At 33.3% G+C, this 72089-nt stretch overlaps 2 protein-coding genes and 1 non-coding gene across 10 annotated transcripts; 1 reads left to right on the plus strand and 2 right to left on the minus strand.

Annotated features, from left to right (window-relative positions):
* Positions 1 to 25424: 25424 nt before the first annotated feature.
* On the plus strand, positions 25425 to 25531 carry LOC121210397 (small nucleolar RNA R71). Its single transcript, XR_005905510.1, has one exon. It is a non-coding gene; the product is annotated as a small nucleolar RNA R71 (small nucleolar RNA).
* Positions 25532 to 41485: 15954 nt separating this feature from the next.
* Positions 41486 to 44986, minus strand: LOC107889605 (probable low-specificity L-threonine aldolase 1). Of its 8 annotated transcripts, none has more exons than XM_016814110.2 (10): positions 44839 to 44986; positions 43848 to 44295; positions 43638 to 43749; positions 43416 to 43466; positions 43126 to 43197; positions 42907 to 43039; positions 42726 to 42784; positions 42413 to 42513; positions 42057 to 42123; positions 41486 to 41970 (listed from the first exon to the last, which is right to left on the minus strand). In XM_016814110.2, exons 2-10 carry the CDS (start codon positions 44288 to 44290, stop codon positions 41896 to 41898), a joined length of 1113 nt encoding a protein of 370 aa, XP_016669599.1. In that variant the 5' UTR covers positions 44291 to 44295; positions 44839 to 44986; the 3' UTR covers positions 41486 to 41895. The 8 variants fall into 8 exon arrangements, 6 of the variants coding, with proteins under 6 accessions (XP_016669599.1, XP_040937576.1, XP_016669588.1 ...); XM_041081642.1 differs by having other exon boundaries at positions 44948 to 44969; XM_016814099.2 differs by having other exon boundaries at positions 44746 to 44854.
* Positions 44987 to 45625: 639 nt separating this feature from the next.
* On the minus strand, positions 45626 to 51104 carry LOC107889597 (cell division cycle 5-like protein). Its single transcript, XM_016814080.2, is given in 5 exon segments — positions 45626 to 46622; positions 47436 to 47717; positions 48250 to 49478; positions 49481 to 49961; positions 50750 to 51104. Coding segments are annotated over 5 exon segments (2883 nt in total). The 5' UTR covers positions 50927 to 51104; the 3' UTR covers positions 45626 to 45908.
* Positions 51105 to 72089: the final 20985 nt, after the last annotated feature.

Genomic DNA, 72089 nt, shown 5'->3' on the forward strand with positions numbered 1-72089 from the left:
GATCTATACAATTAATTTATATAATCAATAACATTTTCATATGATGCCATGATATGATTGAACCTATATGAACTTATTTTTTGATATCCCTAGAATTTTACACTTTATTTAATTTAGTTCCTAAATTTGAAATGGTCATAACTTCTAATTTTGAGCCTCGATTTAAAATATGATTTCACATATATTCATTAGGGACCCTCTACTTCCTATTCCTACTGAAATTTTTAAAAAAAATATTTTATTCAGTTTGGTCCATAACGCATGAAACTAATAATTAAGCTTTACAATATAGTCTTTTCTATAAACTAAGCTTAAAATATATCAATTTCAAACCTAATTCTTGAAGAAATAAAAAATGAAAACTTTTTAAAACTTTAAAATTTTAACTAATTGATACATGGGCTAGCTAAATCAAGTTCCCATGACTTCAAGTCTATAAAAATTATAAGAAAAAATGTTGAATTTGCTTACCAAGTAAGGACCAAATGTTTGAAATTGTAGGAAAGTTTTTCTCTTTTATTTTTCTATGAAGAATCAGGTCAGAAGGATGAAGGAGATGACAATTTCTATTTCTTTCCACCTATTTGAGTATATATAGTATAATTAAACTTAATTAATCTTAATAATCATGTTTAGTTTAACTAAATTAATCGTTAAAAAGCTTAATGAACATGCAATCATCTTCCACGAACATTTAATTACAAATGGCTTAGTTACCATTTTGGACCTTTAGCTAATAGCAATTTAAATCCCTAAGACTTTGGCCAATTAAAAACTTATAGCGATTGGACTTTAATAATTTAGTCCTTGTACCTAAATTAACAATTTAATTGACAAAATTGACGGACTAAACATCAATATACATTTATATTAACCCCGTAAATATTCATCCTTAATATTTACAAACTTGGTTTATGGAAATGAGATTCTAAAACTGCCTTTTCTGCTACCACTGAAAATCGGGTTATTACATTCTGTATCGATGACTTGATCGTATGCATCATTGCTTAAGCTAGAGTTGTTTTCCATGAGGAATATGATATGGTAGATCATGGATCCTATACCAAAAATAATTATGCACTGATGGTGCAAAATTCTCATCTAAACCAATGCACCTTTAGTGATATGCTCAAGATGGGTAAAAGTATCATGGAGGCCCCTGTATTAGGAGTTGAATTGCATTTTGTCTCATTTACTCAAAAAATGGGAAAATTAGTCCTATTAGACCAAAGAGTAAACTAATCATTCCGTTAAAAATTTAATTCGCTTCTATTATTAAGTGATGATATGTCATTGTCTAGTTGCTTAAATTAAACATTCTTTGTCAAAATTTATATCCATTTCATAGTCTATTAAAAATTCCATCCATTTCTTATGTTAAAAATCCTATCCATTTTGCTTGAATTAGCATCTCCATGTCAGCATGAGGTATAAGTGGCATGTCATGTGTCATTGTCTGGTTGCTCTGTTAGCCACATCAACACTTAATAGTAAAAACTAATAAATTTTTTAATAGAATAGCTAGTTTACTATTTGATCTAATCTATAGAAATTAATTTACCTATTTTTTAACAGAAACTAATAAAAAGTTTGTGGAACAAAAGGAATAAGCATTAACCACAGTAACTGATACCGTCCCTAAGCTTGTAAAAGTAGAAAACAACTATTTATTTCATAGATCATTTATTAGGCTACCTTATATAGTGCCCTATATAGAAAAGTAAAAATTGTTAACCACCAACTGTTTCTTACATTTGTTTGGAAATTGCTAACAATAAGAGATACATGCAAAGAATAAAATTGCCAGACTTACTTGGTATTAACACTCCTTCGATCAGCAAAAAGATGTTTAGCATATTGAGTGATCTAAACTTAACTTGTATTCTCTATTAGATTACGAAAATGCCTCTACAACTGTGTAAATATCAATCACTTCTCATTAAAATTTGTTGCATTATTGGGGACTGCACCAAACAATGTATAGAGTACTTGTAGCAAGAATAGTGTCTCTCATGTTATCACGCCACCATTGACTGAAGACCCATTAGTAGTGCTAGATCTTCTAGCTTTATTGTACATTTACCAAATGAAAAATGGCAAGTATAGGTCTTGTGTCTCCGTCGTCAACTAGAGTAGGAAGAAAAGGGGAGGGTCTTTTTATTCCAAAAGGTTAAAAGCAAATAAAAATTGATAGATACATTTGAAATATCATATCATATAGATTTTGTTACTACTCCTTGCACTTTGTAAAATTTATAGATTTAATCCCTATACTTTTATTTGTTCATTTTTAATTATTGTACTTTATTAATTTTAAAATTTCAATTTTCGCCAAACAACAACTATTAAAATCATTATGTTAAGTTCCACTTTTTTCAAAATTTGATGTACTAAATATATTATTATATGTGTAATATCATGTTAGTTTATTATTTCCACATATGACTCACTAAAATCCAGTTAATGGATTAATGACTTTCGTTCGCGTCAAAACTGGAATTTCAACATTCGAAAAGCATAGGGACATTGAATGATCCAATTGAAAAATATGAATCAAATATATAACTGTACGCATAGTACAAGAATTTTAATTGAATTTAACCAAATATAATTCACTGCTAGTGTTTGGGTAAAGACTAAAATTTCAAATTCTGACAAGTACAGAGACTAAATCCAAAACTTTCATAAAATATAAAGACTGATAGCAAAATTTAACCTAATATATATGTATGTATGAATGTTAGGAACCTTCATAGCAATTGCCAACTTTTCTCATCATCGTCATTCCCCCCACAAGCTTGTAGGAAAAACCCTTGAAAAGGGCTTTGAGGTTCTCTTTCTCTCTTGTTTTTAATAAAGAAAATCTTTTTATTGGGTATATATGTATATGATATTCATCTTACAAATAAATATTTTTTTAACATATTTCAAATAACTAGATTTCGATATCACGTGAGTCTTTATATTTTTAGAATTTTTAAAAATTATTATTTTGTAATCGTAATTAAAAATAATTAATAAATATAACATTAAAATAAATAACTTTCAAATCATAATTAAATAATTGTATAATATTTAAAAGGTATATTTAAAATGTTTAAAATAAGGACATATTGTAGTTATATACTTTTTATTCTTCAATCTTGCCTTTTCTTTAACCTTTACAAAATCGATGTAATTAAATCAATGATATTATCAATGTATTAAATAATAATGTTATTTTCAGTTATAAAATAAATGTTTCATAAATGTTTGTCTTGTAATAACACCTATTTGTTTACTGCATGTTTTGTATATACCTCTTTTTTGTATTTTTGTCATTTAATAATAGTAATAGTCTTGGTTTAAATAAAAATAATTTAAAATAATAAGATATTTTTATTTATTAAATTGAATAATCTAAATTATAATGAAAGTGTAGCTTTTCTATCTTGAAAATTTTTTGTAAATATCTTAAAGATTAAATTATAATAAATTAAAATTACTTTAAGAATTGAGATATTTGGTTTATTTTGGATTTAATGTATTAAAATTATTTGAATTAACTATTAATTTCTATATTTAATATTGAAACACAAAATTCAATTTTTTGTTTTAATATTAAAAACTATTTTTAACATTTTATATTTAAATTTCTTTTTAATTTAAAACCAAATAACAATGTTATTAGTTAAAAGTAAATAACTTGTATAAAATATAAACAAATTAAACTTTATGAATCTTATTCAAAATAAACTTATCTAATTAGATGAGATTATCACAATATATTCTTTAATTTTATAATATTTTATATTCATAAGAAAAAAAATTACTAAAATTATTAAATCATCTAATTGTAATATAATAAAATATGAAATAAATTAAATACAATTTTAAAAACTTCAACTTCTTAATTAAACTAAAAGTATATTTAGACAAATTAAAATATCCAACCTCCTTAAAAATTAAAATAAAATCTAATTTAAAATAAATACTAATATTATTACAAATATATTTAAATTTTTATTTTCACGTCTTCAATCTATCATTCTCGTCATCATCTTCTATTTTGGTCTTCTTTTTCATTCTATTATCTTTGTAATATCTTCAATCAACATTAGACTTCTAATATAATTAATTATTTTAGAGTTGTAAATTGCCTAAACTGTCACATCCCAAAAACCAGTTTGTAGAAATTGGGTTAGCGAAACCAAGAGTGATCAAGTTTTGTTCTTAAATTAAAGTTGTGAAAATTTTATCAAGTAATTAATTTAGTTCAATGGTTAAGAGATTTGTTTATGTGATTAAGGTCCTTTGTTTAAATTCTTTCCCTTAAAATTTTTGTTATTTTTATCCCAATCTTTGACTTTGGATATTAAGCTTATCTATTTCTTTAACTTAATTAATGATAAGAATAAGTTTGCTGGTTCAGTGGTAAGGCTTTAATTTATTTAGAGGTCTTGTGTTTGAATCTTGTATGTGCAAAGTGGAATTATTTTTGTTTTAAACTTTGTGGAAAATTCTGATAAGTATAATTAATCATATTTACTAGGAGTTACTGAATGGTTTTTTTTTTAAAAAAAGAAGAAGAAGAGAGAATTATCTCCTAATTTCTCTCCCATTTTTCCCACTCTTCATGTTCCACTCTCTCACATTCTCTCTCATTTTTGCCATAACTTTATTTTCTTCTTCTCTTTTTTCTAATTTTAGGTTTTCTTTATTTTTTTTCTCTTACTACCAAGAACATTTCTCAACCCTTTTTATTATTATTTTATTTCAGCCTATATTCTTTTGTTATCTATTGACCATTTTTAAGATTTCTTCGTGGATGTTTTAACCTTTTCCATCTACAGTCTCCGAGTGTGTGATTGGTGTGTATGAAATAGAATAATAAAGTTGTGGTGTTCGTCTTATTTTGAGATGGATATTTTGAGATGACTTTATTTGAGAATTTTTTGTTAGAGTTGATTGCATTTTGATGCCCTCTTTTGTGTGAGAATCTGTTAGGTAAAGTTTGCGAAGCACCCAACACTTTTCTGGTGAACAGAGTGTCTTAGGAATCAATTTCTTTTTAAGTAAAGGCCAAATATCTTAGCATTTCTGTTGGAACAATTGATTTGAGATTGGTAATCCTTGTTAATTTGTTTATTTTCAATGACATTTTAGGGTCTCGAAGTGTGCTATAATGTTTAGAATAGACCAGGTGTATCACGAAAATCTCGAAAAAAATGAACAGCGAAAGCCAAAAGGCCACTAGCGACGCCACACAACCGTGTGCCAAACAGTATGGGTCACACGGGAGGGGTTAGTTGGGCCATGTGGGCCACACAGGCATGTGGGCCCATTTTTTGTAAAACTTTGTCAGGGCCATATTTGAAGTGCGATTCGAAAATTTGTCACTTTGTAGGTTCTGAAATGTGTTATGTAGGTACTATGGACATGAAATTTGGTATTTTGCCTTTGTTAATGTGATTTTTGAACGCGTGATAGTATGTTATGATATGTATAGTATGTATGATATATAAATACATCTGTTATCTTATTAGTGTTTGCAAGTGAAACCTGAAATACTGATATTGCATGTGTAACATTCAAGAGCATGTCTATGGTATAATCTTTACTTTTGATATGCAATTTGAGAAATCTGTATAAGCACGATTCATTTATGTGATTTCACCCTATATTCTTTGGTTTTCTATTAACCATTTTTAAGATTTCTTCATGGATGTTCTGACCTTTTTCATCTATAGTCTCCGAGTGTGTGATTGGTGTATGAATTGGAATGATAGAGTTGTCATACGTTTCACACAATTGGTGTTCGGTTTTTTTTAGATGGATATTTTGAGATAACCTTATTTGAGAATTTTTTTGTTAGAATTGATTACATTTTGATGCATCTTTTTTGCGGGAATCTGTTAGGTGAATTTCACGAAGCACCCAACACTTTTCCAGTGAGTAGAGTGTCTTAGGAATCAGTTTCTTTTTAGGTAAGGGTCGGCATTTTTGGTAGAACAATTGACTCGATATTGATAATCATTGTTAATTTATTTATTTTGAATGACATTTTAGGGTCTAGAAGTGTGTTGTAAATTCGTGTTTTAGAATCGAATAGGTGTGTAATGAAAATATCAAAAAATGTAATGAAAATATCAAAAAATAGCTAATGACGTGAAGCTAAAGGTCACTGTCTATGCCACACAGCCGTGCGGGTCACATGGGGTAAGTAAGTTGGGCCGTGTAGGTCACACAAGCATGTGGGCCTAGTTTTTCGTAAAATTTCGTTAGGGTCATATTTGAAGTGCGATTCAAAAATTGCTCACTTCGTAAGTTGTGAAATGTGTTATGTAGGTATTATGGACATGAAATATGGTATTTTTCCTTCGTTAATGTGATTTCTAAAAGCGTGATAGTATGTTCTGATATGTACGGTATGTATGATATATAAATACATTTGTTATCTGGTTAATGTTTGCAAGTGAAACCTGAAATCTAAACACTAATATTGCTTGTGTAACATTCAAGAGCATGTTTGTAGTATAATCTCTACTTCTGATCTGTAATTTGAGAAATATGTATAAGCATGATTCATTTATGTATATTCTTTTGTTTTCTATTAACCATTTTTAAGATTTCTTCATGGATGTTCTGACCATTTTCATCTCTAGTTTCTGAGTATGTGATTGGTGTACGAACTGGAATAATAGAGCTGTCGTAAGTTTCGCGTAATTGGTGTTCGTCTTATTTTTAGATGGATAATTTGAGATAACCTTATTTGAGAATTTTTTTTATTAGAGTTGATTGCATTTTGATGCCCTCTTTTGTGTGGGAATTTCTTAGGTGAAGTTTGCGAAGAACCTAACATTTTGCTAGCGAACGAAATGTTTTAGGAATTGGTTTCTTCTTAGGTAAGGGTCGAATACCTTAGCATTTGTTGCAAAACAATTAACTTGAGATTGGTAATCCTTGTAAATTTGTTTATTCTGAATAATATTTTAGGGTCTGAAAGTGTACTGTAAATTCCTATTTTAGAATCGACCAGGTGTGTAAAGAAAATCCTGAAAAACAACAAACGACGTGAAGCCGAAAATGCCACTATCTACGCCAAACATCCGTGTTGGTCACACGGGGTAGGTTAGTTAGGCCGTGTGGGCCACACGGCCTAGGTTATTTGGGTTGTGTGGGTCATACGGGTTGGGTTATTGGGGTTGTGTGGGCTATATGGGCGTGACTTATGCCGTTTAGGCTACACATGCATATGAGCCCATTTTTCGTAAAACTTCGTTAAGGTCGTATTTGAAGTGCGATTTGTAAATTTGTCGTTTTGTAGGTTCCAAAATGTGTTATGTAGGTATTATGGACATGAAATCTGATATTTTACCTATTTTAATGTGATTTTTGAAAGTGTGATAGTATATTCTGATATGTACGGTATGTATGATATATAAGTACATTTGTTATTTGATTAGTGTTTGCATGTGAAACCTAAAATCTGAAATATTGATATTGCATATGTGGGCATGTTTGTGGTATAAACTTTACTTTTGATATGTAATTTGAGAAATCTGTATAAGCTTGATTCATTTATGTGCATCTGAGTATGTAATTTGTTTAGAAATGTGCATTGGGTGGGATAATGATGTGATGGAGGAAGTGTTCTGGCAGTTTAACTGCATACTGATATTAGTAAGTCATTGTTATCGGGAAACCCATAGTGGCAAGTCATCGTTTTCGGGAAGCCTGAAATGATATAATTTGTGGTATAACCACATATCTAATGTAACACCCAAATCAGACCTAGAAGTTATGACTGGATATTAAGGAATTACATCAACTTGTTCAAAGCTTTTGTTTTAACCAAACTCAGTGCATGTTTCGAAAGCATAAAATTTTTACAAAACTTTCAAACATGTTTAGGGAAAAAAAACCAAAGTCTGAAACACTTATTTAAAACCCAACATGTGAATTCAAGTTGCATGTTTTGAAAGTACAATGTTGACAGAACATTTCCAATACAAAAACAAACATCCGTTGAAACCACATATTTATTTACAGAAAACACCTAAGTGATTACTTAATCTTCGTAGCAGAATTTTTCCTGAGTTTTAATTTTGAAAATTGAATATTTAGTTTGGTAAATCATACAGTTTTCATATATTATAATATCATAAACATATATCAAAATGTGTCTATGAAAATGTTGTATTACGAGAAACATATATCAAATCATAATGTCATATTTCCGGAACATATTTTGGATCGGAATATCAGATTTTCATAAACTCATATTTCAGACCAGAGTGTCATGATAGACCAAAACAAATGCAGACACAGATCCTACTTCCATTCGCTACACACCAACTTCGTCCAACCAATCACACCAGTTAGGACTACAAGAGTCCATCCATCCAATCACTCTAGGTTGTCGTGGTATGCCATGCATATAAGTGCAACTGAGCTACCAAATAGAAATATTATAGTAGTCCACCTGAATCAAATATGCGGTCAAGCCACTATAATTACAGTCAAGCTGCCATGACTGATATTGCAGATAAACCGCAAGAAGATGCAGTAATACTACCAGAATCGCACTTCTTACATCACATATCATATCCAACCCCAATGCTCATGCAAATACTAGCAGACATCATATGCACATATGTCATACAAGTGTTTCACATCAGAACATACTAACAGAATTATCAGATTACAAATCATATATGAATTTCACATTTTACACATGCAATTGTAACACATACCTTATCCCTATCGTGTACATTTGCAAAATATCATATTTCATATTTTAGAATCATATTTAAGCCTAACGGACCCCACGGAAGGTCTAATTACAAATTTCAGAACCAAACGGGCCTAAGTGAATTTTTTAAAAAAATAGACCCACAGGACTATATGGCCTACACAACCTAAATAGTCCAGCCCATTTGGTTCACACGACCTGGGACACAGTCTAATACAAACTCATGTGGCCCACACATCTGTATGGTCCACACAGCCATTTGACGCAAAAAAGTTTCAAAAATAGCCTCTGTTTTTGAGTTTTCCCGAGTTTCTAATGTCGTTTTAGGTTAGAATCACACACATGATTATTGATTTGATAAACTACACCACCATAACTCACAAACCTACAAATATTCATTAAACTCACTCAATTAAACATCGAAAACCCCGACCAAAAATGCATTCTAACGTCAAAATTTCAATCTTTAATACACGATTCGTGCACTTACCGCTCTAAAACAGCGTCCAAACAAGCACTACCCTATTGGAGAAACTCGATCTTCCAAACCCTCGCCTAACCAGCAATCATGGAAACATTTAATCATAGAATAGAATGGCTAAAACTCAAAGTTAATCTTGAATCCTAAACAAAATACACCTAGAAGTGGCAGAAAAATAATGGTTGAAACATACACTATTAATGAATTAAAATCGCAATAGACTTTCAATGTAGCCCTACGACAATCAAAAGGTAGCGAACAAGAAATGAGCCAAGAAGAACAAAAGGAAATCACAAGAATAATCGAAGGAAAAGAAAAAAAGAAGGAGAGAGGAGAAGATGATGAGAAATGAAATAAATGTGAAAAACATAATGGGAATTTTGGGAAAAGTGGAAAAACATGGACTGTTGAGGGGGAGCACTTTAGGGGAAATAAAATTGTTAATAATATATATATTTTTAAAACCACCCATATCCCCACTAACTCCCACCAAATCCAATTAGTTATTCTTATCAGGTCTTTAAAACAAAAAAAAATTCCTACTTTGTATAAACAAGGATTCAAACACAAGACCAGAGGGTAAACTAACACCTTACCGCTGAACCAACAAACTCATTCTATCATTAGTTGAGAGAAAATTAAACTTAATTCAGATGTCCAAAGTTAGAGATTGAATAAAAAATTAACAAAATCACAAGGGAAGGGTTTAAACCTAAAACCTCACACACACGCAAGCACAACATCTATCCACTGAACCAAATTACTCACTTTACATAATTTTCAATAACCTAACTTAAAATCAGGACGTGACCACTCTTGGTTTCACTATCCTAATTTTTTCTAACCCAGGTTTTGGGATGTAACGTTTAACCTAGTGGCTTGACCACAATATTTAATTATGGTGGATTACCACATTATTTCTGGCTGCTTGACTGCACTATTATGAAAAGTGACATATGCTCACTTATAGATGTGTGGGGTTGGATGGATACTCGTTACCCTATTTAGTGTGTTTGCTAAGACGGAGATGGTGTGTAGCGAATGGGAGTAAGATCTATTTTTGTGTCTGTATTTGCATCTATAACCTTTTGTGTATCTGATTCTGTGAATGAAATGCTATTCTTATCTGAAATTGATATTGTATATATATCTGAATTGCTTCTATATCTGTATTTGTTACTATATTTGAGGTTGTTATGTTTACTTGGGTTGAGTTACACACTGAGCTTGTAAGCTCACCCAATTTTTCTGACTTTTCAAGTAATCGACAGAATTAGGAGTGGGCGGCATTTGGAAACTCGAACTGATTTTCTCGCATAAGGTGGTTTAATTTATTAATAATTTAACTTTTCTAGACTTTTCATTTTTGGATAAATTTTCAGATTTAATTTTGGTTTTTGTTATTTAGTTAAAGTTTTCTGCGTGATTTTTGTCAATTAAAATAAACACTTGATTTTCAAAGTTAAGTGAGCCAAGGATTTTTCACTGCAAATTTGAAAAGAGTTTTACGAAGGTTAATAATGAGAGTTTCAAAATATGCTCAATCAAAAAAATTATACATTTTCAGTTATCGAAGTCACGGATTTCAATTTATCAACTCTAAAATTTCCACTGAAAAATGAAGTATCAATTTAAGTGCTTTTTCGGAAAACAAAAAAATTTTGCACGTGTGTTTTTTCTAAATAACGTGTAATAGTATTGCAAAAAATAATATTTTTGATTCACATGATTTTAAAAGATAGATTTCAATTTCTAGTTTTTCTAAACAAGCTAATGTAATTCCTCCATATTCAATCATAACGTCTAGGTTGGTTTTGGGGTGTTATACGTAGTGGTATCAGAGTTCGATTTAAAACTCGAGCTGTGATTTTTGGGTTCAAAATTTAGAGAATTATTTTAAATAATTCAAATTTTTTATTGATTTTGATATATGAACTTATAAAAAGAGAATCCGAGTCTCTTGTGTCGATCCAAGTAAGATATTTTTTACTTTAGTTCCTTTAGTTAGTTTTATTTTAGTGCTTTAGTAAAACTATTGGACTTTAAGGATTGTAGAATAAAACATTCTCTACTTTAATATAACTAAGCATTTCTGCTAAACTTTAGACTCAGGACTTTTTCTTAAAAATAACCTAAGCTAAACTTTAGAAATTTGGACTGTAGATAAGTTCAATGAGTTCACGCGACGTGTATGGTCGAGGTGCATAAGAAAAAAGTGGACATAATCAAGTGGCTCGCATTGAGATCTCTACTTTGGGCAATTTGCCTAATCTAGAAACTAGCGAGACTGTGCAGACGCCCGTTTCTATGGGCAGCTATCAAGGAATGGGGGACGATATTGCGACCCAAGATATGCTTGGATATTTGCAAAAGGTCGTTGAGGTCAATCTATACTTGTGAGCTAAGGTTTAGTAACTAAGTGAGTTTATTCAAATGAAAACAAGTTGGTGAAAGAGAGTAATCGCTTGGAGGGCAAGGATAAGGAAATGAATAAATTACGAAATAAAAAGAGTTCTGGTCCAGCTGTCTCAAATTCTCAACCTTGGAAGTGAGTCAGAACGGACAAACCTCAGTGGGTTGATGTAACTATGGGTATGGATCGGGCTCTAATTTGTGCTTCCTGTGATAGGCGTTATCTGCGCGAGTGTTGGAGGAAAACGGGAGCGTGTTTTAGATGTGGATCTGTAAAGCATCGTGTTAGGGATTGTTCACGATATTATTTTAGCTGGATGCAAGTTTCATCTCATAAATGTAATTGGAGACTAGTCCATTCAACTAGGCGTCGAGAGGATCAAGATGCAACTGGCAACGATACAAGTAGTTTTGCGACCCATTTCAATATTACCTTGCATTGATTAATAATTATTTGTACCTAATTTTTTGTTGTAAATGGTGTTTCTGAGAATCTGGGGTAGAAGGATTGTTAGTGATATTTATGTAGGAAGTTCTGGAGACATTCCGAGATAGTGAATAGGAAGTTAGCTAGAGATATTGTCTGAATTACATTGAAATTAGAGTTGCACAGCGGTAGCATCATGGTCAATTTGGAATGAGAAGTTTTAGATTTTATGGTTAAGTGAATGGTGTCACAACAGGAATTTCGAGGACAAAATTCCTTTTAAGGAGGGGAGAGTTGTCACATCCCAAAAATTGGGTTAGTGAAACCAAGAGTAATCACATTCTGTTTTTGAATTGAAGTTGTGAAAATTTTGCCAAGTGATTAATCTAGTTCACTAGGTAAGAGATCTGTTTATGTGCCTAAGGTCCTGTGTTCAAATCTCTTCCTTCGAATTTTTTGTTTATTTTTATCCTAATCTCTTTCTTCAAATATTAAGCTTGTTTATTATTTTAACTCAACTAATAACAAGAAGGAGCTTGTTGGTTTAATGGTATGGCTTCAACTTACTCAGAGGTCCCGCGTTCGAATCTTACGTGTGCAAGAGTTAGTGGGTGGTTTTTTTTTTTTAAAAAGAGAGAATTATCTCTTAAATGCTCTCCTATGTTTTCCACTCCCTCTCACATCCCACACTCTCTCCCTCTCTCACATTTTTGTCGTAAATTTGTTTTCCTCATCCCTTTTTCCTAATTTTGGGTTTTTTTTTCATTTTTTTCTCCTTCTACCAAATACATTTCTCAACCTTTTTTTTTTGTGATTCGGTCTATATTCTTTTGTTTTATATTAACCATTTTTAAGATTTCTTCATTGATGTTCTGACCTTTTCCTTTTATAGTCTCCGAGTGTGTAATTGGTGTGTATGAATTGGAACAACAGAGTTATCGTAAGTTTCACGTAATTGGTGCTCGTCATATTTTTAGATAGATATTTTGAGACAACCGTATTTGAGAATTTTTTGTTAGAGTTGATTGCACTTTGATGCCCTTTTTTGTGTGGGAATTCATTAGGTGAAGTTTGCGAAGCACCCAACACTTTGTCGACAAGCGAAGTGTCTTAAGAATTGGCTTCTTTTTAGCTAAGGGCCAAATACTTTAGCATTCGTGGTGGAAAAATTGACTCAAGATTGGTAATCCTTGTTAATTTATTTATTTTGAATGACGTTTTAGGGTCTAGAAGTGTGTCGTAACATCATTTTTTAGAATTGACCAGGTGTGTAACGAAAATCTCGAAAAATAGTGAATGATGCAAAGTCGAAAAGGTCACTGTCGACACCACACAGCCGTATGAGTCACACGAGCTAGGTTAGTTAGGCGGTGTGTGTGACACAAGTGTGTGCTAGACCGTGTAGGTCACACAGGCTAGGTTATTTGGGCCATGTGGGACATACAGATGTGTGTTCGGCTGCATGGGCCACACAAGCATTTGGGCCCATTTTTTGTATAACTTTGTTAGGACCGTATTTGAAGTACGATTAAAAAATTTGTCACTTCACAGGTTCTGAATGTGTTATGTAGGTATTATAGACATGAAATCTGGTATTTTGCCTTTGTTAATATGATTTCAGAAAGTGTGATAATATGTTCTTATATGTACGATATGTATGATATATAAATACATTTGTTATCTAATTAGTGTTTGCAAGTGAAAGCTGAAATCTAAAATACTGATATTGCATGTTTAACATTCGAGAGCATGTTTATGGTATAATCTCAACTTCTGATCTAAAATTTGAGAAAATTGTATAAGCATGATTTATTTATATGCATCTGAATATGTAATATGTTTAGACATGTGCATTGGTATGGGATAATGATGTGATGGTAGAAGTGTTCTAGAAGTTTAACTGCATATTGATATTAGTAAGTCATTGTTGTTGGGCAAATCGGGATGGCAGCTCCTTGTTGTCGAGCAACCCGAGATGACTTAATTTGTAGTGTAACCACATATCTAATGTGGTGGCTTGATCACACTATTTGATTTTGGTGGATTACTGTATTATTTTTGATAGCTTGACTGTGCTATTCTGAAAAGTGACATACGTTCACTTATAGGTGTATGGGGTTGGATAGGTACTAGTTACCATATTTGGTGATTGGAGGGACAGAGATAATGTGTAGCGGATAGGGGTAGGATCTATTTTTGTGTCTGTATTTGCATCTGTAATCGTATCTGCATTTGATTCTATGAATGAAATTACATTCGTATATGAAACTGAGATTGTATCTGTATTTGAATTGCTTCTGTTTCTATAATTGTTACTATATTTGAGATTGTTATGTTTGTTTGGGTTGAGTTACACACTAAGTTTGTAAGCTCACCTAATTTTTCTAACTTTTCAGGTAATTTACAGAATTAGGAGTGGGCGGCGGTTGGAAACTCGGACTGGTTTTCTCGCATAAGATGGTTTGATTTATTAATAATTGAACTTTTCTGGAGTTTTCATTTTTGGATAAATTTTCGAATTTAATTTTGGTTTTTTGTTGTTCAGTTAAAGTTTTCTGCGTGATTTTTTTTAAATTAAAATAAACACTTGATTCTCAAAGTTAAATGAGCTAAGGATTTTTCGTTGCAAATTTGAAAAGAGTTTTACGAAGGTTAATAATGAGAGTTTTAGAATATGCTCAATTGACAAAATTATACATTTTCACTTATCGAAGTCACGGATTTAAACTTATCAACTCTGAAATTTTCGCTAAAAAATTAAGTATTAATTTAAGTGATTTTTTGCAAAATTAATAAATTCTGCGCATATGTTTTTCAAAATAACTGTAACGCACCAAACTTGGCCTAAACAATATGACCAAATTTGGAGGAATTACATTAGTTAACTATTAAAGAAAACCCAAAAGTTTAATCTTAGCTTTCGAAGTTCATAATTTTGAAATTAATATTTTTAGCAAAACACTTGCATGTTATTTTGGAAATTACATACCAAACTTATTTATTTTCCAGAATAGCTCTTAACTTGATCTCGTTGAAAACTTCTGATGTCAGTGAGTGTTTAGAAAATATAAATATGGTAAACATTTGTCAAATCTATTTATTCGTTTACAGAAAAACACTTAAGAAATTACTTAGTTTGCAGTAGCAAATTTTTAGAGTTTTAGTTTTGAAAGCCGAATTTAATTTTGTTAACTCGTGTGATTTTGTAATTTTACGTTTGAAAAATCTAATATTGACGAATAAAACAAAAACTAAAACAAAGTCCAAAAAAAAATTACAATCTCAAAAGTCAAAAATAAATAATTACGAAAATCACCATATTTTAATTAACTGAGAAAAAAATTCGAGCTCCCACACGTCGTCCAGTCCTAAGTCAGAAGATTACCTAAAAAGTCAAAGATTAAACTAAGGGGTAAGCTAATAAGATCAATGTGTAATAAACTCAAACTGAAAACTCAAATAACATAACCAACAATTCACTGAATCGTAGAGAATTTCATAACGATTATTTAAGCAAAATTGAGAATGCATGCTTATGCCAATGTAGTATTTTTCAGAAAATGTAATTTATGTTTTTTTTTCCAGAAAACATCCTACCCAACTCCACTACACACTAAATAAAGTTCCCCAAAACTCGTCTATCCAATCATACCAACAGAATAATTGCGGGCAATGCCACCAGAGATTGTAGTTAAAACTGTCAGATTGAATATATGTGGATAAACCACTATATTGTAGCTAAGCTGCCAAAACAACATATGTGTATGGTCGAGCAACCATAAATGCAGACAAGCTGCCAGACAGAAACGTGGACAAAGCACCAAATAATGCAGATCATTAAACTACCAGAACTTCTCCCATACCATAATATCCCAACCCCATGCAATGTGACATGGCATGCATAAACTAAAACAGAATGGTAAGCATGTTTAACATGCATTCATATTCTTAACAAAAACCAATAAGCACGTGACTTCATGTTTTGTAGATAGATATATCAACATTACAAATCACCTTAACCAAAAAAGCCACAATGTCACATGCATGGTCATATAACCGATTCAGAAATACAAATTAACAAAATAGCACATCAAGACATACCATCAGAACTATCAATATCAAATTACACAAATATATTTCACATACTTTAAAACATCATACACAGAAGCATATTAATAGATACCTTGTTTCCAAGCCTTAATTAAGCAATATGGGCCCTACCGAAAATCTAATTACAAATTTTAGAGTCAAACAAGCCTAGGTAAAATTTTTAGAAAATGGGCCCAATTGGCTAGCCTGTGTGGTCCACACAGCCTCAAACACGCCCGTGTGGCCTACAAAAAACCTTTATGAAGCTTGTTGAGTTATCAGTGAGGTTACCACCTATGAGAAAGGTAGCTTGTGCATTAGACTTTGGGGAAATAGTAGTGATGTAAACTGGGCAGTTGTAACGAATAAATGCAATGAGCAAGGTAAGTAAAAGGGCTTACAAACCAAAGTTAGTGGTAATACTCAAGGTTAACCTGGTGTTCAAACAGGTGCTCCGAAGCCTATTTGTGCAGACCAAGGGGATCCCAACAAATAAAGAAAAACGATCAAGTTAGGCGACAGAGAAAGCTGAGGCAAATGTTTCGCGGGGCAAAACTGCCCAACAAAGAGACTAGTTGAGAATCGACCGAGGGGTCGAGATAGTTCGAAGACGAATCAAACTAGTGTCATTTTAAAGATGAAAATGATGGTGTCGCGAGAATGGGTGAGAGAGAATGTCACAGGCCGCGGATTGAAACCCCTAACTAATACACAATGAGTATCCCATAGAGGTTAATTCATTAAATGAGGCTCATTCGACCCACTTGAACTGACCTAATTCATGGTGTAACACCCTAAACCCGACCTAGACGTTATGGTCGAATCTGGCGATGTCACATGGAATGAAATTTGAAATCAAATCTAACAAGTTAAAATCGTTTCCGTTTATTATCTTCTATTTATCTCTCGTCAAATTAAAAAATTATTCCCTCGGTTATTGGATTCGTTTAAAAACATATTCTGTAGCGGAAGCGTTTAAAACCATAATTTTTTAAGAAAACTGTTAAAATCCAAAATAAAGGCAACAGTCCAATAGTCCCAAATTATATCAAAAGTAGGAAATTGAGACCATAAATAAAATTAAAGCAGATCAATAGACATGTAGTCACCGTTGAGTCCTCCGCCGCACCGATCAGTCTAAGTCTGGGGATTACCTGTACAGATAAAATAAAAAGGGGTGAGTTTACATAAAGTTAGTGTATAATCCCCACAGAAGACATGCATACAGTCAAACAACAGTTATCAGTCAAATGCAGTCTGGGGCCTAAGCCCATTACTGATCCAGATACAGTTTAGGCCTTAGCCCATTCAGATACAGTTTCAGATATAAATTAAGGCCTTAGCCTATCGTAGATACAGTATGCATATAGTAACAGAAATCAGTATCCTACCACCCTGCCTATACACACCACTCCAACCATCCCTAAACACCAGGTGGGGTTTAAAACATCCACCCAGCCCTGCACACCAAGTCATAATGAACGTGACATATATCAGTAATATTGCAGCTGAGCTGCCAGATAATAGGCATGGAAGCCTTTCAATACACTTCCTCCAATAATCAGTCATCCCACCCCAATGCAGATGTAACTAAACATACTCAATACAGACATATAGAAATACATACTTACATGTTAAGACTCAGTTATCAGTCATACATACAGATCAGTAAACAAGCATAAGTTTAACATGCTCAATACATACATTGCATATTCAGATCACACGATTTAGGGTCTAAGTAGTGCTTACCGACCTTACAATAGGTTCACAGTCAACTTGGGCGACCCGTGCAACCCTAGGAAACATCTTAGCTAAATAAGCCCACAAGCCCATGTGGTTTACCCGTGTGGGCTTACACGCCCGTGTGGCCTACATACCCAGATTGGTCTTGGCCCGTGTGGATCACACGACCAGGCCCAAATTTCACACGCCCGTGTGGCCTACACGTACAGTTTAGTTTAGCCCGTATGATCCACACGGCCATACCTCGGCCATCATACGGTCGTGTCTTGCACACGGTCTAGCCTTCATTGATGACACGGTCGTGTAGCGTCGACATGGGGTTTTTCAGCTTTCGCTGAATACCATTTTTCTGCATTTTGAGTACACACCTGGCAATGTTTCGTAGCGAAAACACTCCCGAGCCTTCCAAAACCAAAAAATCGACAACTTAATGCTCAGAGTCAGATTTAAAACAAAACTACGAAACCAATACCGAAATCCAATACTTACCCAGTTACTTTAATGATTCGATTACGATTCCACACGAGAGAAACCCTTATTCACTGGATTTGCTACTGCTAAAACACAAGCACAAAATTAACTGAAGATTTGACAAGGTTTAAAAGTGTAGACAAAGGCTTCCTCCTTAGCAGAACTTACTACAACTTACCAACGAGAAGTATAATCCAAACTCCTACGATAAGAACACATGATTTTTGCCAAAACGATTAACAAAGAGAGAAAAAATACTGTGTTTGAAAAAGAAAAAGTAGAAAAATGACAGAGTGAAAGAAAGAATGTCAAAAATTCTGAATAGAATTTCGGTAAGAGAGAGAAACAAGATTTTTTTTAAACAAAAGATAAAAACTAACTTTGATTAATCCCCACTAATCACTCATCCTCAACCACCCACTACTCAGAATCCTACTACCATTGGAACTCCTACTCAAGGTTGAACAAAAATAAAACTTCCTTGCTCGCGCAGGGATTCAAACTCAAAACCTTCAACAAACCAACACTCATCCTAACCACCAGACCAGCATGACCATTTTGATATGTTTCTACAACAAATTAAACTTAAACCCTTTGAGCACGGTTAAGGCTTTATTCAGAAAAAGACAAAAATTCACCCAAGATAAGACTTGAACTTAGGACCTCTCAGACACACCCAGAACACTTAACCACTGAAGTAGACACAAATTTTGTCACGTTTTAATAGAAACAAAAATAAAAATTTTGTGGCATTACAACTCTACCCCCTAAAAGAAAATTTCGGCCTCGAAATTTACCTGATCAGAACAGATGAGGATACTCCTGACGCATTGCATCCTCAGGCTTCCACGTGACCTCTTCAGTATTATGGTTCTGCCACAGCACCTTCACTAAAGGGATAGACTTCTTTCGAATAACCTTTACATCGCGATCTAGAATATGAACCGGCTCCTCCTCAAAAGTCAAATTTGGCCTAAACTCAATCTCATTAACAGGGATAATATGAGTAGGATTAGAGCGGTAACGCCTCAACATCGAGACGTGGAATACGTCATGAATACAGTCTAGCTTTAGAGGTAAATCTAACTGATAAGTGACCGGTCCTACTCGCTTAATTTACCCCTGTGACCGAACCTCAGAACCTTCTTCTGTGATGTGACCTTACGAAACATGAAGTCCCCTAAGAATACTCAATCTCACGCCACTTCAAATCGACATGGGACTTCTTTCTATCAGAAGCTGCCTTTAGATGATCCCTAATCAGTCAAACCTTATCCTTAATCTTGGAAACCAACTTAAGACCTAATACTTGACGTTCACCCAAGTCAGTCTAACACAAATGAGTACGACACTTACGACCATACAGAGCCTCGTAAGGTGCCATATGAATACTCAACTAGAAACCATTATTATAGGTGAACTCCGTTAGTGGTAGATAATCCTCTCAACTGCCTCAAAAATTATAAAACAACTCCTCAACATATCCTTCAGTATCTGAATTACCCTCTCATATTGACCATCGGTCTATGGATGGAACGCAATACTGATGTCCAATCTTGAACCCAGAACCTCATGTAACTTTTTTAGAACCGAGACGTGAGACGAGGATCCCTATCAGAAATGATTGAGACCAGTACCCCATGCAGTCTTATTATCTCAGAGATGTAGAGCTTCGCCAACTTCTGAAGAGAATAGTCGGTCCTAACCGGAATAAAATACGTAGACTTGGTCAATCAATCCATGATAACCCAAACATAATCCTTCTTTATGGGAGTTAGAGGTAACCCACTAACAAAGTCCATCGTTACTCGGTTACACTTTCATAGTGGAATCTTAACCAGCTGTAACAAACCCGAAGGTAACTGATGCTCAGCTTTAACCTACTGGCATGTTAGACATCGTGCCATAAAATCAGTAACCTCTCGTTTCAATCCCCGCCACCAGTATAGTTCTCGAAGATCTCGGTACATCTTATTTCTACCTGGATGTATAGCATAAGGGCTACTATGTGCCTCTTTCAGAATAGACTGCCTTAGATCAATATCACTCTGTATATAAATCCGACCACGAAAATAGAGTACCCCATCATTATACAGCCCAAAGTCTGTAGTGCTGCCACTCTCAACCTATAAAACCGAAGACCCAATGATTCATCCTCTAACTGCTTATCCCGAATTTGTCCTATCCAAGTTGGTTTGACCTATAGTTCAACCAACAAAATTTCATAGTCAAACAAACTAAGTCGAGCGAACATCGCTCTCAGATCAGTCATCGCTCTACGGCTCTACGCATCGGCCACCACATTAGCCTTGCCAAGATGGTATTCAATAGTACAGTCATAGTCCTTAAGTAGCTCAATCCATCTACGCTGCCTAAGATTTAACTCTTTCTGAGTCAGAAGGTACCTAAAGACTTTTATGAACAGTGTAGGTAATACACCTCTCACCGTACAAATAGTTTCTCCAAATCTTCAAAGCAAATACTACGGTGGCCAATTCAAAATAATGCGTCGGATAGTTTGCCTCATGCCTCTTGAGCTGACGAGACGCATATGCCACAACCTTACTATCCTACATCAGAATACAACCCAAATTCACATGCGACGCGTCACTGTAAACTACAAACTCATTTTCAGGTTCAGGTTATATCAGAACAGGAGCCTCAGTTAGAACAGTCTTGTGCTTCTCAAAGCTCTCCTATTGTACATCAGTCTAAACAAATGGAACACCCTTACGTAACAGCTTAACTAAGGGTGCTGCAATTAGTGAAAAACTTTCTACAAACTGCCGATAATATCTTGTCAGACCCAAAAAACTGCGGATCTCAGACACAGTCTTAGGCTGTTTCCAATCTAGTATAACCTTAATCTTTTGAGGATTGATACGGATCCCCACAACAGAAACCACGTGTCCTAAAAATGTGACCTCTCGTAACCAAATTTCGTACTTACTACATTTAGCATAGAGCTACTTTTCCCTTAAAATCTGAAAAACCACTCTAAGCTACTCGTCATGTTCATCCTCAGTCTTAGAATAAATTAATAGTCATTGATGAATACCACAAAAAAATGATCCAGATAGGGTTGAAACACCCGGTTCATCAGATCTATAAATGCGGTCGGTGTATTCATCAACCCAAAAGGCATAACTAGGAAATCGTAATGCCCATACAGAGTCCTAAAGGTAATCTTATGCACATCCACTTCTTTAACCCTCAACTAGTGATACCTTGAATTAAGATCAATCTTAGAGAATATAAAAGCCCCTCGGAACTGATCAATTAAGTCGTCGATCCTCGGAAGTGGATACTTGTTCCTAATGGTCAGCTTGTTCAACTGCCGATAATCTATACACATTCTCATGGTAATATTCTTCTTCTTAACAAACAGAACTGGTGCTCCCCATGGAGACACGCTGCTCTTTTTCGCTTCTTTGAGGCAGGAACAACAGTCTTCTTACCACGTGAGGATGGCATTTTACCTGTATTGAAAAATCGAAGTTCAATCAATATGCCCCAAGAATAGTACGAAAAATCAAGGCTATATATTAATATATAAAACTTGAAATAATTAAAGTAAATATATCAAGTTATGAAAATATGACTTATGAAAATCATGTTTCAGGAATATCTAATGAATGGATGCATGTGTGTAAGCATAAATTTCATGGAAACAAGAAAAATGGAAGAGTGTAACATAATGTGGTAACTAAAATGACATAATTATTATAAAGAGCAAAAGTATTCTATTATTCTAACTATGAATATTCAAAAATAGTTCAATATAGCAAAGAAATCATGAAATAAGCAATATATGTAGAGAAAATAGAGAGAAAAGAATAAAAAATGCAAAAAGAAGGAACTTGGGGTGTCGAAATCGGTGTTGTAAGCGGCGCACGGGTGTGGGGGGTAGGGTGTGTGGAGTTGCAGCGGCTAGGGTTAGGGATTTTTGAGGAGGAAGATGATGAATAGTGAGGGGTTTTAAAGATTTTAGGTCACACGGCTATGGGACACGCCCGTGTGCCCTAATTTTTGCCCATGTGTTTCGTGAATTTTGAGTATGGGCGCGTCTGGCATTCGGCCCACTCCCGTGTCACACAGCCGTGTCTCGTTTGGTTCGCTTCTCCCATGCCCGTGTTAACTTGATAGGTTCACCCATGGATGATAGGTACGGGTGTGTCGCATGCCCGTGCTAGTTTGGCAGGTTCGTCCACGGCCATGTAGCACTGCCGTGGCGACTTTATCGCTTCCTGTGTTGGAAAATTTTTTCCCTATTTTCGCACAACCTAAGGTACGCCCGTGTGCCTGGCCGTGTGGTATTTAGAGAATCTGTATACCATGATTCAGTTAGTATTCTATTATTCTAACTATGAATATTCAAAAATAGTTCAATATAGCAAAGAAATCATGAAATAAGTAATATATGTAGAGAAAATAGAGAGAAAAGAGTAAACAAATGCAAAAAGAAGGAACTTGGGGTGTCGAAATCGGTGTTGTAGGCGGCGCACGGGTGTGGGGGTAGAGTGTGTGGAGTTGCAGCGGCTAGGGTTAGGGATTTTTGGGGAGGGAGATGATGAATAGTGAGGGGTTTTAAAGATTTTAGGTCACACGGCTATGGGACACGCCCGTGTGCCATAATTTTTGCCCATGTGTTTCGTGAATTTTGAATATGGGCGCGTCTGGCATTCGGCCCACGCCCGTGTCACGCAGTCGTGTCTCGCTTGGTTCGCTTCTCCCATGCCCGTGTTAACTTGATAGGTTCGCCCATGGATGATAGGCACGGGTGTGTCGCATGCCCGTGCTAGTTTGGCAGGTTCGTCCACGGCCATGTAGCACTGCCGTGGTAACTTTATCGCTTCCTGTGTTGGAAAAATTTTGCCCTGTTTTCGCACGACCTAAGATACGCCCGTGTGTCTGGCCGTGTGGTATTTAGAGAATCTATATACCATGATTCAGTTAGTACGTTAGACATTAAAAACTTAAATTTAAATAAATTAATACGTTAGACATTAAAAACTCAAATTTAAAGAAATTAATACTGTTAGTGCTCGGGTTGCCTCCCGAGAAGCGCTTATTTATAGTCTAAGCTCGACTTACTTCTCTGGTGCGTGATCATGGTGAATCGAGGAGTTTACACTCCTCATCCCTGCTATCAATTTTATCAACATAAGGTTTAAGGAGAGTACCATTTACCTTGAACGTACCAAATTTGGAGTGGTTTACCTCGACCGTACCGTATGGAAAAATACTAATTACCGTAAGAGGGTTTCTTCATTTGGTTCAGAAGTGGCGATTCGAGGATCTGTTGCATCGAGTAGTACATTATCTCCAATTTTAAGTTGATTTTTAGAGGAATTAAGCTCCTCATGGCGTGGTTTTGGTTTATCGTGTTTTTCCGGTTTATGTGTTCGCCATTCATCTAGCTCCTCAATTTGTAACATTCGTTCTTCATGGATAGGTTCTTTGTTGTTGCTTGGCTTATGTATGTTCTTCAAACCTGTTTTTTGCAAAGAATGTTGCATTATATGGTTAGTTTTAGCCAAATGATTTGTACAATCACCTTTGATTTTTGATGTGTTATTCGAATTACGGGCTTGAAGGGTGATTGTTTCGTCTCCCACACGAAGTGTGAGTTCACCTGTGCCAACGTCAATAATTGTTCTGGCGGTCGCTAAAAAGGGCCTTCCTAAAATTAAGGGGACGTTGTTATCCTCCTCTGTGTCTAGAACTACGAAATGAACTGGTAATATAAATTTGTTAATTTTAACTAGTACATATTCAATAATACCCCTAGAAAATTAGATAGTTTTATATGCTAATTGAATGTTTATCCTAGTTTTTTGAGGTTTCCCTAGACCTAGTTGCTTAAATAATTTGTAAGGCATAACATTGATACTAGCCCCTAAATCAGCCAACGCATTCTTAAAATCTAAACTACCAATTAAAAAAGGAATTGTAAACTCCCTGGATCTTTTAGTTTGATAGGAAGCTTATTCTGTAGAATGGCTGAGCAGATCACGTTCAGCTCCACATGCGATGCTTCATCTAACTTCCGTTTTTTTGCTAGAAGCTCTTATAAAAACTTGACTGCATTTGGTATCTGCGAAAGGGCTTCAATAAACGGTAAGTTAATATGTAGTTTCTTTAAAAGTTTAAAGAATTTACCAAATTGTTCGTCTGAGTGGTCTTTCCTTGTCGCATTGTGGTATGGCACACGAGGTTTATATTCTGTAATCACCGACTTTGGCTCATTGTTGCCGACCTCATCCTTACCTATGCTTGCCCCTGTTTCTGGCCTTGGTTCTGCAACTAGCCCTTCCTCATCTTGAATGGCAATCGCGTTGAGTTGCTCCCTTGGGTTAGATTCAGTGTTGCTTTGCAGGCTACCTTGTGGTCGTTCGGAAATCAATTTGGCGAGCTGTCCAATCTAAGTTTCGAGCCCATGGATTGATGTTTGTTGATTTTTGAGTGCGGACTCGGTATTCTGAAAATGAGTTTCTGAAACTGAGACGAATTTTGTTAGCATCTCCTCAAGGTTTGGTTTTTTTCTCTTGTTGGTAGGGTGGTTGTTGGAAGCTTGAAGGTGGTGGTCTCTGATTCCCTTAGCCTCCCCATGAAAAATTAGGGTGGTTCATCCAACCTACATTGTAAGTATTGCTATAGGGATTGTTTTGAGATTGAGGATTGTTACCCATGTAATTTAACCGTTCGTTCTCCATGTTGTGGCTATAAGGTGGGTATTTTGAACTGCTTGATCCACCTCCACTTGCTTCGCATTGCATTACTGGGTGAACCTATGAAGAACTAAGGAAACCATCAATTTTCTTATTCAAGAGTTCTACCTGATTAAAGAGTATGGTGACAGTATCGACATTATAACGCCGGCTATTTTTGTTGGCTTTGTCTTCATGACTTGCCACTGATAGTTATATAGTTACATCTCCTCTATAAATTCATAGGCATCTTCAGGTGTCTTATTATTGATGGTTCCACCAGCAGCTGCGTCAACCATTTGTCGAGTCGAAGGATTCAAGCCATTATGAATGGTTTGAACCTGTAGCCAAAGCGGTAACCCATGGTGAGGGCATCTTCTCAAGAAGTCCTTGTATCTCTCCCATGCATCGTAGAGTGTTTCTAAATCCATCTGCATAAAGGAAGAAATATCATTACGTAATTTAGCCATTTTAGCAGACGAAAAATATTTTAATAAAAACTTTTAGGTCATTTGTCCCAAGTAGTGATTAACCCCCGTGGCAACAAGTTCAACCACTGTTTAGCTTTGTTTCTAAATAAAAAAGGGAATAATCGAAGACGAATGGCGTCATAAGAAACGCCATTAATTTTAAATGTATCACATAGTTCCAAAAAGTTTACCAAGTGAGCGTTGGGATCCTCATCCTGCAAACTATCAAACTGAACAAATTGTTGTATCATTTGAATTGTGTTAGGTTTCAGTTTAAAAGTATTTGCGGCTACAGCCGATCTAACTATGCTCAATTCAGTTCCTGTTAAAGAAGGTTTAGCATAATCATACATAGTGCGCGAAGCAGGATTCTGATTAACAGCAATCGCAGAAGGTAGCAGATTTTCTTGGTTTTCAGCCATCTCCTCGGATGTGGTTGAAGTATCGCCCTCTTGCTCGTCTTCTGTGTATCTTAAACTTCGCCTTATTTCTCTCCGGTTTCTGCGAACTATGCGGTCGATCTCACCATCAAAAAGTTGTGGTCCTGATGGGTTTCTTCTAGTCATAAACGAGAAAAACATGTCAGAAGGAAATAAGAGAAAAAATAGAAAAGAAAATAAAAATTTAAATTGTAATAAAAGTAAAGTGGCTAAAGTAATAAAAAGTGAGTTTTCCTAATATCCTAGTTCCCGGGCAGCTGCGCCAAAAACTTGATGCATGATATTCGTAACAAGTTTTAAAGATTTATAAATGAAACGTTCTTGAGACTAACTTATTATCACGATTAAGGCAAGTGTACCTATCGAACAGTAGTATAGTTCAGCAAGACCGGATTGTCGAACCCAAAGGAACTATGAGTACTAGTATTTACTTCTTTTTTATTATCTAGCCTAAAATTTAAGAGGTTTGGTTGTCTAAACTAATTACTAACTAAGAATGCACAGAAAGAAAAACTTGGGAAAATACTTTTAGGAAAATTCGATTGATTGAGACAATACTTAAGGACAAATCCACCTAGACTTCACTTGTTATTTAACTCTGAATCAGACGATTTATTCATTTGATTTGATCCGTAGAAACCCTAAGTTATATTATTATCTCTCTCGAGACTAATAACGTCTAACCCTAGGTTGAATAATTGAAATCTCTTTCTAATTAACACCCTAGAATTGCATTAACTCGATCTATAGATTCCCTTATTAGGTTTCACCCTAATCCGGTAAAATTTTGTCACCCTATCTCTAGGCGCGCAATCAACTCCGCTTAATTATGACAAATTTACTCTTAGATAGGGTTTATTCCTCTTCTGAATAAAAGCTTAACTTGAATCAATATCTTGGAATATCAAAACAAGAATTAAGAACACATAATTAAGAATAAGTCAAATATTTATCATACAATTCAGAAAATAATAACAAGATTTGTCTTACGTTTCATTCCCCTTAGGTATTTTGGGGTTTAGTTCATACTTATGAAAGAAAACATCTCAAAAGCATAAAGATAACAAAACATAAGAAAACCCAAAACTCCTGAAGGAACTTGAAGGGAGATTTCTAGTCTTGATGATGAATCCACCTTTTGAGATGATCAATCGGCTTTCATTGGGTAATTCCTTGCTTCCTACTCTGCATCCCCTTTCCTAAGTGCCTCCTCAAGTGTTTAAATAGGCTTTGGAATGCCTAAGAGCCCTCAAAATTGGCCTTTTCCGAATTGGACTAAACTTGGGTTCGAAAGGGACACGCCCGTGTGCGATTACTGAAGGTCGTGGCCAAGGCTGTTAAATGGGCACGGGCGTGTGATCCACCCGTGTAAGTCATGCTTCGATCCTGCCAAATTGACACGACCGTGTGACACGCCTGTGTGAAGAAGTTCAGGTCGTGTTGTTTTTCCATGTGGGTTCATTTTCTCCGTTTTCTGCCCGTTTCTCGCTCTTTTTACTCTCCTATGCTCTTCTAAGTATAAAACATGAAATTAAAGGATTAGAAGCATCAAATTGACCAAATATAAGGAGAAACCATCCATAAATACATTAGGCATGGGGTAAAAATATGTATAAATTACGGTTTATCACTGCCTCAGTCTGTCCAGCACCTCTGCCTAGTGCTCTCTGTCCAAGGCCCCTACAGTTACCATCCCTAGCCTAACCACGGCCCTTCAGTGGCTGCTGAACTACCCTTTGTGGCTGCGCAGTACTAGAACCCGGAGCCTACACCTGATTGGCCCTCAGCAGACACTCTCGAATGCAGTGCTCCAATTACCCAAACCTCAAACACGCTCCAGTCCTCCTCCAACACTTACCCTGATGGCATCTACCATAATCTACATACAGCTGCAATCCAGTAGAAGCAACAGAGGGCCGAGCTCTAGTCGGCCTATCAGTCTTGTCCTTTTTCTTAAACGTCTGTACCGAACTCAAGGGCTCCAAATCCTTCTTGTTCTTACCCCTCTCACGATCTCTATTTTGGTGCTCAGCACGCTGAACCTCTTCTGTGATCTTCGTGTTCTCTACTAGAACGGAGAACTCTCGCTCCCTCTGCAGAGCTATCAATACCCTCAGATTATCCCTAAAGCTATCTTCAAAACAGACACATCTCTCATATTCAGACGCCACCATACCTCACGTGTAGTGGCTTAGTCTAAAAAATTCGACCTCATACTCAGCCACTGATTGGTCTCCCTGAGTGAGGTTCAGAAACTCACGCCTATGACCATCGATGTAATTGGCTCCTACATACTTCCCTTGGAAAGCAGACTTAAAAAACTCCCAAGATAGACAATCGGGTTGTGTGCCCTCCTTAGCAGTCAGCCATCACTGGTCAGGGGTATAGTTCAAATCATCCATTATCCTCCTAGTAACCTCTATCCAGTACTCAGCCACATTAGGGGCGACTCTAGTGACACCCCTAAAAAGTTCAGCTTCATTGGATCGAAGTCGTTCGGTAACCAACCCTCGGCCTTCAGATCCCGTGTTGGGCCCAGCAACCCTCTCCAGTATCTTTAACATAGCTTGGGACAATGCGTCGTCCCCAGCCATGCGATCTTGAGACCTAGTCTCAGTAGCATGTGACACCAGTGTCTCACTCATATCTAGGTTCGGTATGCTGCCCAGTGAAGAGGACTCAGCTCGAGCCCCCATACGGCCTCTACCTCGACATCTAGTACCACGTCCACGGATATCTCGTGTGCTCACGTCTATTTGGATTTATTCGTATTATGAATTTTATGAATTAATTACTGTTTCAGTATTTATTAACAGATGTTTTATGTAAAGTAGTATCATAAATTCAGAGTTTGTTTTTAGCAAGTATAGTTTCTATCAGTTTCAGTTTCACTATAGTTTCAGTATACACTAACTAAAGTGTTTTCAGAACAGACTATCTATAATAGCATAACAGTTTATCAAATTACTTATAGGATCGGCGCTAGAGACTTGGTGTACCACATTCTCAGTCAAATCATTTCAAATTATTTGAAAATCGGTTCTTTAAAAACCAAGTTTTAAAACCCAAAATCCACAGCCGAGTTTTGTAATTTGTCTCTGATACCACTAAATGTAACACCCCAAACTCGACCTAGACATTATGGTCGAATTTGGCGATGTCATATGGAATGGAATTTGAAATTGAATCTAACAAGTTAAAACTGTTTTCGTTTATTAGCTTTTATTTATCTCTTGTCAATTTAAAAAATTATTTCCTCGTTGATTGGATTCGTTTAAAAACATATCCTATAGTGGAAGCGTTTAAAACCGTGATTTTTTTAAGAAAATCGTTCATGTTTAGGAAAATGTTATTTTTAATTAAACTGAGATTTAATTGAGTTTTGCAGTTTAAAACTCCACAAAAATAGTTAAAATGTAAAATAAAGGCAACAATCCAAAAGTCTCAAATTACACCAAAAGTAGGAAATAGAAATCATAAATAAAATTAAAGCAGTTCAATAGACATGTGGTCACCGTTAGGTCCTCCGCCGTATTGATCTGTCTAAATCTGGGGATTACCTGTACAGATAAAACAAAAAGGGGTGAGTTTACGTAAACTCAATGTATAATCCCCATAGAAGACATGCATACAGTCAAACAACAGTTATAGTCAAATGCAGTCTAGGGCCTAAGCCCATTACAGATCCAGATACAGTTTAGGCCTTAGCCCATCTCAGATACAGTATACATACAGTAACAGAAATCAAGATCCTACTTACCAGCCTATACATACCATCTCCGACCATCCTTACACACCATGTGGGATTTAAAACACCTACCCGACTCTACACACTAAGTCGTACTGAATATGGCACATATTAGTAATATTGCAGTTGAGCTGCCAGATAATAGGCATGGAAGCCTTTCAGTACACTTCCTCCAATAATCAGTTATCACACCTCAATGCAGATGCAACTAAACATGCTCAATACAGACATACAAAAATACATACTTACATGCTAAGATTAAGTTATCAGTCATACATACAGATCAATAAATATGCATAAGTTTAACATGCTCAATACATACATTGCATATTCAGATCACACGATTTAGGGTCTAAGTAGCGCTTACTGACCCTACAGTAGGTTTACAGTCGACTTGGGTGACCCGTGCAACCCTAGGAAACATCTTAGCTAAATGGGCCCACACGCCCATGTGGTTTGCCCTTGTGGTCTGACACGCCCGTGTGGCCCACACGCCCAGATTGGCCTTGGCCCGTCTGGATCACACGGTCTGGCCCAAATTTCATATACCCGTGTGGGTCCACACACCAGTGTGGCCAACATGCCCAGTTCAGTTTAGCTTGTGTGGCCCATACAGCCACACCCCGGCCATCACAAGGCCGTGTCTTATATACAGCCTGGCCTTCGTCAATCACATGGTCGTGTTGTCTCGCCCATATGGCGTCGACAGTTGGGTTTTTCAGCTTTCGCTGAATCCCGTTTTTCTATTTTTCGGGTACACACCTGGTACTGTTTCGCAATGAAAACACTCCCGAGCCTTCGAAAACCTAAAAATCGAAAACCCAATGCTTAGAGTCAGATTTAATTTACGACTAAACGAAACTACAAAACCAATACCAAAATCCAACACTTACTTAGTTACCTCGACAATTCGATCACGATTCCACATGAGAGAAATCCCTATTCACTGGATTTGCTACTGTTAAAACATAAGCACAAAATTAACAGAGGATTTGAGAAGGCTTAAAAGAATAGGCAAAGGCATCCTCATCAGCAGAACTTGCTAACACTTACCAATGAGAAGTACAATCCAAACTCCTGTGATAAGAACACATGATTTTTTTCCAAAACGATTAACAAAGAGAGAAAAAAAATTACTGTGTTTGAAAAAGAAAAAGAAGAAAAACGACAGAGGGAAAGAAAGAATGTCAAAAATTTTGAGTAGAATTTCGGTAGGAGAGAGAAACTAGATTTTTTTTGAAACAAAAGATAAAAACTAATATTGATTAATCCCCACTAATCACTCATTCTCAACCACCCACTACTCAGAATCCTACTACCACTGGAACTCCTATGCAGAGCCGAACAAAAATAAAACTCCATTGCTCATAGAAGAATTCGAACCCAAAACCTCCAACAAACCAACACTCCTCCAAACCAACAAATCGATTCTGATATATTTCTACAACCAATTAAACTTAAACCATTTTAGTAAGGTTAAGGCTTTATTCAGAGAAAGACAAAAATTCACCCAAGATAAGGCTTGAACTTGGGACCTCCCACACACACCTAAAACACTTAACCACTAAAGTAGTTACAGATTTTGTCACATTTTAACAGAAATAAAAATAAGAATTTTAGGGCATTACACGTGGAACATTTGGAGAAGCCCATCTATTTGAAGCTTTGGTGGCCTAGTGAAATACTTAAAGGAAACTAGGGTTGTCATGGTAAATATAGAAACTAATATTAAAATGTATTGTTGGATTTGGGGGAGTTCAACTATAAATAGAAAATTTCCCCCTCATTTGTAATCATGTCATTGAAAGTAATCAAATACTTTTGAGAGCATTTACTCAAATACTTGGTGTGCTATTACTTTCCTGTAGCTTTTTTGTTCTCTTGTTGAATCCTTGTCTTTGAGTTGTTTTCGCTTTACTTTCAGTGCTTTAGAGAATTTCCATTAAGAATTCTCATTTTCGAGATTTAGGAATTTGAAACATGCGGATTGCGAGACTAAAGCTCTAACCTTGTGACACTAGCATATAGATGAAATAAGAGTGTGTTTGAAGTAGAAATTTGAAGGAAGAATTTCATTTATATCAAGGTTTTCAAATTTCTAAAAAATACTTTTCCTTATTTGGATAAAAAAATTGGAGAATTTTGAAACTTGTGAGAAATTTCAATGAGAGATTTGAGTTGATCAATTTTCTTTTTTAAATTCCACATAAGAAATAATTTTTCATAATTTTATTTCATTCAATACGCATTCTCCCACCATAAAATAAAAAATTTACTTCAAAATCATTTTTATTTAATTCTATTATATTTTTAAATTTTATTTTATTAAAAATATTTATAAAATTTTACAAATATATTAATATTCATATTGAATTTTTTATATTATTTGCTTTTAATAACATTATTCTTTTTATAATTATTTATAATTTGTAAAATCTCAATAAACTAAGTTTTTCTTAAACAATTATTTATCCAAAGAGAGTAATTACAATTGTTAGCATCCTAAGTTGATAAATTCTAAAATGCTAACATTTTAAAAATCTCTAAAACTCTCCGTCCAAACCTACTTTGAGGGGATGCCAAAAAAAAACCTTTTATTATTAATTATTGTCATGGGTTAGTATTTGGTGCACTGACAATATACTTTTTTTATTTCACAACAGCTTTAAAAATTGTCATGCATCTCTTTTTTTTTAATATTTTAGTAGACGACCCATAAGACACTTGTTAACCCCCTGACCCTACTTGTGGAGTCTAAAAACTCCACTAATAGTGTACCAAATATTAATCCTATTATTATATCTCTATATATAAATTTTTAAATTTTTTAGTTAGAAAAATACTAAGAGTATGTTTGGATAGCATAAAAAAATTGCAAGAAAATATAATACTAGACTTGTAATTACACTCTCATGTAATTGCAATGAATTCTCTTTATCATACATATTTGGTACATGGGCGTAACTAGGGGGTCGCAGGGGCCTCGGCCCCCTCTAAAATGGAAATATTTTTATTAATGCCCTTTAAATTTTTTAAAATTTTAAATTAATAAAGGTAAAATTGCAGTTTCCTTTCCCTAAAAATGATAAAATTTTGATTTAGTCCTTTACAAATTATAAAGATATAGGATACTAAAATGGTGAAATTATATTTTCACTATCATAATGTTAATTATCTCATGTTATATCTCTAATTATCACCCTTTATTATAAATTGAAGAGTATAATTAAAATACTTTAACTACATTAAATTTAAAGGGTTGGCTAAAAAAACATCCCCGACATATTAAAAAAACACCCTAATTCTCCTTTTCCGTGTAATTGATTACATCATTTCTCATTTTATTGGATGAGTGTCTTTCCCAATGAGTCTTTTTATTAATACAATAATTAGAGTCAAGATCTTAAATTAATGTGGTCCAAAGAAATTAATGTGGTCCAAAAAATTAATTAGTACATTTTTCAAATATCTTCGTTTTCAACATCTTAAATTAATTAGTGTAATCAATTTAGTCCAAAAAATTAGAGTCAACATCTTAAAAAAGGGGAAAATTAATTTTGTTGTAATTAGTACATTTTCCAAATATCTTCATTTTCAACGTCTTAAATTAATTAGTGTAATCAATTTAGTCCAAAAAATTAGAGTCAACATCCTAAAAAAGGAGAAAAATTAATTTTGTTGTAATTAATACAATAAATAGGCAGAGTTATATATATATATGTTTATTTTGATGAAAATTAACAACACCCTAACGTAAACTCATATTATTGTCAACAAAATTAAGTAAGACCTTCTCACTACACTCTATTATTTGTAATTTTATTTTTTATAAATTTGTTCTTTTTATAAAAATATGTTTTTCTAATTTTTTTTCTTTTTTATTTATTAATTCTTGTATAAATTAAAATCTGTTTTAAATTTTTATAACTACTATTTTTTCGTCATAATTTGTAGTGTTCAAAAAAAGATGTCGAAGTTTTACGGAAGTAACTTAAATGAAGGCAATGAGATCTCTATGGCGACATCACCATTTTTTACCGATCAGGTATAATATTTATCAAGATGTTAATATTTTTTTTTATCTTCATAACATTTAATATTTGTTAACAAATTATTTAAATTTTAGGTGTTCGAGTCTCGTGAAGAGTTGATGCAATGGGTGCAAAACACGGCATTCTCTCTTGGTTATATCATCGTCACGAGAAGATCAAAAGCAAAGGAAAATGGTGTGGTGTCTTACGTCACACTTATTTGTGACCGTGGTGGTGAATACAAATTTAAAGAATCAAGTAAAAAGTCTGGCACCAAAAAGACCAACTGTAAATTCCGATTGGTAGGTTCGTATTTAAAACAATATGATGGGTGGATGTTGAGGGTGATATGTGATCAACATAACCATCCATCTGCGCAATATATGGAAGGACATGCTTATGCAAGGCGGTTGAAAGAAAACGAAAAAAATTGTTGGTTGATTTGACGAGTAAGAATGTTACACCACGTGACATATTATCGACACTGAAGGAGCAGGACGAGAATAACGTTTCTACACTAAAAACCATATACAATGCACAGTAAAAGCTTCGCTAGTCCCAGAATGTGGATAAAACTCTGATACAGGTTCTTATGTTGCTTTTGAATGATAAACAATTTTTTACTGAGTTTTCAGAAAATAATATTTCAAATGAATTAGAAAATCTATTCTTCATTCATCCACGATCATTGGATATATGGCATGCATTTCAGTACGTTTTGATTGTAGACGAAACGTACAAAACGAACAAATATGATCTGCCTTTTGTTCAGATTGTTGGCGTGACTTCAACCAACAAGACATTTAGTATAGCTTTTGCCTTTATCATTAACGAAAAGGAGGAGAACTATAATTGGGCATTAACATGTCTAAGGTTGACACTAGAGGAGTGCATGTACCCACGTGTTATTGTGACAGACAGAGAGTTGGCTCTGATGATGCATGCCAACAAGTTTTCCCTGATGCCACTCGGTTACTATGCAGATGGCACATTACTGAAAATATTAAAAAGCATTATAGGCAGTCTATCAAGTCGCAACATGAATGGGACTCCTTTCGTGCTATGTGGACGATACTTGTTGAATCTCAAACGTGGATATTGTACACCAAAAATTACAGAAAACTCCAATCAATGTTGAGAAAATATCCAGGTACAAGCCTCGTTATTCTATAAATAATTGTTTATAGTTTTAGAAGACTTTTTATACATAACTAACATTTATATAAAATTCAGGTGTTTTAAAATATCTAGATCAAGTGTGGTTAAGCAAATATAAGGAAATGTTTATGTCGGTCTGGATTGATCGGCATCTCAACTTTGGAGAATGAACTACGAATAGAGTTGAGAGCCAGCATGCAAAGCTAAAGAAATACCTTTGTGCAAAAAATTCTTCTCTAGATAAATTTGTTGGTTGTATCGATCAGATTGCGAAGTCTCAACTTACATCGATATATGAAAGTTTTGAAAAGAGTAGAATTGTCCTCAAACATAGGCACAACTTACCGTGTTTTAGATTATTGTGGAGTTTTGTGGCACTTGAAGTTCTAGATATCCTAGAAGGGGAACTTCAGCGGTCGAGTAGACATCAACTTGACTCTTCAAACTGTGGTTGTAAACTATGTCATAGTTATGGGTTACCATGCACTTGCATGCTATCAGTCTACTTGAATTCAGGTGGTATATTTAACAATTATTTTCTAAATTTTATTTATATATTGAATTTTTATAAACTAATGGTATTTCAATGCAGGTGAGTGTATTCCAATGGATTCAATAGATGTATTCTGAAGGAAGCTTGACTTATCACCGTCAACCTCTGTAGAAAATGAGGATATTTGTTGTGACGGTGAGTTAGAAATGTTCAAAGAAAACTTCACTAAGCAATCAAAAGCCGGGAAAAAAGTCTATTAAGAAAGTTAATAGATATATTTCAGCCGAGTAAAACACTCATTAAAGAACCTACAATTCAAAAAAATACGCGTGGATGACCAACCTTGAAGAAACAACAACAAAAAAGAGTCGATTCTATAAGTCAAACTCCTAGAAGATGTAGCCATTCAACCACGTCAAAATCTGTTGGGTTGGATCTAGTAGAGTTGAACAAAGAACTTGCAAGACATAGTTCATACGTAACCGAAATTCCATACTTAAACTAAGAGCGATCAGAGCAAGTTTCAGACTTCATAGACTTAAACCAGATGCCTGAATCATGTGACACTCATCCACTAATGAAAGAAATTCTAGATATGTTCCACCCTTACATCACACATGTACAAGATGTCAGGTGTGATGGAAATTGCGGATTCTGAGCAATATCTGTTTGTCGTGGTTATGGCGAAGATCAGTGGCTCTATGTTCGACATCAACTGCTAGACAAGTTATTGAGTTCATATGATGTCTATGCTAGAGTTTTCACTGATGGAATCGATGAATTACGTAATTCATTGTGTTTCTCACAATCGCCTGCACTAGCAGAACACTGGATGGTTATGCCTATGACAATTGTCCTGATTGCCAACAAGTTTGGGGTGATCCTCAATTATTTAACCAAGCGATGTGACATAACTTTCTTTTCTCTTTAGAGAGGTCCGGAACATTTTCAATACCACCATTCTATTACAATTGCACATGTATATGATAATCATAATGTGATGGTACAATTAGAAGGAGATTACCCAATGCCTACCATTTCAGCTTATTGGATCCGCCATAGAGCCCCGTCCACAGCTGGATCGCAAACCATGTATATGTCACGTCTGAAATTTTATAGACAACTGAAACCTTGTAATCTCAAAACACCTGTTATAACTATAGAGGATTATTGTTGAATAATATTAATTTATTATATTTTAGCATTTTGCTCATATTTTTGTATTTATGTATTCATATATATGTTTAGCAATAATCCTATAATAATAAAAAATATGTTGAATAATAATAATAATACTTATAATATTTAATAATAATACAATAATAAAAACATGTTTAACAATTAAATGAGATAAAAAAGTGAGTAGAGAGGTGATAATTAATTCTTAATCATTACAGTAGAAATATGTTAATTACTAACCAATCAATAAAGTAAAAGAACATTAATTAATAACTAATTATTAATTATAGTAAATGTGTGTTATTTATTAGGGTGTTTTTTTAGTATGTTGGGTTTTTTTTTAGCCAACCCCTAAATTTAATGGGATCCATTAATTACATCGTTTAACTAAACATATTGTACATACATGATTATAAACAATTACGCCAAAATCTAATTATTAAATAATTTTTGAAGTGAAACTTAATTATATTTTAATTTTATGTATATAATATTAATTTATACTATTAAACAATGGTTAATATTTCTTTCCTCATAACAATAACGGCGAGCCAAGAGAAATAGGACCATGTCCCTCTGGTAAAAGAGGATCTAGGGAGTAGGGACAGGAGAAGAAGTCTTCATTTTTTCACTCTCTTTTTTACCATATATTTTTATTTTGAATATTGGGATTATACAAAATATACAGTCTCTTATTATATATTAAGAGGAGGAGCCATGATTGTAACAGGTGAGGAAATAAGAATTAGAAAATGTTAAAAATAGAAAACAAAATTGTTCCACTTAGAGTAAGAAAAACACATCTCCTGCATTTGGAATCTCAAACCTACAAATAGGGCAGCACATTGGAAACTAAAAAGGATTAAAATATAATGTCCTCTCCATAATTTCCCATAGCTGTTGGAACCAAGGAGATATAGCTAGCTAGATAGCTTGGGTTAACCAAGTTATATAGGTAGGTTGCTTCACATTTAGGTTGTACCAAGAAAGGAATGTAAAGAAAACCCCAAATTTACCCTAATTAGTTAACATTGCCAACTACCACTATTCCCTTAGGGTTTTGTTGTTCCATTTTTGGGCTACATTTCCATGCATTTCTACATAGAAAAGATAACGCTGAGAGATCTTGCAAGTTGCAATGTTTTCTTTCTCATATAATTTTAAGCGATAAACCTTGTTCTCTTTGGTACAATAATAAAGTTTTTGCTTTACCTCTGATATTTAAACTAATTTTATTTATGGTCAGGTAGTTTATCCGACCCGAACTAAGTTGAGTAAGTATTTTTAAAATATTTTTTAAATTTTTTAAATTTTTTAATAGGTTTTTAGGCTAGTCAAGCCAAGCCAAAAGTGGGCATGTGCTTGGTCTTTTTTTGGAATCGGATCTTGGTCCAGTCCGACTATGGGCACTTCTAATCTAAACTATACTATTTTTCTCATCTCAATACTTAAAAATTTTTTTCATCACAAATGATACTTAAACTATTTTTTTCTCAAGTTGGCAACTCTGTTAGTCTAACTGTTAGTCAAATCATTAAGTTTATTTTAAAAAAATGCTTAACCTACGAATTGGTACCTAAATGATGTTATTTATTTCTCATTTTGGTACCTAAACAGTTGTTTTAGTCACAAGTGGTACATAAATAACTTCTATTATTTAAAAATTGTCATGGTACAAAAAAAAGATAAAATGTATCATTTTCTTTATACATATATATATTCTTTTTACTTTATTCTTTATTTTTTCTTCTCCCTCTTGTCTTGGGCTTCTTTTACTGGTGTAAACATTTTGGGCTTTATAGTTTTGATCAAGGTTCTCAAAATTGGAACGATGGTTAAACCGATCAAACGACTAGTATTCAATTTGAATGGCTCATATGATTTGATCAAAGACATTATTAAAAAATTATAATAAAAAATAAAAATATATATTTTAAATAGAGAAAATCACTTCCATCATTTTTTTAGCTTGGTTCAACTAACTTGTATCAGTTTCTAAGTCAATTGGTTCAACCCCTATCTCTGGGCCAATACCTTGATTGACTCTCAATCAATCGATCAATCCGGTTTGGTTCTAAAAACATCAATTTTGATCAATGAAAGAACTTTTTTAATCCTATTAGGTCGAGTAAACAAGTGGTGAATTGAAAACAAAATTAATTGTGAGCATATTCACCTTGGGAGGATAAATTTTGAGCATTGCTAGCATTGTCAGACGAGAGAGAAATAATGTAAAAAAGAAAATAATTTTTTTTAAATTATTTGTTAAAGTTTATTTGACATGGCAATCTATTATTGGCTAGAACTTTTTTAACGGATATAACATTTTAATGTATAATAATGAAAGAATAGTTTAGTACCACTTGTGATAAAAGAAAAGTATGTACCAATTTGGAAAAAAAAGGTATAATTTTGGTACTAATTTGGAAAAAAAAAGGGTATAATTTAGGTACCAATTTGGACTAATGGAAGTACCAACTTGGGAAAAAACATAATTTAGGTATCACGTGACCAAAAAAAATTTAAGATAAGAAAAATAGTATAGTTTAAGTATCAATTATTTGTGGGTTGAATCGCAAAATTTAAATCCTATCCATTAGGGTGCCAATAAATGGTCTTAATCACTTCTCTCTCTCTTTTAAGCTCATCGATAATCAATTCTAGAGTATAGAGAGAGATAAATAAATGGTTTTTTTACTAAAAATGTGCCATGGGTAATTATTTAAAAAATAGTTCAACTTTTAGATTATTTAAAAAGTTAGGATTTTTTTTTTAGATATAGATCTCGCCACGCTAGATGACAAGTCCACTATGCAAGTGACATGTTACTCACTTGAAAAAAAATTGAGCTAGATGGCACATGTCAACATATTGTGTAACTGTCACTTGATGTTGTAGTTTTAGATTATGCTAACATGTGGCATTTTACAAAAAAATTAAAAAAAGAAACAATAAGATTATCATGGAATGAGGTTATTTTTGACTCCGTGATCGATACCCTCCCTAATATCTCTCAAACCCCTCCCTTCTAAAAAAATTCATCCATTATTGATTCCCTTACTCCCAGCATCCGCCAACATAGCAAACAATTTCATTGGTTTAATGTTACTAGAAGAGCAATGCATTACAATCATTGTCTCGACATCCTCATCATCTAAGAGTTGCATCGTGTTATATATATATATGAGGATTTGACAAAATTAGAAATTTGTAGAATAATCTGGACATCATTCTCTCACAACATCAAGTGATTTTTGCACCAATATTTTTTTTTTTCATTTCATTAAGTTTTACTCTCTTGTTGAACCTCATTCCTATATGATGGTGCAATTCAAATACACAACCAACTTCAGTATGGTGAATTACCCCCATCGAAATGGATTGACAAGGGCATAATCTCTCAATTATTTATGATGTTTCTTTTCTTGAATTATTTGTGATAAAATCCGAAGTTATTTCATAGCTCGAGCCCAAAAAGATCAAGAAGGTGTCCAAAATATTATAATTAAATGATTAGAAAAATCAAGATTATTTCATTATTTTTCTTTTTTTATCATTTGAATTTTAAGATGTTTTATTTCAAAATAGAAAATTTTGTAATTTTTCATGAAAATTGTGATTTTAATGATCGGGTTTAGATATCTTATTGCAATTTCTTTCCTCTTAACAATGAATATTGTTGGGATCGACCCGATTAAGCAACAAGTAAAAAAAATAGCTGAATAAATTTAGAAATTGAACAAAAAAATTTAACATGAAAAAATCCCTCAAAAGAGTATAAAAAACCACGAGTAAAAATGATTTTACTATAATGAAAAAAAACAAAGAGTACAAAAGATGGAAATAAAAACTAAACCTCGAAAACCTGAAAACAAAATACACTCAAAACGTAAACACAAACTTCTCTAAATGTGTTATGAGTTATAATATCTAATGGGTGTATTTTCTAAGGTTGTAAAAGAGCGCTAAATTCATAGGTCACATAATAATAAAATAATCTAGACTAATCAAAGTTTGATTAAAACAAATAAATAGAGTTTAACTAAAAAAATTATTTAGAAGTCATCATACTCAACAAATATAATTTAATTAAATATGAATTTTAAAAATTATTTATATTATTATTTTCATTAAAAAAATGAAATATCATAACAGAACAAGTACAAAGCAATGAAATATGATAACAATTATAAAGTGTTATCAAGTAAATCAAAGTTGCAAAAGGAATTAAATAGAGAAAATCATAATGGAAGAGATCAAAGTTACCACAATCAAAAGGAGACAATGTTACAAATAAAATGTAATTAGTAGCAATATATTATGTTTATTAAATAGAATTGTTTTTTAGAAATAGGAAGTGTTCTAATATTATTTAAAATTTTTGTTATAAATACAAGATACACAAATTTGTTTACAGCCTTTACAAATGCATCCCTATTCATCACTTTTAACTAAAATTCATGTAAAAAATATTTTTTATAAAATTACATATTCACTCCCATTAATACTAAAAGTATTTTTAATAACTTCATGATTGGTACTATTTATTAATTTATTGTCAAATTTGATTATAATATATTTAGTTTTATTTTTAAACAAACAATTTTGTAAAACTAATCTTCTCTAATAATTTGTATATGATCAACTATAAAAAATTATTTATGAATTACTATAAATATAAAATATTTTTTCAAAAAATTAATATTATGAATTATTATTTTAAATTAAAATATTTTTTCAGTACCCGTGTTTTGTACTTTAATTTGGATTCATTGCGTAGGGAAATGAATTCCATTTCACTTAAAAAAGAATGTATTATTTTTATACATTATTTAGAACATAAGAGTTTGTGAAATGCTTGAAAAGAGCTTATTTTTACTTGAAAAAAACACCTATGAATATTTTAAAATGAAGAATAATATATATATATCTAATGCAACCAACTTTACACCAGTGCCACAACCTAAAGAAACTAAAGTATGAAGCAAATTAATTGATGATTCACATGAAAGGTAGGCCCAATGTCAAATCATATTTAATGGGGCTCATATGTCGCTAATTTTTTTTGGTTCTCACCTGAAAGGGACCCAATCTGCCCCTCCCAATGGTCCCTATATATCCTTGCAATATCTGTCTCCTTGTTTGCCACTTCTTCCATGCAACACAAAATGAAACATTTTACTAAATGTAACAGAACTTTGCTTTACTATTATGAGACTGCCCTTGCCTTCTTTTTATTTTGTTGTTGGTATGAGAATAGAAGAAAGGATTGTATATATTCTTATGAGTGTGATCTCTTAAGTATAAGATTACGCGTATGAAACATCCCGAGACGTTGATATAGAGTAGCTCCCGATTTCTTGGCGCATACCAGTGAAAGCTTGCTATAATATTGAAAGAAGAAGAATATAAGTTGCATGGCAAAAATCATCAAGAGGCTGGAATCTTAAGGAATGATGATGTTGATCACCTGAAAGCATGACAAAGTGTAGTGCACATCACTTGATGAAATTTGGTGGTGGAGGACAATTCGCATCCTGAATCACCATAAAACACTCACCATTAACCTAATATATCTAGCTTTAATACTTGTACAACTGTATAATTGTTCCGGTAGTATTGTCGAGTTTCTATGTATGGGAACTGCTAGACATGATACAGGTTCTGCTTTAGCTGATTGAATGCAATTAACCATCCAAAACCATGGTTTTCGGGCTATGAATATATACACATGTCATTATCATTAAACCTGCAAGTTTAATCGATTTCCGAGTAATTGAAAGCAATATGAATCTATGGGATGGTTTTTTAAGGGAGAATACTGACCTGGATAGGCCCTTTGGCATTACAAGTACACCATGTTCCTCTAAATTCTTGTATAGTTTCTCTGCTGTGATTTTTGAGCCCTCCACTATGTCAACATATATCTGTTGAAATAAAGCCTTTGCTTTTAATTTTTAACATCAAGTTTTCCTTCTTTCTTTTTCTTTTTCTTGGTGAACACGGAAGCAACAAGTTTTGTACATATTATCTTTACTAAAGAACCGAATAGCAACTCCAACCATACAAACTCGAACCCGGTTTGCACAGAAAGAGAAAATTGGCATTAATGTAGGTTTAGTAACTATGCCATACTCACAATATTGGTTTCCACTGCAGCAACATCCACTTTTAGACCTTTGATTTGAGTTAGGCCCTCTGAAACCATACAAAACTAACATAAAGTTGATGAATTTTTACACGTTAGTTCATTGATTGAAAGCAGTGGAGGAAAGTAACGTCTGTTCTTCCAAACCGAAAAGTTCGTATATAATCTTTACCTGCTAACTCCTTTGCCTTCTTGTGATCACCATCAAGCTTTTCAACATTCTCTTTCAAAGCAACAAAAGCGGCAGCGCAGATGAAGCCAACCTGCCTCATCCCACCACCTAAGGTTTTCCGAAGTCTCCTAGCCTAAAAAAGCCCAAAAAAATGCGGAGTTTGAGCATAAGTTTCATAGATTGTAAAGATCTTTTTGCAGCAAAGTCTTTTGCCTTTACCTTGGTAATGAAGCTTTTCGAACCAACAATGACTGATCCAACCGGAGCACCCAAACCTTTTGATAGACACACCTACCACAGACAAAGTAGGAAAAAGTTCCTTACTATATAATCACACTGTATGCAAGATGTTCGATAGATCGAGAACTTTGCAGAATAAAGTCGTAATCTAGCAAAACAAAGACCTATAAACTAACATGACAATTAAAACTGCTATTAAGTAAACTTATCGGTATCGTTAGAAGATGCCGAAGCTGAAATAAAAAATAATGTTTACACAAAGTGTATACCGAGACAGAATCCGCAGCTTGTACAAGCCTCTGAACTGGAACTCCAAGTGCCTGCCAGACCAACCCTTTAGTTAGATACTTGGACAGATACACACTGATAAGGAGAGAATTGGGTTAGTATATAAGCTGTTCTGATTTTTCGATGAAACTTAAACAGGAAGATCAGCAGGCCATTCAATTGCAACAAGATATAAAGCGTAAATATAAAAATGTTTTACTCACCACTGATGCATTGAAAATGCGAGCCCCGTCGATGTGAAGCTTCAAGCCGTTCTTCTTAGCCAGCTCTCCAACTCTGTCGGTGTATTCCGCAGACAAGCATCTACCACCGGAGCTGCATTGAGTATTAGTGAAGTAAACAAATCATTTAAGAACTTCAACTGAATACGAAAACTGTAGACTATAGATCATATTGTCATGAATGATTCTCACTTGGCATGTGAATTCTCCAAGCAAATCAACTTCGTAGTTGGGAACACAAGCTCTCCTCTCGGATCTCTAATAGCGACTTCGATTGAATCGATATCCATTGTTCCATCTTCATTGTTCTTGACTGGCCTTGGATGTACACCTCCAATTGTTGAAATACCACCATTCTCATAAATATGGATATGAGAATTGTCACCAAGAATGACTTCACTTCCTCTTATATCACAATGAACTAGAACACTTATGAGGTTACCCATGGTGCCTGATGAGACAAATAGACCGGCTTCCTTGCCCGTGATCTTGGCGACCTCCGATTCTAACCGGAACGCAGTTGGATCAGCTCCCAAGACATCATCATCAACTTCAGCAGTGGCCATTGCAGCCCTCATTGTCTCTGTTGGTTTTGTTACTGTATCAGATCGAAGATCCACTGTTCTAGCCACCATTGTTGCTGAAATTAATCCCAGAAAAAAAAACACAATCAAAACAATATTGATTTTGTGCAACCATTTTCAAACTAAAATGAGACAAATTTTAGATGTCACATGAATTTAGTGTCGAAATCCATATAATTTGTGAATTTATCCCATGACATGTTGAACTAGTCTCAAGGAAACTCCATCCGTTAAAAAAGAAAAGAGAAAGGAAATTGGAGAAATCTAAAAACCCATTAAAGAACATGCACGTGCACTCACTTTCCTATACTCTCGCATATAGAAAGATATATAGATACGTGTGTATATATGGCCATATTTAACCGATTTAAGCTCTCCTTGTTTCATTGCCTTAAAAAGCCAGAACGTAAAACTTATGACCCAACAAACAACAAAGAAATACAAGAAGCAAAAGAGAAAGCCAAAAAATCAAAAACTTTTACCACTGAAAGAAATTTCAAGCTCACCTTTTATAGCAACACTAAAAACAAATTGTTGTAGACACAATCAAATTCAATGAATCAAATATTGGGATATAAAAAATAATTTCTTTTGCATACCTTAACCTTCTCAAAGTTGAGACAGTTTTAATAGCCCATAAAATAAGATGACTGACAAAGAAGCAGATGAAAACGAAGTAGGTAGATTGTTTTTGTCACCTATACTTACCATACAAAGCCTTAGAATAGAAGAAGTTTGAAGAGAGTCACAAGAGAAACATGAAGTTATATATAATAAGCAAGTTCATGATTTTAGTTAATGTTTTGGTAGCTTTTGTCCATTATCTTTTTAGTTTTCGTGATGGAGACTTTCCTTTCTCCTTTCCCTCTACGTTTGAATTTAGATAACTGAAACAAAATTACGATTTAACTCTTAAATGCTAATCTAACAACTACTTCACCAACTTTAAGATTACTGCTTCATCTTATCTCTTGGGGGTTAGTTTACAAATTTTTCCATTCATAGCTGAAATTCAATGATATCCGAGGTGTCATTTCAATCCTAAATCAATATCAGATAATTTTGGGTTTAATCCAAGTTTAAATGGATTTCAGTCATTATGGTGTTTTTTTCAATCTATTTCCTAATTTAACATTTTAAATCAAAACTTTTAACATTTGTCATCTTAATATCTTCCTTAAGTTTTGGGACGGCCTTTGGGGATCAACATTATTAGAGGATAATCTGGATCAAATGAAATATGAAATTTCAAGTTTCCAAATTTCATTTTGGGTAAGAAAATTCCAACAAATTACTGCCTCTCATAATATTTGACTATCAACTTCATGTTTTTAGCCGAACCAAAAATGAAGAAAAGATAGCATCAAGATGTCTAAAAGGAAAACCTGAATAAATAAACCATTTCAATACATCTCATAATAATCACATTTTGAACATTTCCGGGTGAGAATCCAAAATCTCTGGCGCAAGAAAACATCGTGATGCAAAGATTACAACAGATAATGGTCTGCTCCAAAATTGCTAATTGCCATGGAAAATTAAAATACAGACGCAGATGTGGATCAATCAGTCCCCTCAATATTACTGGTTGAATGAGAGAATTTCCTGACCTAGTTTCTCATAATTCGAAAAAATTTGTACCTTGTTAAGAGCTAAAAGCCGAAAACAGCTATTCCTCCATTGCAGTTTGGTTTTCAGCGGTATCTCCACCCAAGACACATGTACTGTCAATCTTGGCATGATCGGTAAAACCTTCACCTTCAAGCGCTTCTTCGATGCTTTCCGGTTTGGTAGAGACTGTGTCAGGATTTACAGATTCTGCAACAACCTCAGAACTTGTTCCAGCATCCTGAGCCGGTGTCTTTGTGATATTATCTCCGTTGTCTTCCACAACCAAAGGCACATTACCAGATATGTTTCCACCTGTTTCCAAATCCATAGTAGCATGCTGTTCTTGGGAATCAACATTCATATCAATTTTCAGGCTTGGCTGGCCATCAAGAGAAGAGTAAACATCCTCCGAGGAAGGTGCAGGCTCGGAAAGTCCTGAGCTTGGCACAGCAGCTTGACTTGCTGGAGCCTCAGACGACTCAAGAGCATGATCCTTTTCAGCTGCCTCTGCTTGTTTTTGTGCTTGTACTCTGTATACATTCATGATCTTTTGTATCCTTTCTATCTCAGCTATGAGATTCCCGTAGCGACTTTGTGAGGTTTGTTCAAGCTCTTTCTGTTTCTGAACTTCCTCCCACAGACCATTTATTCTGTGTGAAGCTGCTAGCTGCTCCTGCTTTTGTAATGCTTGAAAACACTCTAGTTCTGTTCCTGCAGTATCAATCTGCTTAAAGGTTGATTCAATCTGACGCCAAAGTGTTGCAGCCCGTCTCTGATCAATGAAATTGCCCATTGTTTAGTGCAAAAGGAATTACAATTTCAATTCCCTAACTGAAAGTATGAAAACATTTACAATATGGAGTAAAATAGAATTAGTGAGTTCATCAATTTATTTTTATAGAAACTGGATAGAAGTAACTCTATGTTAGATTCAGGTGTGAGTGTTGGATATAGATATGTAACCGACATGCATGTCATTAGATTCTCTTTTATGATTTTCAGTATATTTCAAGGATCCTTGGATGTCTTATCCCCATATCCATGTGTTGGACACGGGTTCCTCAAGATGAAGAGTCCAAGCAACATAGAAGCAACCATCATCCATTAAGTAGCACCAAAGGATTGAGTTCTAAGTTTTAACATAAGACATCAAGAATCCCCAGATTATGGAACTTATTTTAAAAAATAAAAAACACAAAGATCCATAGGCCTCCCTAGGAAATTTTAAAACCAGACCAAAATTGAATAATATAAAAAATGGTTTATGCAATCCTTAGCTTTATGCAGGTACTTCTTTACATGCTAATTCTCCCATCTTAAGCCCATCCTACTCTAATCCAACATGTAACTGTACAAGCCTACTTCCAAACACAGATCTGGAGGCACCAAGTTTACTGGACTCTGACAGAGAAAAGACATGTATAAAGACTTCTTTAAATGTTATTAAGCACTATGAAACTCCTCAATGAACTCTAATAACAGAAATTGCATAATGGAGATTAGGTGTGCATTTTACAAGTTTCATGAAAATCAAATTATTATAATGGTAGAACAAGAAATCATTAGCCAGTATCTAGTGATGTACCTCATAACCCTGTGTGAGAACATTGAACTTCTTCTCCATGCCTTCTGCTTTCAACTTATCATTATCCATCTTCTTTTTCACATGGTCAAATTCAGACTGCAGGGCTGCAAGTTTCTCCGTATTTCCAGCAACACTTGACAGACCATAAGCATGACGAGTAGGGAAGTACATGAGATCACTTAGGCAAGTATTATGTGCTTCAACAAAATCATCAAGAGATTCATTTTCGTGCCCCATTGCCACACGAAGGAATTCAGCCTCTTCCTTTACCCACGAATCAGCCTGCCAAGAAAAATAAGATCATTTGTCAGTTTGCAGAAGGCTCATAATCAGTAGCACTCACACATCATTTGTGATATACTGTTATTACAATGTCAAGGATCAAAAGAAAATAGAAAAGATAAAAAGAATCTTAGCATCAGGTTGACAGGGAACTGAAACTGAAAAGTGAGAATAGTTGGTATTCAGCAGATAGACTTTAGAGTAGACGACCTTACATGAACAAGTAAGCTGCAAGAATTACAGACACCAAAGTATTTACAAGGTTATAAAAGCAAATGAAAATCGCTTTTCCACCACTCATATGAGATTTTAGGCGGTTTGAAATCCTTAATGAATAAAAACCTGTGATAGGCGATGTTTAACACAAACTCAACTCAATTCTATAGCAAGCACCAAATGAGAAATTCTTACAGTAATAAGAAATTATACAGTTTGATGATAATCTCCCATGGATTCACTAAGGCTCAGAAACATAAATTGCATATCAAAGAATGAAACAAAGGCAACATAATCAGTGAAATGCATGACAAACCTCTTTCATTTCATCTTCCTCAAAATCTTCTATACTCGGAATAGATCCATTAGCAGAACGCTTCGCACCCTTTTTCTTCCCTTTGTTTGCCTTTTCATCAAGTGGATACTTAGCATTGTCGTGCTCCAGCAAGGACAGAAGCTCTTTTCTTATCATTTCATCAGCCTGCTCAAATAGAGTAGGAGGAACAAAGGTACTTTTGTCTCCATCAGTCCTCATCAAAGAATCTCTAATTAGTTCCAGTGATGCACTAGGTGGTCTTGGAAGCTCCCTTTGCAACACTTTTGATCTCTTCTTAAGCAATGCCTGCTGCTGTGCTTCTTCCTCAGCCCTTTCTCTGGCTATTCTATCAGACATGTCTTCTTCAATTTTCTCCTCTGGTTCTTCACTTTCCTCTGGGGGTGGTTGAATGACTATTTGGTACTCATTCTTTGGCTGTGGAAGACTACCAAGCCCAGATCGCAAGTTCCTTCTTATATCAGCTTGCCTTTGTTGCTCAAGCTTGACACTGTCATGTAGATCCATGTCTTCATTTATGTGGAGCTCATCCCTGATGGGAGCTCCTTTAGGGGTCAGACCAAAAGAGTAGCCATCCCTTGATGGTGTCATTCCAATTCGAGGAGTAAGACCAGTACCACCAGGGGTTGCCGCAGGAGTCAACATTGGGTTGGGTGTTTGGACCTGCCTTTTAGGAGTGACCCCAGAAAAATCTGAAGGATGCAGCTCAGGATTTTCTCCACCAAGTAGAGGCGTTTGGGATTCTCTCAACCTAGCCAGATTTTCAGCTTCCATCATGATAGCATCACCTTTTCCAGCAGGTGTTCTTTGTGGGGTCCGTAAAGGTGTCACTCCCTGCCGTGGAGTCTGGGAATAATTTGAAAGAAGAGCACGAGTAGCACTACTCGCTTCAGCCAGTTCCTCATTACCAGCAAGAAGATCACTGGCATATCCCATCTTGGCAATCTCCTCTAGTTCATGATTCGATATCTGAGGTTCTGGTAGCATAAGTTTGGATCTCTTCCTCACTGCTTCTGGATCATTTAGCTTGTTGGCCTGCAATATTGCCGATGCGGCATCCTGCCTCTGTGCAATTTTATTTTTTGCAATATCCTGCTTCCGTAACTGTGCTTCAATATCAACTCTTCTTTTTCCCTCAAGTTCTTCAATGGTTGTTGGGAACTTAGGCTGTTCCACAGGTCTATCTTCATCAGCAACATCATAAAACCCGGAGGAGGCCTCTTCTCAAAGGGGATTTCAGCATTATAATCAATTCCCTTTCTTTTTCTCTTTCGTTGCCTTGTATCGATCCCAGCAGCCTTAAGTTCCCTCCTTTTCTGCAAAGATGCAAGCCTCCTAGCCTCTTCAAGTTGTTTCTCCCTAGCTTTCCTCTTCGCCTTCTTACCTCTAGTATTAGCTAACCGGGCACGAGCTTCAGAAAGCATTTCTTTCTCATCCTCATCCATATCAACAGGATCCGGTCGTGCAGGTTTTGATTCAGGGTTAGGATCAATCTCTCCAGGACGTAATTTCCTGGGGTCATCACCAGGCTCATAATTTTCATCTCTAGCACAAGCTGCATCAAGGAGTTTCTCATATTGCTCTAGACATTGAGATGGAGTCCGACCAACAATTGGAGCAATTGTTCTCCATTGTGTTGGCATGAGCTTTGCGAGATGCAACAGCTTTTCATCCTCTTCTCTTGTCCACTCGGTCTACATATATCACCAAAGAAAAACAAATTATCACTTAAAAGCTCCTACTTTAATTGGAACAAATAGACAAAATTACTGATAATTTAATTCATCAAAAGGAATCAAGTAAAAACACTTGAATTAACATTAATAATCCAACATAAAGAGATAAAATAGAACCCATCTTCAGCAAGAATGCCACTGACAATTTGAGCACCAATAGACTCCAATTCATATAATTAGAATGCTGTTGGTTCTTATTTTAGCCTCTTTCTTTTCAAATGCTCTGAAAGCAAAAGCCATATTTGACACACAAGTACATAGATAGTTAGATTTAAAATTTTGAGACTGTTATGTTTATATCATATAATTACATCCGAGTGTGGGTTAGTTCACATGTTAAATATTTACAAACTTTTGATCAAACGTTATTTTGGTTTTCTACAGTTAATTTTTTGCATTCTAAAACCAACTTTTGAGCAACCAAACAGCAAGTAACAAGAAGCTACAACATAGTTTCTTTTAATTAAGCTTAGCTTATTTAACGAAAATAAACCAAATAAAACACTTCTAATGTAGCTTAACTATACAATACTCTCAAAAAAAAACCCTAATGTTTAAGAAAGAAGCCATCTTACAAATTGAAACACGGAAAGGCTTCAATGCCCATAACTGAGTTGATGAATTAAGAGAAAAAAAAACCAAATAAACTAACAAATATGAAGCAATGTAAATTTCTATCAACACACATTCTTAAAACAAACCCATCTTGGTAACCTAAAATGATTTCCAAAAAGAAAGAAAATTACCTTTTTGATTGAAGGGTCAAGCCATTCATACCAACGAGCCTTACATTGCTTAGCAGATTTACGAACAAGTAAAGAAGAAATTCGGGCCCATTGATTCTTCCCATATTTCATAACCGCCGCTTTCAATATCTCATCCTCCGTGTTCTTCCATACTCCTCCTTTTATCATAATCCTCATTGTCGCTCACTTGTTTTTTACTTGCACCGCCCTGGAGGATTCAATAGAAAGAAACGAATTATACACCCTAGCTTCTTCGATTAACAATCTGAACTTTTTACATAAACCCTAGATTTTTTTTATTTATTTTTTTTTTTCTGATCGAGTGGGAAATTAACTACAGCTCGGAGAAGCAAGTGAAAACCAGCAAGGGGATGTTAGATCTTTTAAATTGTTATTTGACCCCTCAACTTTTGTATAATTAAATTAGGACACTCATGGATAAGTGTTTGTTTTCTATGGGCCGCCGGCCTACTAAAATTGCAAATTGTTACAGATTAATTTTGAGACATGCTAGCTTAGCATAATTTATCTTGGCCCACTCCCAATAATTACTTCTTCTTTTTAACAAGTACAAATAAATACACAACCAAATAGTTATAATTACAATAAAATCAACAATAAAACTAAATCCGAATATCTTTGGAAAAATGTGGAGTAGTGTGGTATTTAAATCAGAATAAATGAGGGGAGAATTTACATTAAACTTATTTATAGATTAGGTTATCTATTTAAGTTCAAAAATCCGCCTGTTTTCTAATATTATAGTATATTATATTATAATTTTTCTATATATTATGTAATTTATTGGACAAAATTTAAACCTATAGTAATATGTAATGCTATAATACAAGCATATTAAGAAATTGTTAGGGTGTCTATATATAAAATTTTAATAAATGAAAAATATATAAACGTATCAAATATTAAATTAAAAATAATATATTTCAAAAAATTTAAAATAATATGTGACTTAAACTTAGCTTGCGTTAGCCCTTATCAGATATAAGCGAGCTTGGACAAAATTTTAAATTTATATTTCAAGTCAAATTAAGTTTAGACAAATATAAAATATATTAATACCATACTTAAGCCCAACCCATAAACACTTTTAACCCAAATATAATTTACATAATTTGAGAATTAAACTTGAGGTAAGAAAATTTTTATAGTCTCGTTATTTTCATTAGGCGAATGCCTCATTGCCCTTTTTCCCTTTGCTGAAGCAAAGAATTCAAATGAAATATTTTTTAAATATTTAAATCATACATTATTTACTAAATAAAGAGGATAAATATTTTAACAAGAAAAATAAAAAAACTACTTGATATATTGTATTTTAATTTTTCTTTTTCTATTTGCAATCTTTTACAAGTGACAAAGTTATTTATTAGTCGGACTATTCAATCAAGTTCGAAAGCTCAATTAAAATATGAGAAGGTTTAAATAAAAGTATAAGGAAAATGGACTTAGGCTTAGTTTGGATGAGTGGTGTATATACCTCCAATGAGGTTAAAAACAATGGTGGCGGTGAGATTAGATACTGGATCAGTGAGTTTGGAAACTATAGCCGTGAGATTAGAAATAGCGGTAGAATGTGTGTTTGGATTCAAACATAGTTGTAACGTTGATGTGAGAATAGAAAATAACTTTTAAGGACATCATATTGGAATTGATATATATCAAATTTTTTTTAATTATTTTACTTTTAGAAAATTATTAAAATATGTGAATTTATAAATTCATTTAATAAAATATTAAAATGTATCTTTTGATATTTAATTTATTATCCTATAAATTATCATATTTGTATTTATTTAAATGATAGTTATAACATTAAAACACCTCAATTGTTATTTACTTATTATCCTATAAATTATAATATTTATTAATTTATTATTTAATATAAGTATTTATCCAACCTAATCTAGAAATAAGTTGCTTGGGCTTTTCAACTTTAGACATTAAAGGGGAAAGAAACCGTTAAAAAGAAAAAGAAAGGGCCATGGGTAAAATTAGAATAAAAGGGGCTTTTCAACTTTAGACATTAAAGGGGAAAGAAACCGTTAAAAAGAAAAAGAAAGGGCCATGGGTAAAATTAGAATAAAAGGGCTGTGTTGAGCGCACTGCAGTAAAAACCATCAGTGAGCAACTGGAGGTGCAATACAGTGAGAATCAGTCCACTGGGCAACTGGAGGTATTATCCAAACACCTCATTAGTTATTTACTAGTTGGACTATTCGATCAAATTCGAAAGCTCAATTAAAATGTGGGAAGGTTTAAATAAAAGTATAAGGAAAATGGACTTAGACTTTAAAAAAAAAAACTTTTACAATATGGGTTAGACTGAACTTTAATATTAATTTAAGACATTAAACCCGAGTCAGCTTAGCCCGTTTATATTTTTGTAATATATTTTATTTAATTTTTATATATTATATAATTTACTTTACTTAAAATTAAATATATAATAATACAACATTGTGTGATGTTAAGTTGTTTAGGTTTACAATTTTAATTAAAAACCATCTAAAGTATTAAATATTAAATTAAAAATAATAAATATCTTTAAAAAGATTAATATGAGCGGTTTTAAAATATGTTTGATTTAATTATTTACAAATATAAATGAATTTAAATAAAAATTTTAATCTCATATTTTAATTCAAAACAAACATATAAAATAAATTAATATTATACATAAATTCGACTCAACTCACTGAATGATTGTTGTCTTTTAATCAATAAACCTTGTCCTAATCTTAAGACCATTGTAAATTGGAGAAGACAGCATTATTGGTTGTAATGAAACGAAATGGGAAATCATTACAGAGATAGGATTACAAAAGAATATTAGTCTAAATCAGAATGCATAATAAAATTCAATTACTTCAAACCTCGGATTATCGATAAAAATAATATATTATTATCTTTGAAGTTCCCTTAAGCATGCTTTTATTACATCTTTAGGCAAATGATTAATCTAATCGCAATTATTGAGTTTTAAGTTGGAATTATTTTAATACAAAGACAAACTAAACATGATGCCACAACATGTTTTAGGTCAGCAATGACAAAATCCCTTGGAGTGGTGCATGAACCATACAAATACTTAAATTTTTTAACTATTTATATTAAACTAATTTGTGTTAATTACTTGCTAAAATCCATGGTTAAACGTTATAATGGATCATGCATTAAATGCAATATATGTAAAAAAAAAAAAAACAAGCCTTTGATTCAGTATAGTTTGTATCTTATCAAACCAAAATTATTAAATATTATTTGAATCCATACCCCATTTAACCTAACCCATAAGCTTCCAAGGAAATCACACGTCGCTTTGAGATTTTATTGCATACAAATACTTTTTTATATCTTTAGATATTTATAATAATAAATTCAGTTCCACCCCCTCAAAACAAAATAATAGAAATGTAAATTTCGCATGACAAATGCTGCTCAATTAACGTAAGAAGTAACGAAGGGTGGCATAAAAAATAATTATTGTTAGATAATAATATCTACTAATATTCTAAACCCAGATTGTTGGAATGATTGTGGTAACTTAATTAAATTAAATGAAATTACTTAAAGACAAGTGAATAGATGAGGAATGCAGGGAAAGAGCAAGTGATTGGTGGTGATGGCATGAGACATTTGGTGTTTTGATAGGATTCCACTTGGCAATTAAACCCTAATCAATCAATCAATAATAATAATAATAAAAGAGGGTAAAACCCATAAAAGATTGGGTTGCTTGCTTCATAAAGCAGGTGGCAGTGAGAGTAAGTGGTGGGGGCAGGTTTTGCGAAAGAAGTTGAAATTAGTACACAGAAAAAAGTTGATATCTGGTGCTGGTTTAGTGGTATTCTTATATCTTTATTGCACTTTTATTATTAATTATTAGGGTTGGAATTTGGATTAAATTTATATTATATTGATGGTACTATTTTGGTATCATATCCAACTGTTGGAATCTATATATTATAAATATTCGTTTTTGTGTTACTTCATGTGATTCTTTTTGGTGGGTTGTTTTGGAATTCTCGCCTATACATATGTAAACTGCTAATTAGAAGTTGGAAAAGGACAAAGCACAAATATAATTTATTGTAAGCTGAAGTTAAAAAAAAAAAGTTAATATTTGATAAATCATGTATTTTTTATTTCATAAATAATTTTTAAAAAATTAATTTTTTAAAATTATTTTGGTATACATATGAACCCTTGTGCGGAATTTAAAAACTCAATTTATAGTATACCAATTATTTTCCTAATAAAATATAGGATAAATATTTTTTAGAAAAAAGCTTCACATATTGAAAACAAGCTTATAGTAAAATTACCTAATTTTCAAAAAAAATAATAAATTAGAATCTGATCTGAAAAAGACAAATATTGAGTTGTAAGCAAAATTAGTACGAAACAAATGAGATGGAATTTGAATTTTACGATTCTAAACAAAAACACGTTGCTCAAATTCCATATTCATTTATTTTTCCTATGATAAGGATCACCAAAGTTACAGTAAATTTTGTAATATTGAGGGATTGGGATAATAGTAAAACTTTCCAAGGTCAAAGTTAACAAATTTGAGAGTAAATAGTCTAAATTAAATCAATAATATTTTAGATCAAAGTTATAAAAAAAAATGAAATCGAACTGTTAATTGTTAAGAGGGACTAAAAGGAGAATTATATATACCATTTAAACAAGAGAACCTTGGCAATTTATATTTTTATGTTAGTATACAAAATTTAAATATAATTAGGTTTTATGTTAGCCATAGGCACTGTGACATAATTTTGTACTTAGATATGCAACACTTTATGCAACACTTTATGTTAACCATTCTAAATTGGTCAGGTAGGGTTGTGCAAAGAAATGGAGAGCCAAAAATTTTGATTGAAGTCGATGTATTTGATTTGGTTTTAAGTTAGTGTTATTATTTAAATCTCACAATTTAATAGTTCGAATTTGAATTTTTCACACGAAATCTGTTTTATTCAAATCAAATCGAATGAAAAAAATTCATGTTTAAAGGAATAGTTTTAATAGAATAATAAATTGGCCATTTAAATGTATATGTGGACTAATTCATTTAATTTATATTTAGAGTTGTACAACTGTGAATAAATTATTAACATAATAGCTTAAATTAAAATAATTTTTTAAAAAATATTTTATTGATGATTATGATATTAATTTAATTATTTAATTCACTTTATAAATATATAAATAAATAAATCTAGAGCGCAATATTAATTTTTCTTTTTTTAAGTCCAGACTATCTTTTATTGTTATGCACCTGAATAGGTGTAAAATAGGTTTACTTCCATATATTTTACATAAAATATTAGCCAAAAAGAAAAATCTTGTAGTAAAATACTATAAAAATAGAAAAAGATTAAATGTTTGGTTTATTAAGGAAAAGAAAGCCTTATCCTTATCCCCAATGTCCTTGCTTTGTACCTTGCACTGACCTGAAAAGCAGTTATCACCACCACTACCACTATATCCTAAAATCTTGGGCTCCATTATCATCTTTTTTTAGAAATATTAATTAATTTTTTAATTTAATAAAAATAATCTATTTTTTAGAAAAGGTAATCGCAGATTTTTTATGGTATCAACGACTTAAAAAATTTTATTAAGTAGTTTAAGTTTTCTGTTCTATCAAAATTCTGGTGTATTTTAATTGTTTTTGTGTGTTTGACTTGTATCAATGATAAAATTTTGGTATTTTAAATTATTATTTAATTTTTTTTATTTTAACTATTTTAATTTTTTTAAAATTAAAATATAATTATTAAACTAAGTTAATAAACTTAAAATTTATATTCACACATAAATATATTTATATATAATATATACGTGTTACATTAAATAATTAAATATTAGATTATAAATATATGTAATATATATTTAAAAATATTAATAAACTCAAAATATATAATACTCACTACCTTAGTTAAATTAAATTAAAAGATAATGATTTAATTAACTACTTATTTTTAATATTTAAATAATGTAAAAGGGAGAGCTAAAGAGTTCCTGAATGATTTAAAAATGATGATTGTGGAGACATACCTGCCTACCTATAACAAATTAGGTTCTGGTTTAGTGTATTGGCAATTGATTCGATAAAGCTTATTTAAGCTTCAATTAGTTGTTGAATTTATTATTGTACAATAATTTAAATAACGAAACCACATTAAATTGAAAGCCGGAGAGATCTTGACATCACTATTGCATCCATAGATATAATGTTTTTTTTTTTAATTATTATTGTATGATATGTGGATTGTATGAGAAATTTGGCATGCACAAAACATTTTAGAATTTAGAATTATTTATTTTTTATTATTTTTATTTGTTAAAATATCTTTTTTGAGAGATCAATTATCATTAGATTATATTTATCTTCGACGTCAAGTTATTTTCTCTTACATTAACAATTTGCATAACAAGAGGTCCATTGGATTTAAAGAAATTATATTAATTTCTAAATCATCTTTTATATTTAGCGACAAAATGTATTTACTACTAATAGTGATACATGTAATCTATTTATCTTACTTATTATTTTCATTCATTTCACAGTTTATCGATTCTACATACAATTCGTTTTGGATTATCTTGAGTTAGCAGAGGGACCAACTGAACATATATAATTAAGGCTCATATAATTTGTAATTAAGTTCTGACTCTTCTCCTATTAATTACAGCTTATTTAATCACAAAGTCATTCTACTATAGTAACATAACTGAACTCTCCCCTATTATATGCCATTAAGAAAGTTACTTCATTAAGTGCTCATTCAATGACTTTATCATAAGTGTGTGACCCTTATAAGATATGATTTGTAATCTCTTTGGGATAAAATTCGCTCTCCTAATATGATTCTATTTTATCTTATGGTTTTCATTACATCTTCTAATATGAAAAACTTAATTACCAACATATAGTAATTAAATCATTTGTCTTATGACAAATGACATATGGTCACGTTCCTTTTTCATCAATCATGTAATGTCAATGAGAGGGTATCATTTATCATTATGGGTTTATGATTCCACTATTGTGGAATGATGTTATATCATGCATAAGTCATAAACCCAATGTATCAACTTTCAGTTCTTTATCTATTTTACGTCGGATTTTATTTACATCAAAGTATATAAGTCACGCATACATAGTTCATTTTCCACTTAGGATTAATGTATGTCACACTATGAACTTCATAAGTGAATAAATCCATAAACGAATATAGGGTAAATTCAATTTGAGTATTGTCTGATGTATTGACAATCTATATAATGATAAATCCCCTCAAATGCCTAAGACAAGATATCTCCCCAATTTGACTTGATAGACAACGTAATAGCCTTTCAATCGATTTGCTCAATTTCGATTAGACTATAAATTATTAGATTATCTACTTACGTTATGATCTGACTATATAATACAACTTAGAATTAGTTAAACATTAAATAATAATTGAGCTAATCTATACGTACATTTTACTTTGCGTGTAAAAACCATCAAGGACAAATACAAATAATGTTAATGTATAATTGAATTTTATTTAATTCAATCTGTTAAAAATTATTAAGTATAAATTGATGCTAGATCCCAACAGCTAACACAATGTTGTAGGAGTTGTACAACATATTTGTTACACTGGACCTGATATAAGTTTCAATGTGAACACGGTAACCCAATTTATAAATGCTCCAAAGGAGTGCTAGTCAAAAGAATCTTAAGGTATTTGAAAAGGACTCCTGAATATGGTTTATTTTTTGGTTCGACACATCATATGGTTCTTCCTAATTTTTTAAATGCAAACTGGGTAGTGACGTGGATGATAGAAAATCCAACTCAGGTTATTTTTTGTTCTTTTGTAACAACCTTATTTCTTAAAGCTTCAAGACGCAACATTCAATTTTGCACCTGATAGTGGAGGTTAAGGGTGAGTTTAGTATTACGTTTAAAAAGTACTTTTAGGACAAAAATATTTCTAAACAAGTTACTTTTTTAGAGAAAAAGTGATTCTTTTAAGTCAAAAAATAGTCTAAAAACATTTTTTTCAAAAAGTTAAAAATTTTAACTTTTCTTAAAAAGAATTTTTTTTTAAAAGTCTTTGACCAACATTTCAAATGAAGTAAGCATTGGCTCAGTCACAAGTTGCAAACGTGTTAACCAAACCATTACCTGCAGTGTTGTTTGCTCATATGCGTGAGATGTTAGTCTTGAAGAGCTTATTGGTTCAAATCATTTACCAGGAGAAAAAAAAAAAGAAGAAAAGAAAACCTATGCCGATTGTTGAGCTTTATTCATTTGAGTCTATTTTGATTAGTCACGGTTGATTTGTCACTGCTATTATGAGTTAGCTAACTAAGATTGGTTAGTTGGTTGTACATTTGTTAGCAGCATAAATATGGATTGTAACCTCAAAGTCTGAATCAAAATTTTCAGCCACAATTTTTCGATGTATTTTAAATCGAATTGTGATTGAATTGGTCAAGTCATCCGTTTAGCTGGTCTCTAATTTAAAAAAATAAAAATTTAAATAAATTTTTAGAAAAATTTAAAAAATTCTAGTTTGATCGCTGGTTCAAACGATTCGTATCGATTTCTAATCTAACAAATTCAAAGCACCTTCCAGACCAATATCTTGACCAATTCCTAATCTAACTGAATTTATCGACCAATCTAATTCGATTTAAATAATATTACAAATTTTTTGGTTTCACTTAATCTCTTAAATTTCCTTTTTTTTTTCTTGTTTTTTTACTCTTGGTTGATCTTGAGTCACAGACTAGTTCAATGATGTATTTGTTGGAAGTGCATTATTTTTTACATTTGATGATGATAAAAAATTGAATGGACCAAAGCATCTTTAGCTTTCATTATCGTATATATGGGACATGTCCTATAATAAGCACCAATGTTAGTAGATCAAAAATTGAGTTCTAGGACAAAAGATACTGATGTATTGTAATAATTTATATGACGGAAAATTTGTTTCTTATCCTCTTTATTTTTGTTGTCCAATTTTTTTATATGTTTTAAAAATAATGCTTTTTTTAATCGATCCATATTCTTTTTTTTTATATATATAAAAATTGAAGTTTTAATAAAAATAAAATAAGACATAAAATCATTTTCTAGTTTCTAACTTACAGTGGAAGTATCACATAACGACAAATATGAGCCGGAAAGAAAATAGAGTGAAGTAATAAAGTTTCCCACTTTCATGAAATACGAATTAAAGTTTACTACCAATCCCCTATCATATCAAAAACTTCATTTTAGTGTTAATTTTGTCATTGATGGCATTAAATCAAATTACAAAATTTATTGATCTATAAAAAAAATGAAATAATATGAGTTAATGATAGTTGACATGGACCAAATTATAAAAAATTTAAACACAATAATTATGTAAAAATAAATAAAATTGAAAACAATTTGAGTTAAAAAGTACCTCTATTCATTCTTCAAAATTGTAGTTTAACCTTCTAATTTAATTTGATGTCTCATCAGTTATTGTTAAACTATATCGTTACATTAAAAGCAAAATTAAGGTGCATAAACTAAAATATTAACTTTTTTTAATGGACATGAATTAAAATATTCCTACACTAAAATGAAATTTGCAATATATAGAATAAAAGGTAATGATTGTTCAAAAATCAAATTTAAAATTAATGTAACCAAGAGGTGGCTGCCAATCTATATATACATATGTATAGTCGCAATTCTTAATAATTGAGCTGGTTCTTATGTTTACTTGATTTGACATGCCTCCATCAATGTCATGCTCTGTTGTACAAAAGCCAAAAGAATGGTAATATGACCATTCACCCTTAATTTTTCTTTTTTTTTTAAAAAAAAAATTAATTATTAATAAGATATCCACTTAAATTAACATAAAATTAAAGTAGTTTTACATTTTTTAATAATTTTTTTATATGATTAATATTTTAATAATTTAATCGTCATATTCCATGTTTTATTTATATAGAGCATGTATGTCAATTTTTATATAAATTAAGAATTTTTAATTATCCGTTTTATGTAAAAGAATCTTTCAATCATTAAATATATAATAATATAAATAATATTTTAGATCGATATGATAGAGATATCAAATCGGTTCAACATTTTACATGTGTAACAAGTACAAATATATTGATAAATTCAACAATTGAATTATTAAAATATTTATTGTATAAAAAATTATGAAATAATGTAAAACTAATTTAATTTTGTACATATAGAAATGAATCCCTCCCCAATTATTAAAACCTAAATCTAGATCATTAATTTGATACTAAGAGGTTTTAACTCTTTATCAATAAATATCATAATTATAAAAAATAATTTAATTATTGATTTAATTTTTTTTAAAAAGTTGAACTTTATCCATATTATTAGTTCAAATGTATTTAAATATACAAACATTTATTTTAAGGATTAAAAGGATTATGAGTGGTTTAGACACTAAAAATAAACATTTTAATTAGGTTTAAAATATAATTTGATACCTGAGTTTGATACTTTTTTTAATGTGGTAATTATGTTATATTTTTCCAATATTTGATACCCATGCTTGACAAAAAATTATATATTTCGATACTGTTAATTTTTTAGCTTTTAATTCGTCTTTTAAAAATGATTTAATGAAAATTTATTGCTAATATTATTAGGTTTGAATTTCTATGATTTTTCAATAGAATAAATTTAGTGATAATTGTAAATTTATTTAATTTTACGTTTAATTTTTCAAATACAATCCGATGAATGTGATTTAATTCGAATTTTAGGGTTAATTTGATATAAGTTAATTTCTAATATTAATAGCTAATTATGAACTTTCATCAATTCAACTCTAAAACTCAAATTAAATACTAAAAAGTTAACACCATTACATTTGGATACCAAAATATATACATTTTATCAAATACAAATACTAAATTTAACTAAAAAATAATACAAGTATCACATTAAAAAAATGTCAAAATTAAATACCAAATTATATATTAACCCTTTAAATTAAATAAAAATAGAATAAAAGAAACAAAATCTTGAGTGTGCAAAGGATAACAAAAGTTTGGAATGGAATTTATATCAAATAAAATATAGGGAAAGAAAAAAAAAATCAGATTCCTTACTTTGATGTCTTTGGCACATTAATGTGAATTTACTTTACAATATAAACATTCATGTTTTTGCCTTTTTTTTTTCTTTCCTTGACAAAAAGCATTACTCACCTAAAGAATTTCAAAATTAATGTATTATTTTTTTTAATTCTTAAAAAAAGTTAAAAGTATTTTTTAAGGGTAAATTACACCAACAATCACTCAACTTTAATGTAACTAACAAAACAGTCACTCTAGTTTCAATTTAATCACTCAATTTTTGAAAAATGACAAACCAGTCACTACCGTTACAGACATAACAAAAAGTTAAGGTGGCCCGTTAACTTGTCATGTTGGCATTTCACGTGGAAAAGACGACCTCTATACCATCCCCCATTAACTTACCGAAGAAGAAGAAGAACAAGAAGAAAGAATGAAAGAAAAATAAAGAAAAAATACAACCCATGTATTTGCTTTGCCAAAATTGGGGGTGGGTCTGGGGAGGTAAAGGTGGCAGAACCATTTTAAGAGCCTTTTTTATATGTAGATGGTGATTGACATCAGCTTCAGATGAAGCACCTTTGGCTTAGTAAACTGTGAATTTAAGGGGCATTCTATGAGGGGAATGAAGCAATGGAGGGACCTAAGAAGGTTGAGAGAGAGAGACAGAAATTAGAGAGAGAGAGAGAGAAATTAACACTTTCTTTAGAGCAAATATTATGAACTACCATGAAATTATTTTGTTCTATGCATTTGGACCAAGCGTATTTTTTTCTAGAATAAAGAACTTTGAGGTTCCAAACTTTGAAAAAGTCAAAATAATCTAAACCTATTGATAAATTTCTATTAAGAAAGTCATTTGACTATAGATATATTTTCTCCCTTTCATTTCTGTTGGTGTCAGAAATAGGGCGTAACACAAACTGCGAAAAGGGAGGAGGTGGAGGTAGTGGATGTTGAATTGTAACTTACTCTTTAGGTGGGGAACCAGGTGGTGGTGGACCAGGTGGAGGAGGCAAATGAATACCCAAGTTCATAATAGCAGGTTTGGAAGGCATAGGAGGTGGAGGTCGTAAAGGCAAAGAAGCAGGAACATCAAAGGCATCCCTTGAGTTTAATTTACTAATATCTGGCAAAGGAGAATGAGGAGAAAGTGGTACAACTACAGAAGAATGCTCTGTGAGGAAGAAGTAATGGCACTTGATGATACACTAAACAAGGGAATTCTAGGTCCTAAAGAGAAAAACAATAACATGATTTAAGAAAGAGAGAGAGTAAAACAATATAAAGAGTTTATGTAACATCCCATACCTGACTTAGACAACAAGGCCAAATTTGGAGAGTTACATTGAACAACATTCAAAACGTAACTTCGAAACCTAGCCGTAAAAATCTTCTAGAGTCAAAAAAGACTTAAAGGAATAACAAAGTAAGCAGTTCGAGGTTTACCATCCTACTAAGTTAGAACTACGAAAAGTTAACTAACAATACTAGTAGTACTAAACAGTTTAAAATAACATAACTGAACTTCCCATCCGTCGACCCACTCAAGTTTGTGATTTACCTGTAGTTCATTCAATAATAAAATAAATTAATACTTCATAAAGAAACCAACTATATATATATTCAATAGAGTCATGGTTAAACTAATAGATATCGAAGTGCAGATGTTGATTCAGACTTATGAGACAATACATTCAATTACAGATCAGAACTGTATAGATATACAATAAATCAAATCATAGTCAAATTTAGAACAGAACAAATGCAGTTTTCTAATTCTATCGGCTACACACCATCTCTGACCAACCCAACACACTAATAAGGTATTTACTACCCTTCTAACCCTACACACCATATAGTGTCAGTCTGACACGTTTCAATGATTGCAGTCTAACTGCCAGATCAGAGTATAGATACCAATAGTTTAACCACTATTTCAGAATAGAATAATTTTTCCTTACACAATTCCCGTCCAATGCAGATGCAAGTCTTAATGACAGTTAGTACAAAGTCCTACATACATATTCAAATACAATTCATGCTCGAATGTAGTATATCGATACCATTAACATTTTTCATACGCAATACACACAGAGATTTTCAATACACAGTCTTAAGTTACAGAATATCAGTTTATACAGGTTAATTCAGTTCACACAGCCTCACCAAAAGGTTTGTATTCATTTCAAGCGATGCTCGTAGTTCGAGGGCAAAAATTCAGTATATTGGCCCACATGCTCGTGTGGTTTCACATGGCCTGCATAGTTAGCCACGACCTAATACACGATCGTGTCATTTACTTATATGGTCCCTATTTCATAATTAGTGAGTTACACGGCCTGGATACATGCCCGTGTCCTTGGCCCATGTTAACCTTGCATTAATATGGCCACACATAGTATGGATACACGCCCATGTCCCTTGCCCATGTAGATCTATTTCGGGAATAGTAAGTCACACGGCCTACCACATGGCCTGACACACGATCGTGTGGTGTCAACAGTCATGTTTTCTAACATCCAAATTTCGTAAAAACTTGGGTTTTCAATACACACCTGAAGTAGTTTTAACGTAGAAACAATGCAGAGGAATCGCAGATCCTAAATTAACCAACCAAAATCCAATTAAATGACTATAACGACGTATTTTGCACAATTTAACACTTACTAAACTATGTCGAAGACTTCGACAAAAAACTTCCAACGGAACTAACGCTTACTAGTGAATCAGCGGTAACTGCTCGAATAACATGTCAGCAAATGCTACTTCTGACACATATGCCTAAAATAAAGAAGACAAAAGTCACTTGATCATAAGAATACAACCCAACAAAGACAAAGTCATTTCAACAGAGAGAATCCGACGTTTTAAAAAATTCACAACGAGATTTACACTATGAACTTTTTATCAACAATATGACGAATGTACTTACCTAAATATACTGCAAAGGATTTAACAACAACCAACTAGGAGAGACGAACCAATAAAAATAAAAAATTGAAAAAAGAAACGGGAAGAACAAAACAACAAAAAGAAAAGAAAAAGAAAGGAATGTTAATTTTAATGGTTAAAACCACCAGTAAGAATTCCAACAATAACAAAAAATATTTACTAACGTACATGCCAAGACTCGAACACAGAACCAGAGAAAATACAGAAGCTTAACCATCAAACCAGCAGGCTCATTCTTATCATAGATTTACATAAAATTAAACTTAAATCAACTATTCAATGATAGAGGTTATGCTAAAATAAATAACAAAACTTTCTAAAAGTAACACTCAAACCCCTGACTTCAAATACATATACAGAGCACATAGCCATAGATACAGAGATTTAACTACGCTAGTATTTCTTAGTCAAACATTCAAATTTTGGGGTGTTACAACTCTCTCCCCCTAAAAGAAATTTCAACAATGAAATTTATCTAACTCAAATAAATACGGATATTGTTGTTGAATCGAGTCCTCAAGTTCCCTCATTGCCATGATCCCGTTATAGGATCTTAACGAGAGGGACAATTTTCTTTATTCAATACATTGACATCTTGATCTAGAATCTGACTAGGTTCCTCCTCAAAAGTTAAATCCGGTCTTACTTCAATCTCTTCAATAGGGACAATATGCGACAAATTAGATTGATACCGTTTCAACATCGAGACGTGGAATACATCGTGAATTCGATCTAACTCAGGAGGAAATTCTAACTAATAAGCAACAGGTCTGACACATTTTTGAATCCGGTATAGTCCAATGAACCTCGGGTTCAACTTGCCCTTACGTCTAAATCGAAGAACCTTTTTTCCACAGAATCACTTTAAAAAACACCTGATCATCTACAGAAAATTCGATGTCTTTTCTCTTTAAATTTGTCTACGATTTCTATCGATCAGAAGTAGCCTTAAGTTGATCTCAGATTAATTTAACATTATTCTCGATCTCAGAAATTAGCTCGAAACCCAAAACTCGACGCTCACCTAACTCGGTTCAACACAAATAGTACAACACCTATGACCATATAGAGCCTCATAAGATGTCATCTACATATTAAATTGGTAGTTGTTGTTGTACATAAACTCAACCAACGGTAAATAATCCTCCCAACTACCCTTGAAATCAATTACACAAACATGAGGCATAACATCCAAAATTTGAATAACCCATTCAGACTATCCACCGATCAAGTTGAGTGTTTAACGCCTCATAAAGCTTATTGTAAAATTGAGAAGTAAAACACAGATCCCTGTCTAAGATAATCGAAACTAGAACTCTGTGTAGTTTTACAATTTCAGAAACATATAGTTAGAAAATCTTCTGTAGTGAGTAGTCTGTTCTAATAGGAAGGAAATGAACGGACTTGGTCAATCGATCAACAATGATTCAAATCGAATATTTCTTAGTGGGTGTTAAGGGCAACTCATTAACAAAATCCATCGTTACTTGTTTTCACTTCCACAGAGAAATTCTGACCGGTTGTAGCAACCTAGAAGGCAATTGATGCTCAGCCTTAATCTTTTGGCACGTCAAACAATGAGACACAAAGGTAACCATTTCCCGTTTTAGACCAGGCCACCAAAAAGTTCTTGGAGATCCCGATACATTTTATTTCCACTAGGATGTATAGCATAAGGGCTACTATGCGCCTCCTGTAGAATTGATCGCATTAACTCTTTATCGAAAAGTACACAAATTTGGCCCTTGAAACACAAAACTCAATCACTATTCAAACCGAAATCAAAAGTTTCATCCGCTTGGACCTAACGCAAACGTAAAACCAAAGACTCATTCGTTAGTTGCTTAGTTCGAATTTGATCAACCCAAACGGGTTTAACCTATAACAGCTAACAGACTCCCTTTTTAAATAAACTCAGACGAGTGAACATCGCTCTCAGGCCGGTCATCGCTATACGACTAAGAGCATCGACCACCACATTAGCTTTATTAGGATGGTCCTCTATTGTGCAGTTATAATTTTTAAGCAACTTAACCCATTTACGTTGCCTAAGATTTAACTCATTTTGACTTAACAGAATTTGAGACTCTTGATACACCTCTCACCGTACAGGTAGTGCCTCTAGATTTTTAGAGTAAACACAACTACAACTAACTCAAGGTCGTATGCATAGGGTAGTTACCATCATGTGACTTAATTTATCAAAATGCATAAGCTACCACCTTGCTGTCCTGCATTAGAACACATCCTAGACCGATATGTGACACATCACTATACACCACAAACTCCTAACCCAGCTTAGGCTAAACTAAAATAGGAGCTTGTGTTATAACAGACTTGAGCTTTTCGAAACTCGACTGTTGCTCCTCAGATCACACAAATGAAGTGTTCTTACGCAACAATTTAGTCATAGGAGACACAATCAGAGAAAAACCCTCAACATATCTCCAGAAGTAACCAACTAAGCGTAGAAAACTTCGAAGTTCAAGCACATTCTTCGACTATTTCCACTTAATGACAACCTTAATTTTCTTAGGGTCAACTCGGATCCCTTTCAGCAGGTTACTCAATTTTCGAACTTATACTTACTGCAACTAGAACTTACACTTACTAAATTTGGCACAGTTGTTTTTCTCAGAGCATTTACGAAACTATGCGGAGATGCTCATCGTACGCAATCTTAGTTTTGGAATAAATCAGTATGTTGTCAATGAAGACCACTACAAACTAATCCAAATATGACTAGAATACTCAATTCATCAAATCCATGAATGCAGCTGGAGCATTGGTTAAATTGAACGGCATAATTAGGAGCTCGTAATGACCATAATGAGTCATGAATGTGATTTCATACACATCAGTCTCCTTAACCTTAAACTAATGATAGCCAGAACGAAGGTCAAATTTAGAAAACATATATGCTCATAGAAATTGATCAAATAAATTGTTGATTCTCGATAGCAGATATTTATTCTTTACTGTGAACTTGTTCAGCTAACGATAATCTATACACATTCTCATCGTACCATTCTTCTCCTTAACCTTAAACTAATGATAGCCAGAACGAAGGTCAAATTTAGAAAACATATATGCTCATAGAAATTGATCAAATAAATTGTTGATTCTCGATAGCAGATATTTATTCTTTACTGTGAACTTGTTCAGCTAACGATAATCTATACACATTCTCATCGTACCATTCTTCTTCTTAACAAAAAAACCTGTGCTCCCCATGGAAACACACTCGGTATAATGAACCCCCGATCATGAAGTTCCTGAAATTAAGCTTTTAGTTCCCCAAGCTCCTTAAGTGTCCTGCAATACAGTACAATGGATACCAGAGCAGTACTAAGTAACAGTTCTATGTCGAATTAAACTTTTTTTTTCGTAGGTACAGTAGGTAACTCGAGAAAAATAGTCGGAAAGTCCTTGATTGTATAAATATCCTTCATACATGACTTTGTAGGATCAGAGTCGGACACGAATACGAGATAGCCCCATAACTTTTTCGGGCTAGTTTTTCAGCTAAGAAGGTAGAAATTACATTAGAGAGATAATCTTGACACTTCCCAACCATAGTAATCTCGTTATTATCATTGGTTCTCAGAGTAATCCTCTTAGTGGCACAATCTAGACTGACCCGATGTTTTATGAGCCAATCCATTCTTAAAATCAGATCAAACTCACCAAAAGGTAACTCCACTAAGTTAGTCAGAAATACCACAATATGAATCTTTAACGGAACATGTCTGTACATGTTATCAACTTGAGCCGATTGACCCAAAGAATCAAACATAGAGAACTCCCTAGTAGTATTCTCAACAGATATTCTCAAAACTGTAGAAACAATACTAGCTATATAAGAGTTAGTAGACCCGATATCAATCAAAGTAAAATATAGAACAGAGTGAATAAAGAACGTACCTGCTATGATGTTGGCGTCATCACTATCCTCATGGAATCTTGCCATATAGACCAATACAGGCTGTCGTGCCTCAGTTTGACCCACACCTCTACCTGGTGCTCTCTGACCTCTACCAAAACCATTATCGCCCATGACCGTACCATGACCTTTAAGTGGTTGTTGAACTACTCTTGGAGGTTGAGTGGTCCCGGAGCTGAAGTCTGTGTCGTAACAGGCACATGATCTGGTCGACGAGGACAATCTCTAACACGGTGCTCTATTGACCTACAATGGAAACAAGCTCCAAATTTCCTCCAGCACTCGCCCAAATGGCACCTTCTGCAATTGTTACAGAGCTGAGTCTCAGTCACTACAACTGGTGCCTCAGTCTTCGAAGGCTCGTCAAACCTCGTATATTTCATTTGGCGCTGTCTAAATCTAAAGAGACCCAAATCCCTCTTAACCTTACTTTGGCCTCTCTCACGGTATCGCTTCTTGCGCTCGTTGCGCTTCACTTCCTCTGCTATCTTAGCCTTGTCCGCCAAAACTATAAAAACCCGTTCCTTCTGTAGAGCTATCAAGACTTGTAGGTTAGAACGCAAACCTTCATTAAACTTTACACACTTATCGTTGTCAGATGTTACTAAAGCCAGAGCATACTTGCTAAATTTCAGAAACTTGATCTCATATTCAACCACAGATCTTTCACATTGTACCAGATTCATAAACTCGTGCCGGCGAGCTTCCATATCGCTCTCTCTAACAAACTTACTCTAAAAGGCATTCTTAAAGTAATGTCAATTAATCTATTCAAGCTAAGTACCCTGATTAACTGTCAACCACCATTGATAGGCTCCGTCCTAGAGCAGAGATACAACACCCCTCAATTTTTGAGTGGGAGTGCAGTTAATATCAGTCATAATATGCTCAGTAGCCTCTAGCCAATATTCAATAACAGTAGGGGCAACTCTAATGATGTCCCTAAACAACTTAACACCATTCAACCCAAGTCGTTCAGTAACCAACCTCCGGCCTTCAGATCTAAAATAGATCTCGACAACCCTCTCTAATGCTCGAATCATGGCCTAAGACAGTGTGTCATTCCCAACCATCGGAGCCTGGAACCCCGTCTCAACAATACGAGTACCAACAGATTCACCGGTCTCTGAATTGGGCATACTGCCCATAAAGGATAACTTTGATTGAGCTCCTACTTGGAGTCCATGACGCCCATTAAAACCACGTCCACGACTACCGTGCAAACTCATAATATCAGTTTATCTACAATGTAGAAGTACACAGATAAATTCAGAGCCGTTATCATAATTCTTCCACCAGTTCATATCAGAATATTTAACCAGACAACAGTACAATGCGAATACGGAACAGAAATACTTACAAATTCGGCGTCAGAAGCTTGGTCACTTAAAAAATCAATTTTTAGAATGACTCAAATATTTTATTCTTATTCAAACGCCTTTTTACACATAATAGGTGCCCAGATCATAGCCCAAGTGTTGACAAACTTGATTCTGATACCTTTAAATGTAACAACCATATCTAGACTAGATGACAAAGACAAATCTGGAAAGTTATATAGAACAATATTCAAAATCTAACTAACTTTGAAACTTAGTTTTAAAAATCTTCCAGAGTCATAAAAGACTTAAAGGAATAACAAAACAAGCAGTTCGGCGTTTATCATCCTACTAAGTTGGAAATACGGAAAGTTAACTAACAATACTAGTAGTACTAAACAGTTTAAAATAACATAACCGAGCTTCTTATCCGTCGACCCACTCAAGTTTGTGATTTACCTATAGTTCATTCAACAACAAAATAAATTAATACTTCATAAAGAAAACAATTATATATATTCAATAGAATCATGGTTAAACCAGTAGATATCTAAGTACAGATGTTAATTCAGACTTATGTGACAATCCATTCAATTACATATCAGAACCGTATAAATAGACAATAAATCAGGTTATAGTTAAATTCAGAGTAGAACAGATGTAATTTATTAATTCCATCAGCTACACACTATCTCCGACCAACCCAACACACCAATAGGGTATTTATTACCTTTCCAACCTTACACACCATATAGTGTTGGTTTGACACGTTTCAGTATTACAGTCTAACTGCTAGATCAAAGTACAGATACCAGTGGTTTAACCATTATTTCAAAATAGAATACATCCTCTTTACTCAATTCCCGTCCAATGCAGATGCAGGTTTCAATGACAGTCAGTACAGAGTCCTATACGAATATCCAAATACAATTCATGCTCGAATGTAGTAGATTGATACCATTAACATTTTTCATACGCAATACACATAGAGATTTTCAGTACACATTCTCAGGTTACAAAATATCATTTTATATAGGCTAATTCAGTTTACACGACCTCATCAAAGGCTTGCATTCATTGCCAGTAATACTCGTAGTTTGAGGGAAAAAATTCAGTATATTATCCCACACATCTGTATGGTTTTACACGACCTGAATAGCTGGCTTATTTGTTTTCACACGGCCTAGCACACGTTTGTGTACCTACTCGTGTCTCTCACACGGCCTAACACACGGCCATGTCATCTGCATGTATGGTACTTATTTCGTAATCAGTGAGTTATACGACTTAGACACACGTCTGTGTCAGTGGCTTACATGAACTCTGCATTAACATGGCTATACACAGCTTTGACACTGCTCATGTCCCTCGCCTGTGTGGCTCATACGGCTTACCACATGGCTTGACACACGATCGTGTGGTATCGAAAGTCATGTTTTCTAGCGTCTAAATTTGATAAAAACTCAAGTTTTCGGTACGCACCTGAAATAGTTTTAACGTAGAAACAACGCAAAGGAATCGCACACTCTAAATTAACCAACCAAAAACCAATTAAACAACTATAACGACGTAATTTACACAATTTAACACTTACTAAACTATGTAAAAAACTTTGAAATAAAACTTCCAATGGAATTAACGCTTATAAGCGAATCAGCAGCAACTGCTCGAATAACCTGTCAGGAAACACTACTTTTGACACCTATGCCTAAAATAAAAAAACCAAAAGTCACTTAATCACAATAATTCAACCCAAAAAAGATAAAGGCATTTCGACAGAGTGAACCCGAAGTTTTAAGAAATTCATAATGAGATTTACATAATTAACTTTCAATCAATAATACGACAAACGTATTTACCGGACTATATTGCAAAGGATTTAATGACAATCAACAAAGAGAAATGAATCGAAGAAAATTAAGAACAAAAAAAATAGGAAACGAGAATAAGAAAATAACAAAAAGAAAAAGAAAAA

This window comes from Gossypium hirsutum, chromosome A11 (assembly GCF_007990345.1).
Source record: "Gossypium hirsutum isolate 1008001.06 chromosome A11, Gossypium_hirsutum_v2.1, whole genome shotgun sequence".
NCBI classification, from domain to species: Eukaryota; Viridiplantae; Streptophyta; class Magnoliopsida; order Malvales; family Malvaceae; genus Gossypium; species Gossypium hirsutum.

Excerpts from the sequence above, each read along its gene's own strand:
- LOC107889605 (XM_016814091.2), bottom strand. The coding sequence starts at position 44,525 with ATGTTCTTTAATGGGTTTTTAGATTTCTCCAATTTCCTTTCTCTTTTC. Across the intron at positions 43,750-43,847 it reads TTGGAGAATTCACATGCCAA|CTCCGGTGGTAGATGCTTGT; the intron begins GTGAGAATCATT and ends TACTCAATGCAG. Across the intron at positions 43,040-43,125 it reads CGAAAAGCTTCATTACCAAG|GCTAGGAGACTTCGGAAAAC; the intron begins GTAAAGGCAAAA and ends GGGCTTTTTTAG.